The 72,089-nt window shown below is 38.8% G+C and overlaps 3 protein-coding genes, 1 long non-coding RNA gene and 2 pseudogenes across 4 annotated transcripts; 1 reads left to right on the plus strand and 5 right to left on the minus strand.

The window, feature by feature from the left end:
• Positions 1–14,517: 14,517 nt before the first annotated feature.
• Positions 14,518–15,644, minus strand: LOC117081245 (olfactory receptor 51I2-like). The gene is given in 2 exon segments (XM_033207065.1): positions 14,518–14,747; positions 14,750–15,644. Coding segments are annotated over 2 exon segments (936 nt in total). The 5' UTR covers positions 15,456–15,644.
• Positions 15,645–29,343: 13,699 nt separating this feature from the next.
• On the minus strand, positions 29,344–30,144 carry LOC117081248 (annotated as a pseudogene).
• Positions 30,145–30,254: 110 nt separating this feature from the next.
• On the minus strand, positions 30,255–31,007 carry LOC117081247 (annotated as a pseudogene).
• Positions 31,008–34,370: 3,363 nt separating this feature from the next.
• Positions 34,371–43,893, plus strand: LOC117081256. Its single transcript, XR_004436142.1, has 3 exons — positions 34,371–36,842; positions 41,325–41,332; positions 43,881–43,893. It is a non-coding gene; the product is annotated as an uncharacterized LOC117081256 (long non-coding RNA).
• Positions 43,894–50,344: 6,451 nt separating this feature from the next.
• LOC117081243 (olfactory receptor 51Q1-like) lies at positions 50,345–51,419 on the minus strand. The gene is given in 2 exon segments (XM_033207064.1): positions 50,345–50,746; positions 50,748–51,419. Coding segments are annotated over 2 exon segments (954 nt in total). The 5' UTR covers positions 51,381–51,419; the 3' UTR covers positions 50,345–50,425.
• Positions 51,420–69,027: 17,608 nt separating this feature from the next.
• On the minus strand, positions 69,028–70,356 carry LOC117081311 (olfactory receptor 51J1). Its single transcript, XM_033207129.1, is given in 2 exon segments — positions 69,028–69,487; positions 69,806–70,356. Coding segments are annotated over 2 exon segments (1,011 nt in total).
• Positions 70,357–72,089: the final 1,733 nt, after the last annotated feature.

Below are 72,089 nucleotides of genomic sequence, written 5' to 3' on the forward strand. Positions count from 1 at the left end.
AAACATTATTACTCAGATATTTTTTCCATACACCTTAAACCTATGTTCAGTATTTGATTGAACATAGTGAGCCTAAAAAATAGAAGTACAAATTTTCTTTGATTAGGGAGAGAGCCATGTGGTTAACTAGCCACAGCCAGGAGGAGCTTCTCCCATGAAGAGACCATGTCATCAAGAGACCAACACAACCTGAGTGGATCTTCGGAAAGAAGGCATTCAGAGTGGATACAGGAGGATACTGAAACAGGGAGAAGCTGGAAGCCTGTATGGGGTTGCCGAGCACTAGGACTCCTTTCTGGCCCTGAGTGCTGGTAGGGAAGGGATGAAAAACATAGGCATGTAGTGACCCACTCTTGCCACAGACTTTCAGGATCCTACTTGCAGGAGAACCCACAATCCCCATGGGCATTTGAGTTGACAGGGAGAACTGCCCAGAGAGTTGGCAGAGACAGAAGTGTGTGCAAGGCCCCAAGGGTTTGGCATGGGAAAGGCTGCAATGGAGTATGGCCGTGGATGCTCATTCCTCCAACGCTTGTCACACTCCTCTAGGTGACTTTAGCCTTAGTTAGCAATGGGACCTGGAGAGAGCAGAGCTCTCTTGCCTGCAGGACAGGGCAAGTCTGATCTGAACGCGACCTTGTCTGCCAGCCTCTCCCAGGGTCTCCACTTGGCCTCACCACCTTGCAGTGCAGTCTCAGCTCTCCTGCCAAAATACTTGCCAGTGGCTGCTGCCATAGCTCTTTTTCTGGCAACCCCTGCCATCGGAGCACTTTTGCAGATAGATCCTTGCAGGTGTGCACCTGCCTGCAGCCTCTCCCAATGGCACGCACTTGCCTGCACCCCCAGGCCTGCAGCCTCTCAACATGAATAGGAAAACCCATCATCGCCCACCCAGTGCACATGAGCACTGGGGACACCAGTCATTCCATTGGTGTGCACTTGCCAGGGCCCTCACTTGCCACCCCACCAGTGGGTGAGCCGCTTGTGCACCCTCACCCACAGCCCCCAGCCGCAGCCAGCACACACTCATGTGCCCCCCTGCCACCCTGCTGTTTGAGCATGTAGCCCAGGAGTGCTGAGCTGAACCTTGGCCCTTTGAAAGCATCTACAAACAAAGTCAATCAACTAAACCAAACTTATATCACATTTAAATCATCAAAGGCATCAAAGAATATGAAAGCAAAAGCCCTATTCAAAGGATAGCAACTTCAAAGATTAAGGGAACATAGGCCAACACAGAGAAAGCCCGGGAAAGAATTCTGGTAACTGTAAAGGCCAGAATGTCTTCTTACCTACCAATGACTGCACCAGCTCCTCAGCAATGGTTCTTAACCAGATTGAAATGGCTAAAATGACAGATAAAGAATTCAGAATCTGATGACAAGGAAGCTCAATGAGATACTGAAGAAGGTTGAAACAGTTCAAGGAAAGCAGTAAAATGATGCAAGAGTTGAAAGATGACACAGTCATTTTAAGAACGAACAACACTGAACTTCTAGAAATAAAAAATTCACTAGAGGAATTTCTTTTTTCAAAACATTTAGGTTCAAGGGTACATGTGCAGGTTTGTTACACAGGTAAACTTGAGTCATGGGAATTTATGGATTATTTTATCACCAAGGTACTATGCCTAGTACCCGATAGTTAATATTTTTGATCCTCTCCCTCTTCACATCCTTGATCTTCTAGTAGGCCCCAGTATCTGTTGTTCCCTTCTGTGTGTCTATGTATTTTCACCATTTAGCTCCCACTTATAGGTGAGAACATGTGGTTTTCTGTTTCTGCATTAGTTTGCTAAGAATAATGGCCTCTAGCTCCATTCATGTTTCTGCAAAGGACATGATCTCATGATCTCATTTTTGATGGCTTATTTTTTATGGCTGTGTAGAATTCCATGGTGTATATGTATGACATTTTCATTATCCAGTATACCATTGATGGGCATTTGGGTTGATTCCATGTCTTTGTTATTGTGAATAGTGCTACAGTGAACACATGTGTTTTTATGGTAGACCAATGTATATACCTTTTGGTATATACATGGTAGTGGGATTAATGGGTTGAATGGTTTTTCTGTTTTTAGCCCTTTGAGGAATCACTACACTGCTTTCTGCAATGGTTGAACTAATTTACACTCCCACCAACAGTGCATTAGAATTCCCCTTTCTCCACAACCTCGCCAGCATCTGTTCTTTTTTGGCTTTTTAATAATAGCCATTTAGACGGATGGGAGATGGCATCCCATTGTGGTTTTGACTCGCATTTCCCTAAAGATCAGTGATATTGAGCTTTTATTTCATATGCTTGTTGGCCACCTGTATGTCTTCTTTTGAGAAGGGTCTCTTCATGTCTTTTGCCCATCTTTTAATGGTTTTCATTTTTTTGTAGATTTGTTTAGCATGGAAGAAAATATCTACAAAGCATACATCAGACAAAAGTCATTATATGAGGCCAGCATCACCCTTATGACAAAACTTGGCACAGGTACGATATATTCCTGATGAAACTAGCAGGCCAATATTCCTGATAAAAATAGATGAAAAAATCCTCAACAAAATACTAGCAAACTTAATCCAGCAGCACATCAAAGAGCTAATCCCCCATAAGCAAGTTGGCTTTATGTTCCTGGGATGCAAGGATGGTTCAACATACACAAATCAACAAATGTGATTCATCTCTTAAACAGAACTAAAAGCAAAGACCATGTGACCATCTCAGTAGAGACAGAAAAGGCTTTTAATATCATTCAACATCCTTTTATGTTAAAAACACTCAATAAACTAGGCATTGAAGGATTATACCTCAAAATAATAAGAGCTGTCTATGAGAAACCCACGGCCAGCATTGTACTGAATGGACAAAAGCTAGAAGCATTCCTTTTGAGAACTGAAGCAAAGCAAGGCTGTTCACTTTCACCACTCTTATTCTGCATAGATTGGAAATCCTAGCCAGAGCGTCAAGCAAGAGAAAGAAATAAAAGGCATCCAAATAGGAAGAGAGGAAGTTAAACTATCCCATAGTTTCCAGATGACATGTTTCTGTACCTAAAAAATCCCATAGTCTTTGCCTATAGGCTCCTAGATCTGATAAGGAATTTCAGCAAACATTTAAGACAAATTGATGTACAAAAATCAGTAGCATTTCTACATATCAATAACATCAAAGCTGAGAGCCACATCAAGAACTCATTCCCAGTCAAAATAGTTACAAAAAGAATAAAATACCTACTATTACAGTTAATTGTACAGGTGAATGATCTCTATAATGAGAATTACAAAGCACTGCTGAAAGAAACCAGAGACGACACAAATGGGAAAATATTTCACGCTCATGGATAGGAAGAATCAATTTTGTTAAAATGAGCTGCCCAAAGCAATTCAGAGATTCAACATTATTCCTATCAAACCAGCAACATCATTCTTCTCAGAATTAGGGAAACTATTTGAAATTTAATATAAAGCAAAAAAAAAAAAGAGTGCAAAGAGCCAAAACAATCCTAAACAAAAACAACAAAACCAGAGGCATCACATCACCTGATTTCAAACTATATTAATTACAAGGCTACAGTAACCGAAGCAGCATGTTACTGGTACAAATAGACCAATGGAACAGGTTAGAGAAACCAGAAACAAAGCCACACGCCTACAACCATCTGATCTTTGACAAAGTCAAAAATAAAAAGGAGTAGGCAAAATAATCCTTATTCAATACACAATGCTGGGATAACTGGCTAACCATACCCAGCAGATTGAAACTGGACCCCTTCCTTTCATCATATACAAAAATCAATTGAAAATAAATTAAACACTTAAACATGATACTATAACTAAAACTATAAAAATCCTAGAATAAAACCTAGGAAATACCATTCTGGACATAGGCCTTGGGAAATATTTCATGATGAAATCTCCAAAAGCCATTGCAACAAAAACAAAAATATACAAGTAGTACCTAATTAAACTAAAGACCCTCAGCACAGCAAAAGAAGCTATCAATAGAGTGAATAGATAACATACAGAATGGGAGCAAATACTTCCAAACTGTGGACCTGACAAATGTCTAATATCCAGAATCTATAAGCAGCTTAAATCAACATGGAAAACACATAACTCCATTAAAAATGGGCAAAGGACATAAAGATATCATTCTCAAAAGAAGACATATACGTGGCCAACAAGCATATAATGTTCAACATTATTAATCATTAGAGAAATGCAAATCAAAACCTCAATGAGATATCATCTCATACCAGTCAGAATGACTATTATTAAAAGATCAAAAAATTACAGTAGCTGGCGAGGTTGCAGAGAAAATGGAACATTTATACACTGTTGGTGGGTATGTAAATTAGTGCAGCCACTGTGGAAAGAAGTTTGGACATTTCTCACAGAACTTAAAACAGAGCTATCCATTGACCCAGCAATCCTATTACTGCATACCCAAAGGAGTATAAATCATTCTACCAAAAAGACACATACACTTGTATGTTCATTGCAGCACTATTTACAATAGCAAAGACATGAAATCAACCAAGGTGCCCTTCAACAGTGGACTAGTTAAAGAAAATGTGGTACATACATACCATGGAGTAGTACGTAGCCATAAAAAGAACAAAATCATGTCCTTTGCAGCTACATGGATGTGACTTGAGGTCATTATCCTCTAGGTGAATTAATGCATGAACAGAAAACCAAAACCATCTCTTCTCACATACAAGTGGGAGTAAAACTTTGAATACACATGGATACAAAGATAGGAACAGCAGACACCCAGGCCTACTTGAAGGGGCATTGTGGGAAGAGTATGGGGTTCAAAAAACTTACCTATTTGTTACTATGTTGTATTAATTCATTTTCACATTGCTGTAAAGAAATAATCGTTCTGCAGGCTGTACAGGAACCATGATGCTGGCATCAGATTGGCTTCTGGGAAGGCCTCAGGAAAGTTACAATCATTGTGGAAGGTGAAGATGGAGAAGGCACATCAGATGTCCAGAGCAGGACTAATAGAGACAGAGGTAGGCAGTGCCATACATTTTTAAACAACCAGACTTCGGAGGAGGAGCAAGATGGCTGAATAGGAACAGATCCAGTCTCCAACTCCCAGAGCGAGTGACACAGAAGACCAGTGATTTCTACATTTTCAAATGAGGTACTGGGATCATCTCACTAGGGAGTGCCGGACAATCGGTGCTGGCCAGCTGCTGCAGCCCGACCAGCGAGAGCTGAAGCAGGGAGAGGCATCGCCTCACCTGGGAAGCGCAAGGGGGAAGGGAATCCCTTTTCCTAGCTGGGGAATGAGACACACAACACCTGGAAAATTGGGTAACTACCACCCCAATACTGCGCTTTAAGCAAACAGGCACACCAGGAGATTATACCCACCCCTGGCCAGGAGGGGCCCACAACCACGGAGCCTCCCTCATTGCTAGCACAGCAGACTGCGATCTAACCGCAAGGCAGCAGTGAGGCTGGGGGAGGGGCACCCGCCATTGCTGAGGCTTAAGTAGGTAAACAAAGCCGCTAGGAAGCTCGAACTGGGTGGAGCTCACAGCAGCTCAAGGAAACCTGCCTGTCTCTGTAGACTCCACCTCTGGGGACACTGCACAGCTAAACAACAACAACAACAACAACAACAAAAGCAGCAGAAACCTGCCCAGACGCAAACGACTCTGTCTGACAGCTTTGAAGAGAGCAGTGGATCTCCCAACAGGGAGGTTGAGATCTGAGAACGGACAGACTGCCTGCTCAAGTAGGTCCCTGATCCCTGAGTAGCCTAACTGGGAGACATCCCCCACTAGAAGCAGTCTGACACGCCACACCTCACAGGGTGGAGTACACCCCTGAGAGGAAGCTTCCAAAGTAAGAATCAGACAGGTACACTCGCTGTTCAGCAATATTCTATCTTCTGCAACCTCTGCTGCTGATACTCAGGCAAACAGGGTCTGGAGTGGACCTCAAGCAATCTCCAACAGACCTACAGCTGAGGGTCCTGACTATTAGAAGGAAAACTATCAAACAGGAAGAACACCTATATCAAAACCCCATCACTATGTCACCATTATCAAAGACCAGAGGCAGATAAAACCACAAAGATGGGGAAGAAGCAGGGCAGAAAAGCTGGAAATTCAAAAAATAAGAGCGCATCTCCCCCTGCACAGGAGCGTAGCTCATCACCAGCAACGGATCAAAGCTGGTCAGAGAATGACTTTGACGAGATGAGAGAAGAAGGCTTCGGTCCATCAAACTTCTCAGAGCTAAAGGAGGAATTACGTACCCAGCGCAAAGAAACTAAAAATCTTGAAAAAAGAGTGGAAGAATTGATAGCTAGAATAATTAATGCAGAGAAGTTCGTAAATGAAATGACAGAGATGAAAACCATGACACGAGAAATACGTGACCAATCCATAAGCTTCAGTAACCGACTCGATCAACTGGAAGAAAGAGTAACAGCGATTGAGGATCAAATGAATGAAATGAAGCAAGAAGAGAAACCAAAAGAAAAAAGAAGAAAAAGAAATGAACAAAGCCTGCAAGAAGTATGGGATTATGTAAAAAGACCAAATCTACGTCTGATTGGGGTGCCTGAAAGTGAGGGGGAAAATGGAACCAAGTTGGAAAACACTCTTCAGGATATCATCCAGGAGAACTTCCCCAACCTAGTAGGGCAGGCCAACATTCAAATTCAGGAAATACAGAGAACACCACAAAGATACTCCTCCAGAAGAGCAACTCCAAGACACATAATTGCCAGATTCACCAAAGTTGAAATGAAGGAAAAAATCTTAAGGGCAGCCAGAGAGAACGGTCAGGTTACCAACAAAGGGAAGCCCATCAGACTAACAGCAGACCTTTCGGCAGAAACTCTACAAGCCAGAAGAGAGTGGGGGCCAATATTCAACATTCTTAAAGAAAAGAATTTTCAACCCAGAATTTCATATCCAGCCAAACTAAGTTTCATCAGTGAAGGAGAAATAAAATCCTTTACAGAGAAGCAAATGCTTAGAGATTTTGTCACCACCAGGCCTGCCTTACAAGAGACCCTGAAGGAAGCCCTAAACATGGAAAGGAACAACCGGTACCAGCATTGCAAAAACATGCCAAAATGTAAAGACCATCGAGGCTAGGAAGAAACTGCATCAACTAACGAGCAAAATAACCAGTTAATATCATAATGGCAGGATCAAGTTCACACATAACAATATTAACCTTAAATGTAAATGGACTAAATGCTCCAATTAAAAGACACAGACTGGCAAACTGGATAAAGAGTCAAGACCCATCAGTCTGCTGTATTCAGGAGACCATCTCACATGCAGAGACATACATAGGCTCAAAATAAAGGGATGGAGGAAGATCTACCAAGCAAATGGAGAACAAAAAAAAGCAGGGGTTGCAATCCTAGTCTCTGATAAAATAGACTTTAAACCATCAAAGATCAAAAGAGACAAAGAAGGCCATTACATAATGGTAAAGGGATCAATTCAACAGGAAGAGCTAACTCTCCTAAATATATATGCACCCAATACAGGAGCACCCAAATTCATAAAGCAAGTCCTTAGAGACTTACAAAGACACTTAGACTCCCATACAATAATAATGAGAGACTTCAACACTCCACTGTCAACATTAGACAGATCAACGAGACAGAAAGTTAACAAGGATATCCAGGAATTGAACTCATCTCTTCACCAAGCGGACCTAATAGACATCTATAGAACTCTCCACCCCAAATCAACAGAATATACATTCTTCTCAGCACCACATCACACTTATTCCAAAATGGACCCCATAATGGGAAGTAAAGCACTCCTTAGCAATTGTAAAAGAACAGAACTTATAACAAACTGTCTCTCAGACCACAGTGCAATCAAACTAGAACTCAGGACTAAGAAACTCAATCAAAACCGCTCAACTACATGGAAACTGAACAACCTGCTCCTGAATGACTACTGGGTACATAATGAAATGAAGGCAGAAATGAAGATGTTCTTTGAAACCAATGAGAACAAAGATACAACATACCAGAATCTCTGGGACACATTTCAAGCAGTGTGTAGAGGGAAATTTATAGCACTAAATGCCCACAAGAGAAAGCTGGAAAGATCTAAAATGGACACTCTAACATCACAATTAAAAGAACTGGAGAAGCAAGAGCAAACACATTCAAAAGCTAACAGAAGGCAAGAAATAACTAAGATCAGAGCAGAACTGAAGGAGATAGAAACACAAAAAACCCTCCAAAAAATCAATGAATCCAGGAGTTGGTTTTTTGAAAAAATCAACAAAATTGACAGACCGCTAGCAAGCCTACTAAAGAAGAAAAAAGAGAAGAATCAAATAGACACAATAAAAAATGATAAAGGGGATATCACCACGGACCCCACAGAAATACAAACTACCATCAGAGAATACTATAAACACCTCTACGCAAATCAACTAGAAAATCTAGAAGAAATGGATAATTTCCTGGACACTTACACTCTCCCAAGACTAAACCAGGAAGAAGTTGAATCCCTGAATAGACCAATAGCAGGCTCTGAAATTGAGGCAATAATAATAGCCTACCAACCAAAAAAAGTCCAGGACCAGATGGATTCACAGCTGAATTCTACCAGAGGTACAAGGAGGAGCTGGTACCATTCCTTCTGAAACTATTCCAATCAACAGAAAAAGAGGGAATCCTCCCTAACTCATTTTATGAGGCCAACATCATCCTGATACCAAAGCCTGGCAGGGACACAACAAAAAAAGAGAATTTTAGACCAATATCCCTGATGAACATCGATGCAGAAATCCTCAATAAAGCCTTCTTCAACATACGCAAATCAATAAACGTAATAGAGCATACAAACAGAACCAAAGACAAGAACCACATGATTATCTCAATAGATGCAGAAAAGGCTTTTGACAAAATTCAACAGCCATTCATGCTAAAAACACTCAATAAATTCGGTATTGATGGAACGTACCTCAAAATAATAAGAGCTATTTATGACAAACCCACAGCTAATATCATACTGAATGGGCAAAAACTGGAAAAATTCCCTTTGAAAACTGGCACAAGACAGGGATGCCCTCTCTCACCACTCCTATTCAACATAGTGTTGGAAGTTCTGGCTAGGGCAATCAGGCAAGAGAAAGAAATCCAGGGCATCCAGTTAGGAAAAGAAGAAGTCAAATTGTCCCTGTTTGCAGATGACATGATTGTATATTAGAAAACCCCATTGTCTCAGCCCAAAATCTCCTTAAGCTGATAAGCAACTTCAGCAAAGTCTCAGGATACAAAATTAATGTGCAAAAATCACAAGCATTCTTATACACCAGTAACAGACAAACAGAGAGCCAAATCAGGAATGAACTTCCATTCACAATTGCTTCAAAGAGAATAAAATACCTAGGAATCCAACTTACAAGGGATGTCAAGGACCTCTTCAAGGAGAACTACAAACCACTGCTCAGTGAAATAAAAGAGGACACAAACAAATGGAAGACCATACCATGCTCATGGATAGGAAGAATCAATATTGTGAAAATGGCCATACTGCCCAAGGTTATTTATAGATTCAATGCCATCCCCATCAAGCTACCAATGACTTTCTTCACAGAATTGGAAAAAACTGCTTTAAAGTTCATATGGAACCAAAAAAGAGCCCACATTGCCAAGACAATCCTAAGTCAAAAGAACAAAGCTGGAGGCATCATGCTACCTGACTTCAAACTATACTACAAGGCTACAGTAACCAAAACAGCATGGTACTGGTACCAAAACAGAGATATAGATCAATGGAACAGAACAGAGTCCTCAGAAATAATACCACACATCTACAGCCATCTAGTCTTTGACAAACCTGAGAGAAACAAGAAATGGGGAAAGGATTCCCTATTTAATAAATGGTGCTGGGAAAATTGGCTAGCCATAAGTAGAAAGCTGAAATTGGATCCTTTCCTTACTCCTTATATAAAAATTAATTCAAGATGGATTAGAGACTTAAATGTTAGACCTACTACCATAGAAACCCTAGAAGAAAACCTAGGTAGTACCATTCAGGACATAGGCATGGGCAAGGACTTCATGTCTAAAACACCAAAAGCAATGGCAACAAAAGCCAAAATTGACAAATGGTATCTAATTAAACTAAAGAGCTTCTGCACAGCAAAAGGAACTACCATCAGAGTGAACTGGCAGCATACAGAATGGAAGAAAATTTTTGCAATCTACTCATCTGACAAAGGGCTAATATCCAGAATCTACAAAGAACTCAAACAAATTTACAAGAAAAAAACAAACGACCCCATCAAAAAGTGGGCAAAGGATATGAACAGACATTTCTCAAAAGAAGACATTCATACAGCCAACAGACACATGAAAAAATGCTCATTATCACTGGCCATCAGAGAAATGCAAATCAAAACCACAATGAGATACCATCTCACACCAGTTAGAATGGCAATCATTAAGAAGTCAGGAAACAACAGGTGTTGGAGAGGATGTGGAGAAATAGGAACACTTTTACACTGTTGGTGGGATTGTAAACTAGTTCAACCATTATGGAAAACAGTATGGCAATTTTTCAAGGATCTAGTACTAGATGTATCATATGACCCAGCCATCCCACTGCTGGGTATATACCCAAAGGATTATAAATCATGCTGCTGTAAAGACACATGCACACGTATGTTTATTGTGGCACTATTCACAATAGCAAAGACTTGGAATCAACCCAAATGTCCATGTCTGACAGACTGGATTAAGAAAATGTGGCACACATACACCATGTAATATTATGCAGCCATAAAAAAGGATGAGTTTGTGTCCTTTATAGGGACATGGATGCAGCTGGTGACCATCATTCTTAGCAAGCTATCAGAAGAACAGAAAACCAAACACCGCATGTTCTCACTCATTGGTGGGAACTGAACAATGAGATCACTTGGACTCAGGAAGGGGAATATCACACATCGGGGCCTATCATGGGTCGGGGGGAGGGATTGCATTGGGAGTTATACCTGATATAAATGATGAATTGATGGGTGCTGATGAGTTGATGGGTGCAGCACACCAACATGACACAAGTATACATATGTAACAAACCTGCACGTTATGCACATGTACCCTAGAACTTAAAAAAAAAAAAAAAAAAGTGTATCTTGGCCGGGCGCGGTGGCTCAAGCCTGTAATCCCAGCACTTTGGGAGGCCGACACGGGCGGATCACAACGTCAGGAGATCGAGACCATCCTGGCTAACACGGTGAAACCCCGTCTCTACTAAAAAAATACAAAAAACTAGCCGGGCATGGTGGCCGGCGTCTGTAGTCCCTGCTACTCGGGAGGCTGAGGCAGGGGAATGGCGTAAACCCGGGAGGCAGAGCTTGCAGTGAGCTGAGATCCGGCCACTGCACTCCAGCCTGGGTGACAGAGCAAGACTCCGTCTAAAAAAAAAAAAAAAAAAAGTGTATCTTAAGGAGGCAGAGAGTTGTTGATTATTGGTTACTAGAGGTTGGGAGGGTAATGGTGGAGAGAAAAAAGAGAGGTTGGTTAAAGGGTACAAAAATGCAGTTAAATGGAATAAGATCTCTTGTTGAATAGTGCAGTATAGTGACTATAGTTAACAATAATTTGTTGTATAGTTCCAAATGGCTGTAGGAGTGGAATTAGAATGCCCCCAGCATAAAGGGGGTGAATGTTTAGAGTGATGGATGTCTCCATTGCCCTGGTTCAATCATTACATATTTTATGCATGTATCAAAATACCAAATGTACCCCCAACATTTGTACAACAATTATGTATCAATAAAAAAACTCATGGACAAGTTTGAATATTGATTATAGATGGAAACAGTAGTGTTTTGCATATATTAGCTTAATTAAAATATGTTTTAAAATTAATAAAAAAAACAAAAAACCAGATTTCGTGAGAACTCACTCATTATCATGAGAACAGCATCAAGAGAATGGTTCTAAACTATGCGTGAGAAATCTGTCCCCGTGATCCAGTCACCTCCCACCAAGTTCCACCTTCGATAATGGAGATTATATTTCAACATGAGATTTGGGCACGAAATATATGCTCACTACCTGGGTGATGAAATAATTTGTCCCCCAAACCCCAGTGACATGCAATTTACTCATGTAAGAAACCTGCACATGTACCACCTGAAATTAAAAGTTGAGAAAAGAAAAAGTAACCAAAGAATTCAAAAACAGTTTGATTTTTACCTTTATTTTAGGCCAAAAGTATTTTTGCTATTGCAATAAGGGAAAATGTTGAGTTCAAAAAAGATCATGTTAAGTAAAAAGAAGTTAAAGAGTTTTTAACCCAAAGTCAAAACAAAAACAAAAAAACAGGGCTTAGCTTAAGCCTTTTTAGGATTAGAGCTGCGGGAGTGGTCCTAAATTTTTCCTATGGTACCTGCCTCATGAGGGAGGGAAAAATATAAATATGCCTTTTCCATTAGAACCAAAAATCAGTAGCTCTTTTAATTAATGCTGAAGAAAGGAAGGGGAAAATAAAGTGCAAAGGAGTCACAGGCTTTTTGGGAGGCTCATATTTTCTTGTTCCTTGTCCTTTCTATGTTACACCATTGGGTTTCTAAGTAAGGCCTATGGTCAAAAGAATATCCTTTGCTTCTTCTGAGGTAGGAATCAGTGAGCGTTTTCTTTCATTTGGCAGCTTCCCTAAGCCTTGCCTTTATATTTATGTATTCATTGTATATATTTGAAACTAAAATATCAAAGCATTAAAATTATTATTTCATGTTGAAATAGGAGCTTCTTATATGAATCAGAAAAGTTGTTATTTAAATTGACTGAAGACCATGCTTTAATCTAAACCACTAAATATCCTAATAATTTTCTATTGGAAATCATGCTAAGTTGCACTATCCAAACATTGTTCTAAAAGCAATCTATTTAGTGGACCAGGACACACATATTATTAGTCTCTTATTGTACCTGTAGACATTTTTGAAAATTCTGAATCCCGAGTACTTACATTATATCCTTTTTAAAATAGCTCCTTCTTTCTGACTCTGTCTCTTCTTGATATTTCCTCAATACAGCTGTGTACAAAGAGAAAAAAACTCTAGATAACAATATGCTTTGCTACCACGTGGTTTCTGGATGAGTTTCCCTGGTGAGTTAAGTTAGACTACATAGTATCTATATCTATATCTATATCTATATCTATATCTATATCTATATCTATATATCTATATCTATCTCTCTTTCTCTTTCTCTCTTCCTCTTTCCCTCTCTCTCTCCCCTCTCTCTTTTTTCTCTTTTGATCTACAAGTAAATCTAAACTTAGTATGAGAGCGCCAAAATTGGCACCAAGGAATTTCTTACTATATCCTACCTCTGGTATCGAGGGAAGAGTATGAGAAGGTCTGAAAGAATTATTTTCAGGTATCTAAATAATAAGTGCTCTAGTCTGTCTATCCTAGGCTTTGTTTTGTTTTTGTTTTTGTTTTTTTTTTTTTTTTTGCAATGGGAAATCCTAGAAGGATTTAATTTCTAATATCTATTAACATGTAATTTTTAAAAAAATTATTATTATACTTTAAGTTCTAGGGTACATGTGCATAATGTGCAGGTTTGTTACATATGTATACTTGTGCTATGTTGGTGTTGGAAGACAGTTAAAATCTCAAGAAGGAAAGAGAAAGAGAAGTTGTGCCCCTAGCATAATTTGCCCTATCCCCCAAAATTCTATGAATCAGATATCTCAGGTACTGAATATCACTTTTTGTTGGTGAGGGTTGAGTGCTGGGTAGATAAAAGAAGTAAAGAGAAATCTGGAGATTTTCCTAAATGTCAATATCTATCAGTTTACCTGGATCACATTTGTTCATACATTTTGTAGAGAGTTCTAATAGTTAATCTGATGTCACTTTGTGAAGTTAAAGCAATGTGTGAGTATTTGAGAATAACAGTGGTGGGGAAAGCAAAGGCAGCAATGGTAATGTTAAATGATGCCAATTTGACTATCAGGCCATATTTGTAGTGGTTGGGTGCTGCACTAACAATAGAGAGAGATTAGTATTGAATGTCAACTGGACCACCTATTATCTATGTTAGTCTGAAGAATTAATTATCTGTGTCTTAGAGGATTTGTATGAATATTAAGTGAATTAATATACACAAATTATAATAGAACTTGACACATTTTAGGACTAAGTTCGTTAATTGTTATATTAGTAATATTCATTATTATAGAAAATAATTCCTAGCTTAAATTAATCTTCCTCTGTAAAACTTGTCTAATTACTCAATTGCCTCCAATATTTATCTTTCTAAGAATGCTGTTGGTATTTAGTGAATGTACTATTCATTTGGAACTCCTTGTTTTGTGTTATAAGTTTTGCATCACCATTTCCTGGCCTACTTTCCCCACAGCACATAATCTATCTTATACTTTGATGATGATGATGATGATGATGATGATGATGATGATGATGCTACTGATGAGAACCTATGGCCAAAATAAACAACAGATTCTAAAGCCAAGTGTGAAAGTCATATTTTGATGTGGCAAAACATGCGGACAATGGCTTGGCGGATTTCCTTTGTCTTGGCACTATAAATGAGAGGGTTGAGCACAGGAGGAACAAATAGGTACACATTTGACATGAGGACATGTATGTAGCGTGGGACATGCTTCCCAAAGTGGTGCACTGTGGAGACCCCAGTCATTGGCACATAAAACGCAAGTACAGCCAGGATATGTGACACACATGTGTTGAGACTTTGAGACGTTCCTCATGGGAAGCAGTGGCCATGACAGAATGCAGAATGAGCACATAGGAGAGGAAGATAAAAAACAGGTCCATGCCAAAGGTGGATACAAGAACAAAGAGTCCATAGATGCTGTTGATAGTGATATCAGCACAGGCAAGCCTCATCACGTCTGGGTGCAGGCAGTAGGAGTGAGAAAGAACATTGGATCTGCAGATAGGCAGCCTCTTTATAAGAAAGGGAAGAGGGAAGAGGGTGATGAAGCTTCGAGCAGCTGCACCTAAACCCATTGCAACAATGACTTCAGTGGTGAGCACAGTGGCATAGTGCAAGGGGTCACAAATGGCCACATAGCGGTCAAAACTCATGGCCAGAAGAATACCTGATTCCATCATGGAGAAGAAGTGAATAAGAAACATCTGAATTAGACAGGCATCAAAAGCGATGTTGCGGGCATTGAGGCAGAAGGTTCGGAGTACAGTGGGCACTGTGGCCATGGATATGGCCACATCACTGAAGGACAACATGGATAGGAAGTAGTACATGGGCTCATGGAGGCTGGGCTGCACTCGCACAGCCTGCAGGATCACTGTATTTCCCCCAAGGGCCACAGCGTACATCACACAGAGGGGCCCCGCCAGCCAGGAGTGAGAGCTCTCCAGACCAGGGATACCAGTCAGGAGAAAGAACGCAGGGTGAGTGACATTGAACGACCCCATAGCAGAACAAACTTAGGGTACTTTTCAGAGTCAGATCTTCTGACTTGGAGAATTCTAACAGTTGCACTTGCTGGAGGATAAGAAATCAGGAAATAAGAGACAAAGCCATGATGTCGACATAAATGAAAACTGATGCATTCATGAAATCACTGCTTTTGAGATGATGCAGGCAAACTTATCTTCATATTTTATGATGATCAGGCTGCAGGCTGAGCTAATATTTCCCTCTGTCTTATGAAGAAGGGAGACATTGACAAATACTTCAATAATAGAAATTAGTTAAAAGGAAAATGTTTAAACTACATTTCTACAACTTTCATGTATTTCGGAGGCATCATTCAATAGAAATACGCTAACTACAATTCACACCACCAGAGAAGAAAGCACGAGTTTGTGTTATCAGTAGCACTTGGAAATATTTAAATATTTTCTTAAAAACTTTGCTTAATTCCCATGTGTCCCTAATTAATGAGAGAAATTCCCAGAGCAGGTTTGTATCATGTCATGTGCTTGGATGGAGAGGGAAAAGGACAGTAGGGTGTGGAGGTCATTGACTGCCTCTGGGCATCAGCTTTTCATTGGCAGAGTTACTGCAAAAAAGCAACAACAGAAACAACATGTATTTGTGCAAAGGCACAAGGCTGTATCTGTTTCTGGAAAAATTATGCATTTGTCCCTAAATATTCTATAGGTACACTAGCGTTCTGTGTATGAGAGCATTGTTCCAAATACAAACTTACATGCCCTCACATGGTTAGATGTACTCTCAAAATACCTGTTAGTCACAAGGGCACATTAATGTACCTTCACAACAGCTAGTAAGAAAGTTCATTCATACTCTTAACAAGATGCTCATTCACATACTCTCTCCATATCTCATAAAGTCACTCTTGTTATGCAAATATATTCACACAATCCCTCTTGATCTTTACACCATTTAACATGCACATCTTGTCCTCATACTCTCAGTCTGCATTGACATATATGCAGCATTTATACATACATACACACTCATAGACACGTAGATTTGTATACTCACACAATCCTTCTATCTACATGCCTACATGCCTGGGGACTGCCCACTGATATCAGTCCACTAATCCACACAGGCACTTTTTAAACCCTTAATGTCTTGTATTTATTCACCATTTTTCTTATGCTTGCACTCACATATTATTTCCTACAGCCATTTCTCTGTCACAGCGATTGTATTGTTTATTCTGTTTTTGACACACTTGTGTGTGTCAAAGCTTCAGTATTTCCAATGGCCTTATATTTACTAAACATAATATAGTAATAATGTCTAAGAAGGCTGAGAATTAACCATGCAGTCTCAGAGGGAAAATGGAAGTGATTTCCTAAGATTCTCATTTTATGTTAAGCCATTTAACAATCTGGTCCTAACATCCACTCACGGTGGATGAGGATACAGAAGGCTAGGCTTTTCACTAAGCAGACTTTTCAAGCTAATAGGGTGCATGAGGTATCTAAAAGTAACAGAGGTTGTGGAATGGGGTGCAATGCCGCATTGTCACCCCAGGAAGCATTTTTAAAATTTCCCCAGCAATACATAACTCACAGGTACTATGGTTTCCAGCAAGGCAGTGGCGGCCCCTCCATGTTTATACTGAGTTTGTCCCTTCTGGTCTTAGAACGCAGTCTGCACATGCCTGTGTCTCCTCAAGAACTCCGATTCCTTGGGATCCAGGACTGATGTTTCTCTCTTATTTCTCCCGTTTGACTACACTCTCATTCTTCACGTAAAGTCTTATAGAAAGACATCACAATACATAGAAGAGAACCAAGCCAATGTAAAAGTAACAGAAAGAGAAGGGAGAAGAAAACAGTCTGAAAGCAAGATTTTGTTCAGGGCAAGGTCAAAGCCATTCTGGGTCTGGGTACTTATGTTTTAGTATTTGTAGAAGAAAGACTGCCTGATTGTTGCAGAATTACATCAATTCCCATACCTTGGGGATTGCTAACTTTGTAGGTTGTCTGGACAGATAGGAATAAAGTAATACTGAGAAAGAAAGTGAATACTTATTGAACACACATGATGTGCCAAGTACTCTGCAAAGAACTTTATATTTATTTTCTCATTTAATACTTAACAGATATGGACACCGAGACCCAGTGAGATGAACTTTCCTCACAGTTTGTGGAGACCAGGTGATAAAACCTCAATTTAAAGACTTTTAAGACTCTCCTCTCTCTCTCTTTTTCTTTTCTTTTTTTTTTTTTCACTTTAATTTCTGGGATACATGTGCAGAGCATGCAGGTCATGTCCTTTGCAGGGACATGGATGAGGCTGGAAGCCATCATCCTCAGCAAATTAACACAGGAACAGAAAACCAGACACCGCAGGCTCTCACTCACAAGTGGGAGTTGAACAATGACTCTCTTCTCTCTTACCAAGGTCTTTGAAGCATCATTAAGGCATCGGAGAGGAAGTTTAAAAGGAAAATAGAGGAATGCATTTCTGAACAAAGATTTCACAGGTACCCTTAAATAAAGAAAGTGAGTGGCTAAGGGCAGATACATAGGAAAAAATTATACTAAAGTACCTGTCTCCAAGGCCGAACACAAATTCTACTATTCCTGGAACCTAGAACCTTGACATTTCTGAAGTCATATAAGAATCAGGCAGTTTAGAAGAAAGGACCCTGAGGGTGTCAGGAGTCCTGACCCTGGCTCTGGAAGGTACTGGCTATATGAGCGTAGAAAATTCCATTTCTTTTTCTAGATCTATGTATTTTATTTATTTATTTATTTATTTATTTATTTATTTATTTATTTACTTGAGACTGAGTCTTGCTCCATCGTCCAAGGTGGAGTGCAGTGGCACAATCTTGGCTCACTGCAAGCTCTGCCTTCCAGGTTCAGGTGATTCTCGTGCCCCAGCCTCCTGAGTAGCTGGGATTACAGGCACCTGCCACCACACCTGGCTAATTTTTGTATTTTTAGTAGAGATAGGGTTTCACCATATTGGCCAGACTGGTCTCGAACTCCTGACCTCTGGTGATCTGCCCACCTCAGTCTCCCAAAGTGCTGGGATTATAGGCATGAGTCACCGTGCCTGGTGTATGTCTTATTTTTAAGGACATTTTCTGAGACCCTTTATGGCTTTGATGTTCTTTTACTTTATTTTACTTTTTAATCAAGCAAAGACTGCCTGTGAGAGTTTGCTATGATGCTGTTATGGGGGCAGAAAGAAGGCAGAGAGAGACTAGAGGAATGTACAGAAAGACTGTCTGAAGACCATAGTTTTCAATCTATATCATGGATAATAAAGAATGAAAATTGTTAGCTGTTCATTGTTCATCTAAAGTTTAGCTGATTTCTCCTTTTAATATCCTGGAGACTTTTACATATTTTGTTATCACTGAATTCATAAGGGAAGAGTAAAATGAAACCACATGTGCTTCAGCTGTTTGTCATGGGATAGGTTGTGACCACTTCCCTTCTAGATTCCTGAACTGTTCGTGTATCCTGAGGCCTGCTTCCCTCTCTGAATTTGCAGCAATGTTAATGAGCCACAGAAACTTTGCCCTTTGAAACTTGGAGTCACAGAGAAATTGACTATGGCAAGTAAGAACTCTAGAGAAGTACAATGAATTGCTTGGGGTTATAAAATCAGTACATGGCAGTGCCAGAACAAGAACCCCAAGTCCAGAGATCTTTCCTGCTCCTTTGCTCATTCTACTAAGATGCTTGTATCAGATACCCTCCACCAGTCTCTTCCACTTCCCCTCACCATACCCCTTGCCCAGTCTAATGCTTTCATGGAGCAGGCTTCAGGAGAATCAGCTGGCTTATTCCTATAGGGTTTCAGAACTCACCAGAAGAGAGACTGATGAGCCACCCACAGAACAAGTTCTTCCCTCTCTCTGCTGAAGTGAATTCATGCCTGCCACTTTTATGTCTCATGATAGGCCCTGGGATAGAGGGCAGTGATGCTGACTTTGTATCTGAAAATTCTTCAGGGAGGTTTTAATCTCCTGAGGTCCGTAATAACTACTGAGAATAAAGCATGTGCTCTTTTAGCTGAAAAAGAACTTAGCAATCTGTCAGACCAATTCTCTAGAACTTAGCAATCTGTCAGACCAATTCTCTAGAACTTAGCAATCTGTCAGACCAATTCTCTAGAACTTAGCAATCTGTCAGACCAATTCTCTACCCCATCAAAACATCTTCCAGCGATAGAGAGGCAATCGCTATAAGAGAGGAGCTCATTACCTCCTAAGAGATTCTAGGTTTATGTGATATGATGACCAAGCCCATCAACTGAGGTGCAATCAGAAACTGACTAGTTTTTCTCTTCTTGTCTCTTTAAATATATTGAGTGGGGCTGGTTCTCCTTTTATATTCCTGTACGAAAACTCTGTTCTTTAAATTTTCTGGTCACATTCAGATAATAAAATACCTTCTGGTGAGTAACTAGAATGTTTAGTCTGGAATAATAGTCAAACTTTCCAGCATTCAGAGCTGTATCCTTTCTTCTTCTTTCATCCTTCATGTGCTAACTCTGATTTCTGGCTTCTCCTGCCAGAAAGAGAGAGATGGGGGAATGGAAAGTTCACAATTAATTGGTGCTGCAGTTAGTTGTTATCATGTTAACTGGGTCTCTTACATGTATAAAGCTGACTCTTTCTTACATTTACTTTCAAAGGTTATTCTTAGAAGCTTCTCATGTTTTACTTGTTCTCCACTTGGTTTAAGCTAAAATATTCTCTGTGGTTGCTTGTAACTCCTTCCACAACCTCTTGTGGAACCTTGCAGTCTTTTGGATAGGACATAAGACAACATCATGCCAGCTCTCTCTAACTTGTACCCCATTCAAGAAATGATCAGGCTTTTACAAAAAATGCCCTACCTCACTGCAACAATAGTCTTTCCATCAATGTTGCTATCAGAGCAGAAAGGTACGTTTATCAATGTTAGTTTATTCATTTAGATTAACATCTACTAGGTGTGGATCATATTAAGTGACTCTGTTGGCTTCACACGGGTCAGTCACAATCTAACCTAGGAACAAAAATTAGGATTCAGTTATGGTCTAGCCAGAATATAAGAAACACACCTGCTCTTTTAATTGAGAAAAATTAATGAATTGTTAAACAAATATTGGCGAATGCACAAGACAAAGAGGGAATATGAAGGTATCATTGTAGGCAGCAACTTCAGGACATAGCTTCTAAGCCTAGGACTGGAGGAAAAAAGGTAGGAATTTGGCATGATTAAATCTTACAAATTTGAAACAGGAGTGTTGCAAAGCTGAAACTCAGACTTTGAGGAGTGGTCACTGTTTAGGTGATGCTGGGGTCTCAAGAATTCAGAAGAGAGATTCCCTGTGACTAGGACTTACTCCTCTGAGATTGGGGTTGAAGGGACACTTATCTGGCTAATTCTTAGGTCTTTAATAGGGCATTGTAAGGCTGGTCTAGAAGTGTCAGAAAGCTTCAAAATATAACGAACTAAGGCCACTGGAATTGACCACTAGTACTTGGGTAAAGAAGTGCCACTGGGGAAAGAGCAAGAGAAAAGAAGTAGGGTACAAGTTCCTTCTTCCCACTCCAGCTTCCTAATGCACTGTATTTGTAGATCTTGGGAGCTGGTTGGCAAAGGAGGAATGCAGTTTGCAGAGGCTCAATCCCAATATTCCAAAAAATGGTATAGAAGATATGGGATTGAGACTGAGCGGTGATAACATAATAACAAATACAATAAAACTGAATACGTTTAATACTGGAAATTATTTATACAGATTTCAAAAGAACTGAGGAACTGACCAGCAGATAGTAACATAGTCTAGAGATCTGTAACAGCAGGAAGCTACTACCACCTATAGACTGGAAAGCCAAAGATGGGATTACCAGAACTACAGCCAAAGTGAGACCAACCAGTGGAAGCTGGAACCATAGAAGAGATGCATCTCACACTAGAGGCTCTGCCTGAGGCAGGGGAGTGGAGTGAGGGATACCTTGCATCTGTCATTGCTTCCCAACTAGCTCTATCCATCATATTCTTCAAGTAATGGTTGGATAGGTGTGATACAAAGAGTCGCAGAAGAGTCAGGAGTGGACTTGAGGGTAAACGGGCTTAGCCTTAATACAGAACAGAAGCACATTTTATTTGCCTCATTCTTATTGTATTATTATCATTATAAGATACATGATCTCCTAGGGGCTTTCATTTTCATGGTCAGCACCATGCAAAGCATCAACTTTTTGTAGTCCATGAAAGATGAAAGTAATTGACATTTTAGAGTTCTAGGGAATAGAGATTCTGTTGTACATAATGATCTTCTCCTTAAAGCCAGATGACCAGATTTCTCTGGGAACTACTTCTGGCAGGTACACTATCAAACACTATATCCCTATATCTCTAAAACCTTACCCACTGAAGTAGAATCAATGCCTCTTTTCTTCATAACGCTGTTCAGTTCTGTCATGAAGGCAGTGACCACACTCTATTATAGTTGGCTCTGCATGTTTCTGTGGCATCCACTGGAGAGACAGACCTGCGGGGGAAGAAATAGATGTCCCTGGAATGGGATATAGGCATGGCAGGGAATGTTTATTTGTTGAACATAAGTAATTAATCTTTGTCAAAATAGCTTCAACTGAAAAATTTGATTTTTTTCTTTAGTCATATGAAAATATCAATTATGTCAAATACATAAAATTTATCCCATAACATGCTAAATACTGAGTTGATATGAAAGATGCTCAGGGTTAGTTTAAAGGACATTGAGATCACTTGTATTAGTTTGCATTTTCACTGGTGTTTTGAACATGGTTTGTACTTTTGGCATAATAGACTGTCTTGCTTCATCCTTTTTTCATTAAAAATTTCCCAACATTTTATTATGAAAAATTTCAAACACAGAAAACTTGAAAGAATTTCACAGTAAATACCAGTATACTCATAACATAAATTCTACCATGAATATTTTATTATGCTTGATTTCTTATTTATGTTCTGATGTATCCATCTTTCTACTAATTTATCAATACAACTCACCTTTTGGATGCCTTTCAAAGTAAATTGTAACACCAGTACACTTCTCCATAAATAGTTCAGCAGTTATAATATTATTTGTAGTTAATTATATTGTATAGTTCTTTGATTTCTTTCAAATATACCCTGCACAAATCTTACATGCACACTAGATAAATTTTGATAAATGCATTGGCTTTGTTTTGAAATATGTTTATAACATATTTCTAGGTAGGCTTGGAGATTTATTTAGCCTGGTAGGTGGATTAGTTTTTAAATATTTATCTTCTTTGCAAGGATAGGTGCTATGTCTTTATTGGTCTGTATACCATCAGTACTGATAATAATATCTAGACTAAAATGTTTCTCAAAAATGTGTTTTTATCTGTTTGGTTGGCAGAAATAAACTGATTATAACTTTTAGGTTCCATATAGTGATGAAGTAAAAGGAGTGCTTGCATAAGAAATTTGTTATATGGATGCTAGCATGCATTTATACAAAAATATATAACACACTTAAATTCCACATGTGAGTCTGAATAAATGTGGAGATCTGAATTTGTTGAATATTTTATTGATTTGCTAATGAGAATGTGAATATGTATCTGAAATATATATTTTTAGCTATGTAAGCAGCGAAATGTATTTGAAGCATTTCTTCAAGTATAAGTCTCTATTTCATAGTCTTTTTCTAAGTTTTGTCTATAATTTAAATTGGTATATATAATCAATGTAAGAATACATAGATTATAATGTGTATTTGATGTGTCAATACATACAATTAGTGACTAGAGCACTGGGCAACTGCCTGAGCATATTTGTGTTTATCTGTTTGTATGTGTGTAAATTTGAATGAGGCAATGTGAATGTTAGTAAATAAATAGTTAAATAGGTCTCAGGGGGTATCTGTGAAGGTCTTAGGAGAACTATGGCTATTTATGTTTCTGTGCATACATGTATGCAGTGTGTTTACATTCCCTGATAAAAGAAGGATTAACACACTAATAGATATGGATGATTACATCAGGGATAATTGGGCCAAGAAAGAAATTCTCCTGGGAGCAATTTTCTTATGGCCCAACTCACTCTTCACTGTACTGCCCTCCCAGTTATTTCCATGGTTCCTCCTCCTACCACACACAAGTAAGCCTTGGGGTTCTGGAGGGCTCATAAATTTATAAGTCTTAGGAGAATGAGCTGATGCCGTTGCCAGCTGGACCCACAGCATAGTATATCCAGCTACAAGGAAAGCATCTTCCATCCAGTGAGTGCTCCCTGCATCACACTGCCCACCTGACCTTTGTATCTAGATTTTATTCTAAATTTTAACACTGTTGCCAAAATTCCAGGCAGCCTTTAACCCTTATATCTCCCCTTCTAAATGTGAGCCAAATCTGATCCCTTCCAAAATCCAAGATCACAGACCCCTGATGTCAGGTTTCCATCTAAATCAAAACCATACTACCAAACCACATATCATTGAGTTAAGGCACTGCTGCATCATTCGTACATTTTTGTCTCAAGGATATTTTATACTTCTTATTTAAAAGCCTACAATTTGAATTTTTGTTTTTGATACCTCACTTTTGTGTGTACAGCTGGAGAAAAGTTACAGAACCAAATGAACTGAAGTCATTTAACAATGTAGTTGCCAATCTTAGCTGGATTTTCAGTATTTTGTATGTCAGTGTATATGTATGTATATGGGAAAATAATTGGTGGAGATATTATTGTGGTTTTGTTAATGCTGATGCATTTGTGACTGAGTGTGTGTGTGTGTGTGTGTGTGTAAACATTTATTCAGGAGGGCTTAAACATAAGGGAATATTTGAAATATATTGCATAATACCAATGAGTCTTCCTAAGTTGTTGCATGATACTATTTTGTGTGAGTAAGGAAGTGTTTGATAGTTTGTGTGTATGTGAGTGTGTGAGATAGTGCCTATAAATACCTGGGTGTGTAAGTATAAGAGTGTAAAAACATATATTTTCTGGTACCTTTGAGTAACTGTGTGTGTGTGTGTGCTCATGATATTCTATGCATTGCTTGTGTCTCTCTACTTTCTTGACCTTCCTTCCAAGAGAAGTCACATTTAGGAAGTTTTGATGGACATTCCTGTGGACAAAGCAAAGAAAAAATGTTTTGAGGGTGGTGGTGGGGAATTTTCTCCATGGAGGAAAAGTTTTCAAAGTTGCTTTGTAGACTGATGAAGATCTGGAAAAGAGATAAAATATTACCTTCTAGACTACCTCAATTTGTATGTCAGTGGTTACAGACAGTGGGGTAAACCTATCTTGTGGATGAATTATTAGAAGCGTCTTTTTATTTCTTCATGACTCAGAGAAAATCTTGCAGCAAAGATAATCAAAGAAAAAAAAGCAGATCTGAACAGGCTAGATCTAAAAGGACCTCTTAGAGACATGGACTTTAAGTGTGGGTTTGGGGGAAGAGAGGTTTAGCAAGGAGAGTAACACATGAGGAGAAAATACTACTCATTAAATGGATGCTTTTCCTTTTCATTGGAAGGAGAAAGAAACCAAAGGAATAGAGGAATCTCTTCTCACTATCTATATATATTTGGGATTATGACTGATATCTGGATATTATTCAGCACCTTGTCACCATCTAATTTCACTCTGTTTATGAGGAATGGTAGGAATAAAATGGGAACTCTAAAATGAGAAAGCTAATAAAAGAGACATTATGCTGAAATTCCAGAATGAAGGTTTAATTTTGAGATATCAAATACCATGAAAATATAGTAGAAGAGCTACTTTAAATAAAGGTTAAGATGAAGTCTCTTATGGTGTGACTTCTCAGTTTGCATCATTCTGACTACTGTTTATTTTGCCTGAAGTTAGGCTGAGGCTGCTTAAAAAAAAAAAAAAAAAAGACAGAAAAGAGAATTCAGTAAAGAAGGTAGAGAAGGAGAAGCCAAGGAAGAAATACAATTGTGGACAAATAGTACCCTTGAATGGAGAAGGTGGTTCTAAAAAGGTGAGTTAAAAACAGTGTTAACTGTAGCAGGAAGATCAAGTGAAGTAGGAGAGAGAATGTTTTCATTAGATTCAGAGACAAAGAGGTCACTTGGTGACCATAGAGAAATTTGTTTCAACTCAGAGGAGGGGAGTGTGGAAGCCACAATATAATGAAATGAGCCGTGATAGAAGGTAACATAAGTAAGATTGAATTCTGACATTGAAGATCTCAGAAACAAGCTGGAGAAGCAGGCAAATAACGAAAAAATAATAAATAATACAAACTCCCACTTCCAGGTACCTGGAGAGACAATTTTTCAAGAAATTTGGTTAAGAATTGGGAAAGGGTCATAGAGTGGTGGGTAGAGAAGAATGTTATTGCATATCTATGATGGAACAGTCTTGAACACACTTATTGTCTGAAGGAAAAGAGGCAGAAAGGGAGAGAATGAATATGCACTGGATTAGTGAAAAAGGCTCTGAAGAAGGTGACAAGAAATGAAATCCTGAAGGTGGAGAGCTTGTCCTTGGAGAAGGAGAGAAATCTCTTTCTCAGAAAATAGAGATTAAGAATCAATAGAGGTGCGCATAAGTTTAAAATTTTAGTAATGGTTAAGTAATAATTCTCTCTTTTTTATTCCCATAAAATACTTTCTTCTTTGGTTTTATCCAGCTGCATACATGGTTTAATTGTAGAATTTATTAAAGTTTGGAGTTTACTATGTGAATGTGAAAGAGAGGTAAAGAGGAGATGAAAATATCAGTCTTGGTGTGGGTGAGTAGTTCAGGGGAAAAGTGAGGAAGAAGAGTTCATAGACCAGAGGGAAATTAGGGGATCGTGGGGATTCAAGAGCAAGTGCATGGGCATGAGAAGGTTGGAAGGCATGGGTTAGCAGTCCTTGCAAGCTTTCTCGGTAAATAAGAAGTGGTGGGCTTCTATGTTTAGATTCACAATCTAATATTTTAGTTAAACTATATTTACAAGGGGTGAAGCCTATAATAATACTGGGGTTGAGGGATAGAAGAATAATAGGGGAGATATGTATAAATATTAGTATGTTTTCTCGTGTGAAGGAAGGTTTTATGTTAATAATGTGAGAGGTGAGTATTCCTCGTTGCATTGTAAAATATGTGTAGGGAATAAAGGGCAGTAATTAGCATATTTAGTCCTGTGAATATAATGGTAATGTGTGACCAAGAAAATGAAGTTATTACTACTAATAGTTCTCCAATTAGATTGATAGTGGGGGGTAGGGCTAGATTGGTGAGGTTTGCCATGAATCATCAGAAGGCTATCAGTGGAAGTAGGGTTTGAAGTCCTCGAGAGAATATTATAATGCGACTGTGGGTTAGTTCATAATTTGAATTTGCTAGGCAGAATAGTATAGATGAAGTGAGTCCATGGGCAATTATAAGGACAATAGCACCAGTAAAGCTTCAGGGGGTTTGGATGAGGGAGGCTATAATTACCAGGGCTATGTGGCTTACGGAGGAGTATGCGATAAGTGATTTCAGGTCCGTTTGTCGGAGGCAGGTTGAGCTTGTTATAATTATGCCTCATAGAGGTAATATAAGGAAGGGGTAGGCTATGAATTCTGTCAGGGGGTTGAGGATTGAGGTGAGTCGTATTATACCATAGCCGCCCAGTTTTAAAAGTACTGCGGCAAGGACTATTGATCCGGCGATGGGAGCTTCAACGTGGGCTTTGGGGAGCCATAAGTGTAGGCCATATAGAGGTATTTTTACTATGAAAGCTATTATGCATGCTAGTCAAGATAAGTTATGGGATCAGGTGGTTGTTAGTTTTTGGGCTGTGAGTGTTAGCAGTGTGATGTTTAATGAGCCCAGACTATTATGTGTAAATATTAATATAATTAGTAAGGGGAGAGAGCCAGCTAATGTATAGAATAGGAAATATGTACTTGCGTTGAGGCATTCTGCTTGATTGCCTCATCGGGTAATAATAATTAGGGTGGGGATGAGGGTGGTTTCGAATAGGATATAAAATAAGATTAATTCTGTGGCTATAAATGTTATGATTAGGGAAATTTGTAGAAAAAGTATTATGGAGAGATAAAGTTTTTTTTGTAAAGGACTTTCGTTATGTAGATGATATTGGCTTGCTATGATTATGAGGGGTAAGAGTCAGGCGGTTAACGTTAGAAGAGGTGTTGCTAATGGGTCGAAAGACAAATAGGTTGAATAGCTAATGAGATTGCTGCTGGTTTCATTGAAGAATAGAAGGGGGATGAGACTGATAATTAAGCTGTGCGTGGTTAAGTTAATTCAGATTATATTGTTTTTGGAAAATCATGTTGTTGGTAATAGCATAATTGTGGGAAAAATTATTTTTAACATTGAAGTAAGCTTAGGTTGTGGATGTGGTCTAGGCCATATGTGTTTGAGATTGAAATTAGTAAGGCAAGGCCTACTGCTGCTTCACAAGCGGCAAATACTAGTAGGGCAATAGGTACAATATTAGCTAGGGGGAAGTGTATGTTTAAGGCCATGAGGGTGCTTATGATAAATAGTGAGAGTATTATTCCCTCTAGGCATAGTAGGGATGATATTAGGTGCGAGCGATAGGTTAATATGCCTAGAAGTGAGATGGTGAATGCTAATATGATATTTATGTAAATAACGGGCATTTGGTTAGTATGATTATCATAATCTAATGAGTCGAAATCATTTGTTTTATTTAAACTACTTACCAGTTCAGCTCAGTCCAGTCCTTTTTGAGTTCATTCATAGGCTAGGCTGAGGGTTAGAATAGTAATTAGTATAATTGATGATTTGATTATTATGGGAAGATTTGTTGTTTGGAGAGCTCATGGTAGGGGTAATAGCAGAGCAATTTCTAAGTCGAATAGTAGGAAGGTGATGGCGACTAGAAAAAATTTTATGGAGAAAGGAATGCGAGCGGAGTTTAGTGGGTCAAACCCACATTCATAAGTATTGGTTTTTTCTGTGTAGGAGCTGAGTTGGGGTAGCCAGAATATAATGATTATCAGTAGTAGGGTCAGGAGGGTATTAATTGTTAGAGCTAACACTAGGTTAATTATTCTTTTTCGAATATTATCGAAGCTAGCTGATTGGAAGTCAGCTGTACTAATTATACTAAAAGAATAGGAACCTCATCAGTAAATGGAAATATAGAGAAAGAGTCAGACGACGTCTACAAAGTGTCAATATCAAGCGGCGACTTCAAAGCCGAAATGGTGGTTTGATGTGAAATGATATAACAGTTGGCGAATAAGGCAGACGGTAAGAAATGTAGATCCGATAATAACGTGAAGTCCATGGAAGCCGGTGGCAACAAAAAATGTTGAGCCATAAATGCCGTCAGAGATAGTGAAGGGTGCTTCATAGTATTCTGAGATTTGTAACAGGGTGAAGTAGATGCCTAATAAAATTGTAGTGAGTAGGGCTTGGATTATTTGTTTTCGGTTATTTTCTATTAAGCTGTGGTGGGCCCAAGTAATTGTAACTCCTGATGCAAGTAACACAGAAGTATTTAGAAGGGGTACTTCTAGGGGATTCAGAGGGGTAATGCCTGTTGGTGGTCAGTGTCCTCCTAGGTGTGGGGTAGGGGCGAGACTTGAGTGATAGAATGCTCAGAAAAAGCCAGCAAAGAAGAAAATTTCTGAGATAATAAATAAAAGTATTCCGTAACGGAGGCCTTTTTGAACTGGTGTTGTATGGTGGCCTTGATAAGTACTTTCTCGGATAATATCATGTCACCACTGATATATCGTTAATATGTTGGTTAATAATCCTAGTATTAGTAGGGTTGTGGAGTAAAAGTGGAATCATATAATTAGGCCTGACGTTATCAGGAGAGCTGAGAAGGCTCCTGTCAGCGGCCATGGGCTAGGTTTAACTATGTGATAAGGGTGGGTTTGGTGAGTCATTAAGTATTATCGTGTAAATAAAGGCTTACCAAGAGTGTAAAAACATAGGCCTGGATTAGGGCAACTGCAATTTCTAGAATTGTTAGTGATATTAGGAGCACTAAAATTAGTGGAGTTGCAAGGAAATTACTGGTTGATAATGCTAGTGCAGCATTTCCGATTAGGTGTATAAGTAGATGTCCTGCTGTAATGTTAGTGGTCAGGCGTACAGCTAGGGCTACTGGTTGAATAAATAAGCTGATGGTTTCAATAATTACTAGCATGGGAATAAGGGGTGTGGGTGTACCCTGTGGTAAAAAGTGGGCCAAGGAGTTTTTGGTTTTGAAGCGAAGACCTGTAATTACTGTACCCGCTCATAGAGGGATCGCCATGGCTAGATTTATAGACAGTTGGGTGGTGGGCGTAAATGAGTGAGGTAAGAGTCTGAGGAGGTTGGTTATGGCAATAAAAATAATTAGAGATATTAGTATTAGGGATCAGGTTTGTCCTTTGGTATTGTGGGTTGCTATTATTTGTTTTAGAACTAGTTGAGTCAGGTTTTGTTGAATAGTAATTAGTCGGTTGTTAATGAGGTGTTTGGAAGTTGGAAGTAGTAATATAGGAAATAGAATGATGGGAATTACAGCGGGTAAGCCTAGGAGTGTTGGAGTTGTGAATGGGGTAAATAAATTTTCGTTCATTTTAATTGTCAGGGGTTGTTAAATATTTGTGTATTAGAGGTTTTTTGTGATGGGGAAAATAATAATTTGTGTTTAGTAGTTTTAATTGTATAATAAGATATAGTACGGGTAGCATGGTTATGATAGTAATAAATCATGTAGATGTATTTAGTTGAGGCGTTTCACTGCAGAGAAGAATGTTTTCTCGATCTTTAACTTAAAAGGCTAATGCTGTGGCAGCTATACAGTGGATCTTGGTGTTTTAAGAGTAAATTAAGTAAGGTGATTTCAATACATTTATAGGGTGAATACAGGCCCTATCTCAAAAATTTTTAATGGAATTAGTTCTGCAACAATTGGTATAAAGCTGTGATTAGCGCCGCAGATTTCTGAGCATTGTCCGTAGTAGACACCTGGTCGTATGGCAGTGAATGTAGTTTGGTTTAAGCGCCCGGGAATTGCATCTGTTTTTAGACCCAGCGTGGGAATGGTTCATGAGTGTAAGACGTCTTGAGATGTAATTATTATACGGACAGGAGCTTCGATTGGAAGTACTACTCGGTTGTCAACTTCTAGAAGTCGAAGGTCCCCTGGGTTTAAGAATAATGGCGGGAGTATATAAGAATTAAAGATTAAGCCTCCATAATCCGTGTACTCATAGGTTCAGTATCATTGATGTCCAATTGATTTAATGGTGAATGAGGGGTTGTTAATCTTGTCTGTTAAGTAGAGAATGCGTAGGGATGGGAGAGCAATTAAGACTAGGATAATTGCGGGCAGGATGGTTCAAATAGTCTCCATCTCTTGAGCATCTGTGATATTGGTATTAGTTAGTTTTGTTGTGAGTACTGATGATAAAACATATAAGACTAGGAAGCTAATTAGGGATACAATTATAAAGGCGTGGTCGTGGAAGGCAATTAGTTCTTCTATGATGGGGGATGTGGCATCTTGTAGGCCTAGTTGAACTGGGTGGGCCATATAAGATATATAGGGTATGTCCTATAATTCAGCTTTGACAAAGCTATGAAATAATTTTTCTAATATCTTATTGAAAAAGTTATAGGGGTTATAGGATTGGCTTGAAACCAGTTTCAGAAGGTTTGATTCCTTCCTTTTTTATTTAACTTTGATGAAAGTTGGTTCGTCAAATGTGTGGTATGGTGGAGGAGAGCCATATAGTCATTCTAGGTTACAGGTGGGTTGTTCAATTAATAGTACTTTACGTTTTGAGGCAAAGGCTTCTCAGATTATATAAACTATTAATAATATTGCTACTAGGGAAATAAAGGAGCCTACAGATGATACAATATTTCATGTGGTGTAGGCATCAGGGTAGTCGGAATAGCGCCAGGGTATTCCGGACAAACTGAGAAAGTGTTGTGGGAAGAAAGTTAAATTTACACCCACAAACATAATAGTAAAGTGGACTTTGGCGCAGACCTGATCCAGAGTATAGCCCGAGAACAGGGGGAATCAGTGAATAAAACCCCCTATAATAGCAAAGACAGCTCCTATTGACAAGACATAGTGGAAATGAGCTACGACATAATAGGTATCGTGTAGTACGATATCTAGTGATGAGTTTGCTAATACAATGCCGGTTAGACCTCCTACGGTAAAAAGGAAAATAAAGCCTAAGGCTCAGAGTATTGCGGGGGATCACTTGATATTTCCTCCGTGTAGTGTAGCGAGCCAGCTAAAGACTTTAACGCCAGTTGGAATTGCAATAATTATAGTGGCAGAGGTAAAATAGGCTCGTGTATCCACGTCTATGCCAACTGTAAACATGTGGTGAGCTCACACAATAAAGCCTAAAAACCCAATTGATATTATAGCTCAGACTATGCCTATATACCCGAATGGTTCTTTTTTTCCAGAGTAGTATGTTACGATGTGAGAAATTATTCCAAACCCAGGTAGAATAAGAATGTAGACTTCGGGGTGGCCAAAGAATCAGAATAAGTGCTGATATAAAATGGGATCTCCTCCTCCGGCAGGATCGAAGAAGGTGGTGTTGAGATTACGGTCTGTTAATAGTATTGTAATGCCAGCAGCTAATACAGGTAGGGATAGGAGTAGTAGGACTGCTGTAATTAGGACTGATCAAACAAATAGAGGAGTTTGGTATTGGGATATTGCAGGAGGTTTTATATTAATGATAGTTGTGATGAAGTTAATAGCCCCTAAGATAGAAGAGATACCTGCTAGATGAAGTGAGAAGATAGTTAAGTCTACAGAGGCCCCTGGGTGGGATAAATTTCCCGCTAAAGGGGGATAGACTGTTCAACCTGTTCCTGCACCAGCTTCTACTATGGCTGATGCGAGAAGTAGGAAGGATGGTGGAAGAAGTCAGAAGCTTATGTTGTTTAGACGGGGGAATGCTATGTCAGGAGCGCCAATTTTAGAGGTACTAGTCAGTTTCCAAAACCCCCAATTATGATGGGTATAACTATAAAGAAAATTATGACAAATGCATGGGCTGTAATGATAACATTGTAAATGTGGTCATTGCCTAATAGGTTACCGGGTTGACCTAATTCGGCTCGAATAAGAAGGCTTATAGCCATGCCTGCGGTTCCAGCTCATGCGCCAAATAATAAATATAAGGTTCCAATATCTTTGTGATTTGTAGAGAATAGCCAGCGGTTAATGAGCATAGGTGAAAAAAAAGGTAAAATGGCTGAGTAAGCATTAGGCTGTAAATCTAAGGACAGAGGTTGAGTCCTCTTTTTACCAGCCCCGAGGTGATTTTCATTTTGAATTGCAAATTCAAAGGAGCAGCTTAGACTTCTGCCGGGGCTTCTCCTGCCTTTTTTTCCCTGCGGCGGGAGAAGTAGATTAAAGCCAGTCGATTAGGGTATTTAGCTGTTAACTAAGTTTTTGTGGGTTTGAATCCCATTGATCTAGTAAGGGCTTAGCTTAATTAAAGTGATTGATTTGCGTTCAGTTGATGCGGAGTAGAGTTTTGCAGTCCTTAGTATGCTTCAGAAATTCAGTATACTTAACTTACTAAGAGCTTTGAAGGCTTTCGGTCTTATTTAACCTAAATTTCTAGGAGATAGCTAGGGTTGTTGGGGATATTGGTAAGAGGAGAGTAGTGAGAATAATGAGTAGGGGAATGAGAGGTGGGGTTTGTATTTCGAATTGTCATTTTATTTTCGATTATTGGATGTGGGGAGTAGTGTTATAGAGGTAGTATAAATTAGGCGTAGGTAGAAATGTAAGTTGAGTAGGGTTATAATAATTATAATAGTGGGTATAATAAAGTTGTCATTTTTTGTAAGTTCTTGGATGGTGATTCATTTGGGTAGAAAGCCGGTTAGTGGAGGTAGGCCTCCTATGGATAGAAGGGTAGATGATGTTAATGGTATTAATCAGGTTAGTTTGTTTCAGGTGCATGATAATATTAGGGTTGTGGTGTTTGAGTTCAGATTTAGGGCTAGAAATGCAGTGGTTGTTAGAATAATATATGTAAGTAAGTAAAAAATTGTAATATTTGGGTTATATGTTAATGTTATTATTATTCAGCCTATATGTGTGATTGAAGAGTATGCTAGGATTTTACGTACTTGTGTTTGGTTGAGGCCTCCTCAGCTGCCCGCCATGATGGATAGGGTTGATAGGGTTAGGAGAATATTTGTATTAATCGACGGGTAAATTTGATATATAATTGAAATAGGGGCTAGTTTTTGTCATGTGAGGAGAAGTAAGCCGGGAATTAAGGGTGTTCCTTGGGTAACTTCTGGGATTCAAAAGTGAAAGGGGGCTATTCCTAATATTTTAGCAAGGGCTATTATTATGATTAAGGATGAGAGTTGGTTAGGATTATTTATTATGGTTCATTGTCCGGGGAATAAATTATTATATATAATGCTATTATGAGAATTATAGATGCGGTGGATTGTATAAGGAAATATTTAGTGGCAGCTTCTGTGGAGCGAGAATTTGCTTTTTTAATTAAGATTGAGGTAAAAGCTAATATATTTATTTCCAGGCCCACTCAGGCGAGAAATCAATGGGAGCTCAGTGATGTAATGAAAGTGCCTATAATTATGGTAGAATAAATAACAAGTTGGGCTAATGGGTTAATTAGTACGGGAAGGGTATAACCAACATTTTCGGGGTATGGGCCCGATAGCTTATTTAGCTGACCTTACTTTAGAATGGGGTGTAATAGGTAGCACGGAGGAATTTGAATTCTCAGGAGTAGGTTCGATGCCTATAATTCTAGAAATAAGAGGGTTAAACACCTCTATTATTTACTCTATCAAAGCAACTCTTTTGTCAGACATATTTCTAGTTTTGAGGGGGGATGCCAGAGGTTATAATGGGGATTGAAATATATGAGGAATGCTAGCGTAAGGGGGAGAAAATTTTTTCATAATAAGTGTATAAGTTGGTCATAACGGAATCGAGGATAGGTTGCTCGAATTCATAGGAATAGGGAGGTTAAGAGGAGTGTTTTGGTAATAAAGCATGTTGTGAATAATTCTGGTGAATGGATGGGGTATAGTGTTCCTAGGAAAATTGTAGTTGTTAGGGCATTTATTATAATAATATTTATGTATTCGGCTATGAAGAAAAGGGCAAATGGGCCTGCAGCATATTCAATATTAAAGCCTGAGACTAGTTCTCATTCTCCTTCTGTGAGATCAAAAGGGGCTCGGTTGGTTTCTGCTAGTGTAGAAGTAAATCATATTATGGCTAGAGGTCATGATGGTAGGAGAAGTCAGAGGTGTTCTTGTGTTGTGATAAGTGCATGGAGGTTGAATGATCCGCTTATTAGTAAAACTGATAGTAAAATAATGGCGAGAGTTACTTCGTATGAAATTGTCTGGGCAACTGCTCGTAGTGCTCCGATTAGTGCGTAGTTTGAATTTGATGCTCACCCTAATCATAAAATGGAGTAAACAGCTAGGCTAGATGTAGCTAGACTGAATAAAAGTCCTAGGTTAAGGTTAATTAGGGAGTTAGGTATGGGGAGGGGTATTCATAGGAGGAGGGCAATGGAAAAGGCTAGGGCTGGTGCAATGATATAGAGGGTGGTGGTAGAGGTTGAAGGTTTTAAGGGTTCTTTGGTGAAAAGCTTTATTGCATCGGCAAAGGGTTGTAGTAGCCCATAAGAGCCTACAATATTAGGCACTTTGCGTAGTTGTATATAGCCTAGTAGTTTTCGTTCAGTAAGTGTAAGAAATGCTATGGCAGTGATAATGGGTAAAGTGATAAATAGAAGATTTATTGTGAACATAATGCTAAGAAGAGAAGTTGAACCTCTGATTATAAAGTCTTAAATTTTATGCAATTACCGGGCTCTGCCATCTTAACAATCCCTGTTCTTGGGCTGTGTGTGTGGGTTTTTGTTAAATTGAGACTAGGTCATTTATGGAGGAAGGCACTTTGTGAAGTGGGCCCTATTTCTCTTGTCCTTTCGTACAGGGAGAAATATAGAATAGATAGAAACCGACCTGAATTGCTCCGGTCTGAACTCAGATCACGTAGGACTTTAATCGTTGAACAAACGAACCCTTGATAGCTGCTGCACCATTAGGATGTCCCGATCCAACATCGAGGTCGTAAACCCTATCGTCGATATGAACTCTGGAATAGGATTGCGCTGTTATCCCTGGGGTAACTTGTTCCGTTGGTCAAGTTATTGGGTCAATTATATATTGATTCGCTTTGACTTGTGTAGTCTTGGCATAGTTTATTCGGAGGTTTAATTATGCTCCGAGGTCACCCCAACCAAAATTTCTAATGCAGGGGCAGAGTATGCTAAGTCCGTGGATTTGTATCGGTTTTGGTTGCATTAGTAAATTGAAGCTCCACAGGGTCTTCTCGTCTTATTATTTTATGTCCGCCTCTTCACGGACAGGTCAATTTCACTGGTTGAAAGTAAGAGACAGTTGAACCCTCGTGTTGCCATTCATACAAGTCCCTATTTAAAGAACAAGTGATTATGCTACCTTTGCACGGTCAGGGTACTGCGACCGTTAAACATGTGTCACTGGGCAGGCAGTGCCTCTAATACTAGTAATGCTAGAGGTGATGTTTTTGGTAAACAGGCGGGATTAGATTTGCCGAGTTCCTTTTGCTTTTTTTAACCTTTCCTTGAGAGCATGCCTGTGTTGGGTTAACAGTATATATAATACTGGCTTGTTTATAATTATTAGTATTTGGCTGTTAGGTATCGGTGAAGTTTTCGGTCTGATTTAGGCTTATGCGTAGGAGAATTTATTCATGTTACTAATGCTAGCATTATTGCTTCTATGATATAATAGATTAATCCAATGTAATGTGAGGAGTTCAGTAAGATGTTTGGGATTTCTTCGGGTAATTGACGTTGAGCTTGAACGCTTTCTTAATTGATGGCTGCTTTTGGGCCAACTATGGGAGTTGGGGTTTTTACTCTCTATATAGGGTTTTTTCCTAGCGTCTGAAGAGCTGTCCCTCTTTAGACTAACAATTAAGCTTACAGGGAGATTAGTGGTTCTGTGGGTAAGCTTAAGGCTGAACTAAGATTCTATCTTGGATAACCAGCTATCGCCAGGCTCGGTAGATGTGTCACCTCTACCCAGAAATCTTCCCACTATTTTGCCACATAGACAGGTGCGCTCTTTTAGCTGTTTTTGGGTAGCTCGTCTGGTTTCGGGGTGTTTGGCTTTAGTTCTCTTTGCGAAATAATCTCTAGTTAGCTCATTATGCAGAAAGTATAGGGGTGAGTCCTTGCTATTTTGTGCTTGGTCATTTCTTTTTCATCTTTCCCTTACGGTACTGTATCTATGGCGCCAGAGTAAATTTTCTATCACCTATACTTTTATATTTGTGAATGGTTTAATGTATCTATATAAATTTGGTAGTAGTATTGATTGGATTTTTGGGCTAGTGTTGGCTCAAGGCAATCAAGTGATGTTGATATCTTCCGGGTGTAAGCTGGATGCTTTGTGTTGAGCTATGCCTTGATTTATCCAAGTGCACCTTCCAGTACACTTACCATGTTACGACTTATCTCCTCTATATAAATGTTAGAGTGTTTAGTTAAGCTAATTCTTAAATATATTTGAGGAGAGCGACGGGCGGTGTGTGCGTGCTTCATGGCCTAATTCAACTAAGCACTCTATTCTTAGTTTACTACTAAATCCTCCTTGGACTCTTAGGTTTCATAAGAGTTATCGTAGGATTTTCTGGGGTAGAAAATGTAGCCCATTTTTTTCCAGCTCATAAGCTACACCTTGACCTAACGTTTTTGCGTGGGCGTTTGTGCTTACTTTATATCTCTTGTTGAGGTTTGCTGAAGATGGCGGTATATAGGCTGAGCAAGAGATGGTGGGGTGTACTGAGGTTTATCGATTATAGAACAGGCTCCTCTAGGGGGATATGAAGCATCGCCAAGTCCTTTGAGTTTTAAGCTGTTGCTTGTAGTGTTCTGGCGAGTAGTTTTGTTGTTTTAACTATTAAAGTTTAGGGCTAAGCATAGTGGGGTGTCTAATCCCAGTTTGAGTCTTAGCTATTGTGTATTCAGAGTTTTTAAAGCCACTTTCGTACTTTATTTTACGTTGGCTAGAATTTTACAGTTTAGAAAGAGTTTAGCTTTATTTAGTTGGATTTATCTAAAACACCCTTTACGCCGATGTCTATTAGCTCGGGTCAATTGTATGGCCGCGGTGGCTGGCATGAAATTGACCAACCCTAGAATAGCATAGCTTAGTTAAACTTTCATTTATTGCTAAATATTAGTCACTGCTGTTTCCCGTGGGGGTGTGGCTAAGCAAAGTGTCTTGAGCTGCATTGGGCGTGCTTGATACTTACTCCTTTTAATTATGATGATTTGTAGGGTGTCTTCACTGGAGTGGGGATGCTTGCATGTGTAATCTTGCTAGAAGTTAATAGAAAGGCCGGGACCAAACCTGTTTGTTTATGGGGTCTGTGAGCCCGTCTAGGCATTTTCAGTGTCTTGCTTTGGATGTGTTAAGCTACATAAACGGAGTAGTGGATATTGTGGACACTATCTTTGGGGGTTGTTTGGGGGTTTGGTAAAGGGAGGGTAGAGGTGCCAAGGGTGGTAAGTGAAATAAATTTTTATTAGTTGAGGGAATGACAGTTGAGGTTATGCACACCTAAAAGATAAAATGTAAGCTTCGACTAGGTGGCAGGCTTTTGTTTTTGGGGTTTGGCAAAGGCAAATTATATGGGAGTGGTCGGAGATGGGGGAGGGGAGGTTTGAGTGGAGTTAGTTTGATTATGGTTCGGGTTGAGGTGCGGTAGGTGTGTGTGGTTGATTATTCATATGTCTTACAAGCATGAATTAAATAACACCTTGTAGAATCTTATGTGGGACTAAAATATTGAACATAGGTGCGATTAATAATAGCATGGACTAGGAATCAAAGACAGGCACTGCGGGATTGATTGTGGCGAGACCAGCATTCTGCAATGGGGTCTCGTGCAGACCAGAGATAAAAGATACCAAATGCATGGAGAGCTCCCGTGACTGGTTAATAGGATGATAGACCCGTGATCCATCGAGATGTCTTATTTAAGGGGAACGTGTGGGCGATCTTAATGACATGGCCCTGAGGTAAGAACCAGATGTCCCTGATGTTGTTTGTAGCTACCCCCACGAGTTATGGGCCCGGGGCGAGGAGAGTAGCACTCTTGTGCGGGATATTGATTTCACGGAGGATGGTGAACAAGGGACACCCAACTGACGGGAATATCCGTATTGTTAAGGGTTGTTTGGGCGTGCTCGACTGTAATGTGCTATGTCCGGTAAAGGATAGGATGTACTATGTACGCTTATGGATTCTTGGGTCGGTTGATATTCTAGTGGATTGTATTATGGACTTTGGATATTTAGGTAATATGTGTTATAGTTGAGTTGTTAACGGTAGAGTTCTTGCTTGTAAGCATGTTTTGGAGGAGTTGCTGGTAAATATGTAATTACATGTCCTATGAACGGTAAAGCATTTATAGTACTATATAATATTCATGCTGACTAGCAGTAATGCACGAATTACATATGGGCATGTAAAATTAGATTGTACTTCAGTTGCTCTCTAAGGGTTGTGCCCCCTTAGAATACAGAAAGTAGTTTAAATAGAATGCCAATTTTGGGTGTTGGTGGCAAAGTTAGGTGCTTTCTTTCTGAATTGCCCTAGGGAAAAAGTATCCGTCTCCGGTTTACAAGACTGGTGTATTAGTTTATACTACAAGGGCAGGTTCATTTGAGGAGATTGTTTTCGGTTAGGGAGGCCAGTGGTATTAAGATTAGAATTGTAATGAAGTATATTATGGATGCTACTTGTCCGATTATAATGAAGGGTTGGTTTACTGGTTGACTCCCAATTCAGGTCAGGGTTAGTAGAATTGTGATTAGGAGTCATAGTAGGAATTGGCTGAGTGGGCAGAATGTCATACTTTGTTGTTTGGATTTGTGGAGTATGGGTATAATTGTTAGGATGAGAATGGATAGGAGAAGCGCCAATACTCCCCCTAACTTATTAGGAACAGATCGTAGGATTGCATATGCAAACAGGAAATACCATTCTGGTTTGATATGTGGTGGGGTGCTTAGTGGATTGGCTGGGGTGTAGTTGTCTGGGTCGCTTAAAAGGTCGGGTGAAAATAATACTAGCACTATTAGGATAAGGAGGAGGAGGGTTAGGTCTAAGATGTCTTTAATTGTGTAATAAATTCCCATGGGAGTGGGAATTTAGGAGGGAAGTATAGGGCTAAGTGGATTGATGCAGTCAGGTCATATCCTCTATGGCTTAAATCCTGGTGTTGTCTCTGGCCTTCAAGCTCCGGCCTCTGAGATCTGAGCTCTGGAATTTTCCCACTGGAATCTAAGCTTTAGGTTTTGCCTGAGATCTGAGTTTTAAGCTCAGAATTCAGGGATCTAGACTCTGTGTTCTGGGCACAGAGTTGCATTTTTGAGACTGGATAACTGTGAGGGTGTTGCTATGAAGTTTGGAGAATTTGTCTCCAACTTCTTCATTATAAGGAAGGAGCTGAAATTTCGTTTTCTCAGTGGGGAGAGGGCAGTATCTCCAGGTGAAGTGGTTTCTTGTTTGTTTGTTTGTTTGCTTTTTCTTAGCTTTTTATTCCCAAGATCTAACCCCCCTCATTTCCCCATCACCAACATAGCATCACACTCAGGCAAAGCAGGACCCCAGGAGCTCTGGCATCTGGGAACTCTTACACAGAGGCATAAAGACAACCTCCTCTCTTGGCTGGTGCCCACCTGAGGCCCATTCTGGAGCCATTGTGAGCTCTAGTCCTCTGCCTCTCAGTCCAACTCTCACGTCACAAAGCTTTCTCAGGTGAATTTGATCAGTCTGTGTCTTTGAGGTGTGTGTACAATAAGTGCGTTTCTAGCTACAATTCTGCTTGTGCTTCTGTATGCTTCTCTCAGATTCTCTTACCATGCCTTTGTATCTTTGAGTGAATCTCTATCAATGTCTGTGTATGTTTGCATAGTTGTCTGCAATTTAAAAATCCTCAAATCTCACTTTTATACAGGTGTTCTGTAGAAAGAACAATATTCATTCAAATACCCTCGTGGTCTGCCAGCGACTTTCAGATAAGCCTGCCAGAGACTGCTTTAGCAGTGAAAGACACATGGGTGATCACACAGCAGGGGTTGAGAGCTTGCCTCTGTTCTATCCCACAGAGATCCACAGACATGGGATTCTGTCACTGAATAGGAGAGACCTTGCCAGTCTGGAATCTCAGGCCTGCAGGCAGAAAGAGAGTTGAGCGCCCATTAACCCTGATTCAGCAGATGCTGACATTCTCTTTCCACAACTTTCATAAAGAGTTATCCAGTCTTTGCTTGAACACCTTCACTGCCCAGAAGCTTATTATTTCATTGTGATTTTAGAAAAATGTTTCTTACGTGAACCCCAGACTGTCACCCTGTGATCTCTACCTATAGCTCAGTACCTGTCACACTGATCCCAACCCGTCTCTACTGCAGTCTCCTCTGGTCGAAATGAAGCATCACTCATTCCTTCAATGTCCTTAATGTGACTTAATTCCTATTACTTTTTGCATGTAATGCAGTCAGTTTAACTCCTATTTAGAATATAGAACCAAGAACTGAAGGTACTCCAGTTACAGCCTAAGTAGTATATTCATCTTTTATTTATTAATCTTTTTTTAGCATATCTTTGTGTCAGAATCATGTCATGTGTTGGGAAGGCGAGGATGAACCAGGCACAAGTCTGATCCTAAAAGAGCTCAAAATCTGACAGGAAGGAGGTATAAATGTAATTTTAATAAAATAGAAAAAGTCTGTACAAAATACTACAAAGTTATAGATGAGAAAGTTATTGTTTCTACTAAATAGTGTTAGAAAAAACTACAGATTTGTTGTAAGCTCTATATCACACTGCTGATTCGTATTACACTGGACTATTGATTGGCCACTCTGACAGGAGGACTTTTGTGGTGTGCAAATTAAAATTCAGACACTTGGAGAAATAGCTAAAGGGATTTAGGACAGGTTAAGAGAAGAAGGAAAGATTACAGGATATCACCATGGAAACCTCAGATACTATTTATCCATTCAGTTACTTATTCATCCAGTTAAAATATTTATTAGGCATCTGTTATGTATTTGACCCTGTGCTAGTATGGGATATCTAGTGATAACAGATAAATAAACAAACAAAAACATTCAATATTATCCATTCTTTTTAGAATTTATGATCTAGTAGGGATACAGACATTAGGCAAATAATTACACAAGTACATATATGTTTACAAATTAACATAAATGTTCTGCAAGAAAATAGCATATTCCATGAGCAATATTCAGTTAATACTTGATTAAGATTATTATGGCCCTGAGTCTGCAACATTATATATAATGTGGAGAAAGCATGTTTAAGACCAATATAAGAAAGCACTTCATATCCGTGAGATCTGACCAGGACAGTGATTTAGGGATGCAATAAACTCCCCATCACTGGGAATGTTGAAGCTGAGCATGGGTGACAATTGTATAAAGATGGACATTCTCTCAGTGGGTACAGGATTGGACTCTTGTTTCAGATTCTAGAGAGCCTATTAAGTTCGTCACTGAATATATAGACTTTTGAGATGGGGCTATTTTTAAAGGTGACTTAACCCTTGTTCCTTACCACCTGACCTTCAGTTTGCATAGGAGGCTAGAAAAAAAATCTATCTGCCATTCAGTCTTTTTCTCTGCCTGGAAATATAAAGATGACCAACTTCTCCAGCATCTTCCCATTTTTCTCATTTAGATGTCTTTTGCTTCAGAAGGTTGGCTGCTGGCCCTTATAGGGAAGACCATGGGACTTGTAATTGGAAGAACTAGATTCTAGTCCCAGATCAACCACTTACTGGTTTCAGGCAAGTCACTTGATATGCCTGTTATAAGATTCAAATAAGGCATCTTAGGAGTGAAGTAATTGCCCCTCTCTGGTTGTCATTTTCCATCCACAAATTGAGTTTTTTTTTTTTTTTTTTGAGCTATGGTCTCCTTGACATTGCGAGTCTTTTCACTGTCCTGCTTGTTCCTCTTTTCATGGTCCTTCCAAGGCTTGATTGTTACTTCCTGCTGAAGATGATGTTTTACCAGTGGCCAGCATCCTCAAGTGAGGCAGGTCAGGATTTTCAGGAGAGATAATTAGACAGAGATTCAAAAGAGTCCTGCCAAGCCCTTCTGCCCCTTAAGTGACCCTCCAGAGAGGTGCACTAGCCCCAAAACCTAGGCTACATCTGTGGGCACCACCCTGGAGTATTATAAGCAAATCCAAGTCAATTCAGAGGAGCTTCAGGATGCTGAATGGTCTAGTAGATGATTAAACACAAATAAATGTTTTACTTGTAGGTCCAGAGTGGAGTAGGAAAGTTATCTGAAAGTCATGGAGGGAGATGGGGAGAGCTTGCAAATTTCATTTTAGTCTAAAATACTGTCACTATACAGGGTCTGGAATGTCACAAAATGAATCTGCAGTGGTTCTCAACATTAGGTTCATCTGAGGAGCTTTAAAACATTGATAATTAGATACTACATCCTGAGATTCTACTTCATCCCTTTCTTTCATGCTTCTGTGGCTTTACCATGCCTGTGGTGCTTATATTCGTATCTGCTCCACATCCTGCCCCTTCCTCAGCCCCGTAATCATGGGTCTAGTGGGTCCCCTTCCCTCTGCACCTGCCCGTGTTTGCCTAGGTTTCATGCAAACCTTTGTCAAATGGGAATGACCATCTTCTCATCTCCTAAACACACAGGCCTTTGAATAAAGTGAATTTATGGAACTGTGCTGATTGATCAATGATTAGTGTCACTGATCATTCGCACTCACTTCGGGGCCTCCAGTTACAGTGAAAATATTATCCTCACCACATATTATTCTCCTTGACTCATCTAGCTTACAAGGGTTATCTTTGTAAGACTGTCTGTGACTTTTTAAAAATACTTAGTGTGTACTGAACAATGAGATCACTTGGACTCGGGAAGGGGAACATCACACACCGGGGCCTATTATGGGGAGGGGGGAGGGGGGAGGGATTGCATTGGGAGTTATACTTGATGTAAATGACGAGTTGATGGGTGCTGACGAGTTGACGGGTGCAGCACACCAACGTGGCACAAGTATACATATGTAACAAACCTGCACGTTGTGCACATGTACCCTAGAACTTAAAGTATAACAATAAAAAAAAAAAGAAAAATAAAATACTTAGTGTCTTTGTAGTCACTGATTGGTTCTTCCAGTCAGCTGCACAGACTGAGACCCTGGTATTATGGGGAAGAATTTATTGACACTAGAGTTGCCACACAGGAGATGGAGTTATTACTCAAATCAGTGTCCTCAAATGCTCAAAGCCTGGGGTTTTTCAAGGATAGTTTGGTGGGCAGGGGACTAGGGAATAGGTGCTGCTATTGATTGGTTGGGGATGCAATAAGAAGAATGTGCAAAATGGTCCTCATGTACTGAGTTGGCCTCTGTGTGGGGTGGGTGCAGAGGACCAGCTGAGTCATGAGTTACAAGTCTGGATGGGGTCAGTCTGAAAAACATCTCAAAACACCAATCTTAAGTTCTACACTAGTGATATTAACTATAGGACCAATTGGAGAAGTCACAAATCTTGTGACCTCTGGCCACATCACTTTGAAGCAGTAAGGGACTGTAAAAACCATACATACATTTTAGCAGAATTCAGGCCCCTCTCTTATTTCTAATCCTGTGGTCTTTCATTAGCCTTACAAAGGTAGTTTCAGCCTCTGTACAAGCAGGTGATTAGTTTGGGGGAGGGACTATGATGGTCCTTGTTTCTAAGTTAAATTATAAACTAAATTCTTCTTATGGTTAGCTTGGCCTATGCCCACAAATGAGTGAAGACAGCCAGCCTGTGAGGCTGGAAGCAAGATGGTGTCAGTCATGTTAGGTTTCTCTCACTATCATAATCTTTGCAAAGGTGGTTTCATATTTACAACAGTAGTCATCAAATTTTTGTTTATGTACTTTCTAATATAAAAAACTAAAACGTCTATATATAAGCATGGATAATTTTGCATGCTTCACTTCGTTGTGCCTCATAGAAGTTGCATTTTCTACAAATTGAAGGTTTGTAAAAACCCTATGTTAAGCAAGTCTCTCTGCACCATCTTTTCAGCAGCTTATGCTCATTTTGTTAGCATTTTTAAATAAGTATTTTTAATTAAGGTATGTCCATTTTTAGATATCATGCTATTGAACACTTAACAGTCTACAGTATAGTATAAACATAACTTTTATATACACTGGCAAATTTTAAATATGACTCTTTTTTGCAATATTTACTTTATTGTGGGAGTCTGGAACTGTACCCATATTATCTCCAAGGTACGCCTGTACCTTCTCAAGAATATTCACTTTGATATTTAAAATTTTTATGATAAATTTACTTAGTTGTTGAGCATGCCTTTTGGGATATACAGTATTATAAGTTTAAAGTAAATTGTTGTATCACATCTTTAAATATCCAAGAAAATCTAAACACATAATGTTTTGATACCTGACATCATGAATTTAAGAATACACGAACATGTTCTTTAACAGTCAGATATTTTACATCAGTACCTTTTTTCTCTAACTGAAAATTTTATTTTATCCCCATCAAAAAGTTTTGACCATGAAATGTATATTTATATTTGAAACTGTTTTAATATTCACCCTATCATAATTCTTTGCAATAAAAATGTACATAATTTAAATTTGATGTTTAAAAATAGTTGAAGTTGTTTTTATTTTCTAATATCATTCCCATATGAAATATAATGCTAGAAAAACATTTTAATTACTGAGGAGTTTTAGGTTTATTTTTCTCATCGAAAATCTAAATTTTGAGCTTCAATATTTTTCTATGCTGGCTTTATTTGCCAGATAATTTAAAATTATTTCCAAAGATATTCGGTTTTATGTTAATTCATGTGTTTGTTGCTACTGGGTTGTCATCACTTCTAGGTGCTCCTAGCTTACAGAGCAAAAAAAAATATGTCAGAATACTAAACTGTGCATATACAAAATCTATAAATATTTCTGTGTTTATCTGCATCTATATTAGGCTAAAATGGCATCATAGTGATGTCTTCAACTCTGATTCGTGATTTATTCAAGGCTTTTCCCCTTGTGTCTGTAACCTTCTACTCTAACCCTGAAAAACCTGACTCATGCCATCTGTCATTCATTTATCTAATTGCTCAATTTCAGCACACATATGTAGGGGCAGGGAGACCGCTTCACTTTCATTCTCTGTGAAGATTCACTGGAATGACTGACAACAGACAGATTAATAGGATTAAAGGCATACAAATTTATTAATATGCATATGCACGGGAGCCATATAAAATATGAGACCATACACCATGGAATACTATGCAGCCATCAAAAAGGATGAGTTTGCGTCCTTTGTAGGGACATGGATGCAGCTGGAAACCATCATTCTTAGCAAACTATCACAAGAAGAGAAAACCAAACACCGCATGTTCTCACTCATAGGTGGGAACTGAACAATGAGATCACTTGGACTCGGGAAGGGGAACATCACACACCGGGGCCTATCATGGGGAGGGGGGAGGGGGGAGGGGGAGGGGGGAGGGATTGCATTGGGAGTTATACCTGATATAAATGATGAATTGATGGGTGCTGACGAATTGATGGGTGCAGCACACCAACATGGCACAAGTATACATATGTAACAAACCTACATGTTATGCACATGTACCCTAGAACTTAAAGTATAATAAAAAAAAAAGAAAAAAAAAAAAGAAAGGATGGACCACCACATGCCAGGAACTGAAAAACTTCCTGTGAATATTTTTGGTGTGATGAAATAAATACATGTTACCTAGAAAAAATAAAAAATAAAAAATAAATAAAATAAAATATGAGACTCAAAAGAAAGGTTGGATGGTTGATATTTACCATCTTCATGGGGAGAAGAAGGGGAAATGTAAACAATTGTTAGGGGTAGTAAATAATTTCCAGGGGAAATGAATAACTCAAAAGAAAAATGGACTAGGACAAAGTTCCTCTGTGCTTTGGGGGAGGTGGTGGGAAGATGCGTAGTGGAACTTACGAACAAAGATTGTCTCATCATGCAGATAATGTCTCCCAGGTAATCTCTCAAAGTTGTCTTCAGAATAGATGGAAAATTTATCTGGATGTGATGACAACTAACTTTAGTCTCTTTTCTCCTGTGATTAATCTTTCCTTGTTATTTGATAAGATTCCTAGAAAAGGAGTTTTAAGATAATTGTATTTTTTTCTGGAGGAACTTTCTTTAATCAGATGAGGGAACTTCAGATAAGAAAGGGGATGAGAAAAACAGGGAGACAGAGAGAGACCTTGGTTTTGAGGCTTATGTATAGAGACTTTCAGTTTTGTTTGATTTAAAGCACTCAACATGCCAAAAAACTATACTGTAGGGGCTTGCTTTTTTGTGCCCTAACACATGTATAGTAGTTGCCCAAGTGTTAATCCACACCCCCGTGAGAAACTGCTTCATTAAGTAGGGTAGAGTATATACTATACTTCCTTTTGTCTTTAGTCAAACAGATTTCAGTCAAACAGATTTCACCTATTTCCAAAGTTACTTAGGTCAGCAACTTTCCCCACACTTATTTCAGTGTGGTTGTTTCATATATTTAATAATTAAAAGACAATTAGATTTTTCTGGTTACATTGTGCATTTCATCCTGGAATCCTATAATGTCTTAAATAATTTTTAAATTTTGTTTCCATTAAACTTCATCCTGTAATGCTGTAAATTCCATAGACTTTGGTAAGCGCATAGTGTTATGTGTGCACCATAACAATATGATAGAATGATTCCACCATTCTGAAAAAAAAAAAAAAAATCCCCGAGCTTCACCTATTCAATGCTTCACTTTCCCCAAAACCTTGACTGCCATTGATTGGCATATTCGCTATAGTTTTGTCTTTTCCAGAATTCTATGTAAATATAATCATGTATTTTGTTAGCCTTTTAAGACAGGCTTCTTTCACTTAGCAATATGCATTTTGGGTTCATTTGCATCTTCGTGCAGCTTGATAGTTCATTCATCTTTAATTGCCAGATAGTATTGTATTGTATGGATGTATTGCAATTTGATCATCCATTTGTTTACTGAAGGACACCTTGGCAACTTCGAATTTTCTGTCTCTTTTCTTTTTATGCTAATTATTGCAAAATGATTCTTAGGTGTTTGGTTGAAAATTTGTCCCTTCTTCTATAGTAGTGGCCTAGCTATCTTCTATTTGAACTAATGGATTTATTTAACATCTCAAAAAATTAATATCTGATTTTATGTCCTCTTAAATAGCTTACTTAAATCATTTATAGAGGGTTAATAAGATATAAAGAATATTACATTCTTAGAATCATACTCTACATTTTATAATAAACACATTTCTATAATAAAATATGACCAGTATAGTTATTGGCATTTTAGGTACCCAGTAATTTTGCAGACATATTTCCAAATTAAAAAAATTTACAAACATGAAATCTATTTGAAAATCTAAACATATCATGATGTTTTAAAGTCATAAAGCCCTCTTCCCCTCGCCACACACACATGCAAAGGAAGAAGATAATAAAACAGTTTATCTCAAGAAAGGAAACAGAAAAGGGAGAACAGCAAATAATGAAGCAGATTACTGGATTTAATCTTCATCTGATTTCTAGTTAAGTTTTGACTTGTGAGGAGTTTAATCTCTGACCACAGAATTGAATTGGTAGCGCTCATCAAGACATTATTTATGGTAGCATGTGCTCCTCTTTTAAAAAACCGATATAATCCCAAAATTTATTTGCCCCACATGCTGCTCTGGAGCATTCCCAAGCCTGTACATTGACAGAAATTTTCTTTGGACCCATTATTTCTATCCATTTTGTTGGCTTTTTTCAGCATTTGGATTTTCTGGTGTTAAATTATATTCTGAGAATGCACATCTTCCATTTTACAATTCATCTATGCCAGCAGACTCACGTTTCTATGAAAAAAATACTAACCTTTAGGGCTCTAGCAGAGAAAAAATAATAGAAAAATAGGGAAGAAAGGAGGTAGGAAGAGAAAGAGATTCCTTTGGTATTTGCTTTCTGCCTTTCACTGATTTTATTTTATCTTATTTTATTATTATTATTATTATTATTTTTGAGACAGAGCCTCGCTCTGTCGCCCAGGCTGGAGTGCAGTGGCGCGATCTGCAACCGCCATTCTCCTGCCTCAGCCTCCCAAGTAGCTGGGGCTACAGGCGCCCACCACCAGGCCCGGCTAATTTTTTGTATTTTTAGTAGAGATGGGGTTTCACTGTGTTAGCCAGGATGGTCTCGATCTCCTGACCTCGTGATCCACCCACCTCGGCTTCCCAAAGTGCTGGGATTACAGGCGTGAGCCACCACGGATAGAGACAGGAGGCAGCCAAGGATCCCCGGCAAAACCCTGCCTTCAACCCTAAAACAGCCTGAAGGCTGAAAAAACAGACCGTTGGTCCTGTATGAAGCCTGCCTTTTCCTGACTGATTCTTTGTGAATAATGCCTACCCGTGTACTGGGAGGACTGGGTGCAGCCTCAGAAACTTCATGCCATTTGCAGCGCAGAGGATCCTGGCCTCTCTTCTTCCTGTGTGGTGACCTGGGATTCAGTCTGTGAGTCGGGAAACCCGGTAGCAGGACTCTCTCTCAGCTTGCTGAGAGTTTTTTTTTTTTTTTTTTCCCTTTTCCCCAAATAAATTTCCTTTTCCTCACCCTTCTATGTGTCTAGGGGCCTAATCTTTCCTGGTTGTGTGACAAGAGCTCAGTTTTAGCTGAACTAAGGAGAAAGTTCTGTAACACTACCTTCCACTGTGCTCCCACTGCCTCTGTTGATTCAAATCTAACTGGATCCCAATATTGACCAACTGCACCATGAATCCAGCGATCAGAAGCTGTGATCAAATTTATAGTTGTCTCTTCAAACTGATATATCTGGGAAAGTTTATCTTGTTTCCACAAAATATTTTTTATGATCCTTAAGGTCATATCAGTGTACTAGAATATTTGCTTGTGAAAAATTCATGATGCCCAAGGGAATCTGTCCATAAGAAGCACAGCTACATTAAGAACATAAAAGTACAGTAAAAGGCTGCTCTGGTCAGAAAAAAAAAAAAAAAAATGAGTTTTTCTTCACACAAAAAAGAAGTTTGAAATCTGAATACTGAAAAACTCTAGCAAGGTAGGAGCTGTGAAAGGTCTTAAAACCTTACACTAATTTTAGACTTCTTGGATATGTTTATTTTGTTTGCTGAGTGTTTATTAGGTAAATTAACCTAAATTACTTGGGTGTTAGGTAAATCTGAATTTACCTAATTCAGATTAGGTAAGTGCTGGTGTTAATAAGGTAAATCTGAATGACAGAGAAACTTGATGTGCCTATCCTCCCTCAAAATTTTTTCATTCCTTTGCAAAGGAAAGTCTGATCACCCGTTAGGGTGATCCAGAACAAACGATCTAAAGTTTACCTAAATGCCTAAATGGAACTGCCTGAGAGAATAGGTGATAGGGGCAACAACAGGATTTTCTTTAAAATTCTGGGAGTTTAAGTGTAAACAAGCCCATAGGGGAGAAAAATATCCAGAAAGACAGACAAGCTTCGAGAGAACTTGACTCAATCAATTAAACTTCTCCCATTGGGATAGTTGTTAAGATGTGCTAGAATTTTATCAACTCAGATCCATATGTCTTTTGTATAGAGTCACTGCTGCTAGTTCACCTCAGCCAAAGATTCCATGCTAAAAGCCAGGGACATGTCATACTGCCTTAATATTATGATGAAGTTTTATTTTATAGTTTCCTAATTCTGAATATATTCCCCCCTAGGCCTATGACTCATACTTCTGAGTAATTTAAGAAATGCATTCCCTCATCTTGAATGCATATTTTTGAGGGAAAGGAAATTTAACATTCCCCGGTGGATCTGCTTGTTCTTTATACTGTAAATGATGGAGTTCATCACTGGGGGTGCCAGCAGGTAGATATTGGCCATGATAACATGGACCAGTAGAGAGGCATGCTTGGCAAAGCGATGAGTCATAGATACACCAACCACGGGAATGTAGAGGACCAGGACAGCTAGAATGTGGGACATGCAGTTATTGAGGGCACGGAGTCGCTCAACCCAGGTGGCTGTGCCCAAGATATTTTTCAGAATAAGTGTATAGGAGATCACAATGAGCAGAGGATCCAATGATAATAATGAGCAAGGCAAGAGCAAATGCATACCAGCTGTTGAGCCTGATGTCAGCACAGACCAGGCGGATCATATCCTGGTGGAGGCAATAGGAGTGAGAGAGAAGGTGGGAGTTGCAGAAAGGCAGTCGTTTGAGTAAGAAAAGGGAGGGAAGAACGGCCAGAACACAGCGGCAAATGATGGCTAACCCAATTCTACCAATTACTTCATTGGTGAGGATGGAGGCATAATGGAGGGGACAGCAGATGGCAACATAGCGGTCAAAGGACATAGCCAAGATGACAGAAGACTCCATAAAGGAGAATCCATGAAGGAAGAAGAACTGAGCAAGACAGGCCTCAGAGCTGATTCTACGAACGTTGAACCAGAGAAGCTGCATGACTGTGGGTAGGGTGGTGAGGGTCAGACCCAGGTCCGTCAGGGCCAGCATGGAGAGAAATAGATACATGGGCTGGTGGAGAGATGGCTGTGTGCGAATGACAGTGAGGATAGTGGTATTGCCCATGATGGAGATGGTGTAGAGACAACAGGTGGGGATGGAGATCCAGATGTGGGAGGCCTCAAATCCAGGGATGCCCGTGAGGATGAAGTAGATGCTTTCTTGTGTGGTGTTAGTCACCTGGGACATGACTAATGAATATGTCTTCAGATTCAGGATCTTCACTCAGGGAGAAAAAGAAGCATTAGAAATAATATCTCTTTGCCCCATTTAATCCAAATTCTACATAAATAAATGTTCAGAGTTTAAATCTTAAAGCAAGATTTAAGAATATTGTGAGATATAATATCCTTTCCTTAGCCCAGTTCTGCAGACTGCTTCCACACAGCTAATCTTCCCTTGATGATGGGATATATATTAATTCATGGGTAACTCTAATTTTTCCTGCCTCCATTTTCCCACTCCCATTCAGTTTTTATCACATTTAAATCTGCCTTTCATACAAATCTCACTATAAATACTGTTCTCACAAAGGCTAAACATGAACTCTATGTTATAAATGTAATGCTTAATATTCAATCTTTATCTTTTTTGATATAAATCCAGTATCTCTTTCCAAATATCTCCTTTGACTTTTGTAGCAGCATTCTCACCTATTTCACTACTTCTAAACCTATTGCTACTTTTTCTTCATCTCCTATTTTTTTCATTCATTAAGGTTTTATTACTCTATTTCAGTCTTATTTCTACTCTGTCCTATTCTCATTAGCTATCTTCTGATATTATTGATTCTATTTCTATGATATAAAAAATAACTGGAAATAAAGGCCAAGATACATAGGAAAGAAGAGGAGAAAGAGAGGCAACAGTCAAAAGTCTGTTTAACAGCCCAAGTGAAGACAATCACCTTTATTGAGTGCTATCTACATTTAGGCACTGCTTTAAGTGCGTGACTCGTATTAATTCTTCTTATGTTCTAACAAGTCATGTGCCCTTTTTCTTTTTCCTGATGATTCACAGAGGAGTCTTATCTGTGATTTCTCCTGCCTGGAGTTACCCTCTTCACCCTCTGTGACTTCTGTTTTCTCAGCTTAACTCAGAGAGCAGGCGTGGTATAAGCCCCTTGCAGATCTCTAGTCTGGAGGGTGGAAGGTGTGGCAGGTTGCTTCAGGATTACATGGAGGCAAGGCATCTTGGGACCTGGGTCCCAGAGGGAGGCCAGTAAATCAACTCTGGTGGTGAAAGCCTTTGCTGCCCCTGGTATCCTCACAGAGCAATGAGTTAGAAAGTCATATTGAATCACAGTTTCATTAGCTTGTTGAATGTGATTTGAAACTGCATGCTTATGCTTGAACTGTACAATCTCTCAAAAATTAGTTCTGAAAGACTTCCTTCTATAAGCACTCTGAAGCTGGGATAGAGTTTACAGGGGCAAGAGAGCTGTAGTTGAAAGAAATACTGTGCATCAATTTCAAGGGGCATTCATCTTAATTTGAGCCTCTGGAAACACTAAGAAACAAGAAAGTTTATGTACAACAAATAAGAAAACGAAGACAGAAATCAAAACTGAATTAGAAAAAAAAATTCAATAATTAGTTAGCTATTTGGTGGCTCATTTCTCAATTCCCACAAAACTAATTTCAAAATGAATTAAGTAACTAAATGAAAATCAGTGACAAAAAATAAAATAGAGAAAATAATATAAGCATTTAAATTTCTCCTTTGTGAAGACTTTGTAAACAGCAGCAATAGACAAGAATCACAGGGAAATATAAATAGATATAATCTTTAAAAATTAAATTTTCTCTGTAACAAAAATGGTAAAATTTAAACATTTCAAAAATATTTATAAAAATACTGTATGGAAGAGATTACTATCTTAAATATCAAAAATTGAACATCTCAATATTTATCAAGATAAATACAATAGATTAAGAAAAAGCATATGACAAAGTTAACAGTAAAAGAAATACAACTACAAAGAAGCATAAAACAATGTTCAACTGCATCCAAAAATGCAATAATGGAAAGTTAAATCATATAATTGGTGTTTTAAGCTTTCAAAATAGCAGAGGAATTTTTATGACAACCTCCTATGCAAATAAGGACATGGCAATGTAGAAACATTCATACTTTCTTGATTTAAGTGTAATTTGTTAATTTCTGGAAAATGAGTTGATCATAGATGCCACTTTAATTCAGTAAATTTACTTTTTGTAGTAAATGATGAAATAATTTTAAATAAGGATAAAACTTTTTAATGAAAATAGCCAGAATTTTATGTAATAACAAAAGAGCAGAAAGAGATAAATGATTCAAATATTAAAAGGCCTATATATCTATAATCTATCAAGATAATTAAAATAATTAACATACAACATTTGTTTTCTAAAGATTATAATTAGAGTTTCATTATACTTAAGCACATTGAAGTGTAAATAGAAGCATAAACTCTAATTATAATCTTTATGTATGTGTTTACATTCTATTGTAATCATATTACAATAGAAATGTGCTTACCTGTGCTGGATCTTTGGTAAGTGCTATAAAAATAGTTTCAGTTAGTGCTAATAATGACCCTCGGAAAAAGGAGCTACTATCATGCCCATTGTATATAAACTGGGATTTAAAGAGGTTATGTCCCTTGCCAAAGTTCCAGATTTTGAAAAAGAGGTAGGAAAAGTATTTTTGGTATCATTGTTACTCGATATCTGTGGGAGGTCGGTTCCAGGACGTCTCCTGGATAGCAACATCGTGGATGTTCATGTCCCATACATAAAATGGTATAGTGTTTGCCTGTAACCTGTGCACACACTCCTTTAGGCTTTAAATAATTTCTAAATTACTTATCATGCCTAATACAATGTAAATGCTATGTAAATAATTGATATTTTATATTGTTTAGAGAATAATGACAGTGGAAAAAGTCTGTGCATGTTCAGTGCAGATGGGAGTTTTTTTCCAATATTTTTGACCCAAGATTGGTTGAATCCGTGGATGTGGAACGCACAAATATGGAGGACCAACAGTAGTTCTGTTGAATTCCAAAGCCAAAGTACATTACCACTATGTTCTTAAAAACACTTCTTTTCTCTAGATGTGCCTGATAACTCCTTATTACCTGAGATGCTGAAGACATTTTCATTCCTGGATATAGACATAAATTGGGCACTATGAGTAAAGCATTAGCTTATCATCATGATCTTGGGATGTCTGTGACACACAAGTGTGCCCCCAAAAGTCTCATTATGGGAAACAAAGAGAAGATAAGAAATCTTACATCATTTCAAAAATAAAGAGGGGAGTATTTTAGACAATTTGAAGGAGAGTGAAGATGTATCAAAAGTAAGTCCTCAGATGTCATATTAGGATATAGAATTCATATACCTGCACATGACTCAAAAAATGAGCACATGCCTCAAGAAATAATCAGAAAATGCCCTGTTACTGATATTAAGAAACACTCACCTAAGGATACTGTGGTCTTTAAGTTCTGGGGTACATGTGCAGAACATGCAGCTTTGTTACATAGGTATACACATGCCATGGTGGTTTGCTGCACCTATCAACCCATCACCTACATTAGGTATTTCTCCTAATGCTATCCCTCCCCTAACCCCCCACCTCCCAACAGGCCCGGGTGTGTGATGTTTCCCTCCCTGTGTCTGTGTGTTCTCATTGTTCAACTCCCAATTATGAGTGAGAACATGTGGTCTTTGGTTTTCTGTCCTTGCGATATTTTGCTGAGAATGATGATTTCCAGCTTCATCCATGTCCCTGCAAAGGACATGAACTCATCCTTTTTATGGCGGCATAATATTCCATGGTGTATATGTGCCACATTTTCTTAATCCAGTCTATCACTGATGGACATTTGGATTGGTTCAATGCTTTTTAATGCTTTCACTGTTAATGCTTTCTGGAGCACTGAAGAAGACCAGGCATCTAGGATTTACCGAAGAAGATACAGTCACATCTGGCAAATGATTTGCATATCAGAAAAATGACCATATCTGTAAAGATCCATAGATTATAATGTCCCTTGAGCAGAGAAGCTTGAATTTGAGGACAAGGAGAGAAAGGTCGGTGCCGTTATGTTAGTTTTCTGTGGTGACCAGAGCAAATTACCACAAACGTAATAGCTTAAAACAACATTAAAAAAAAAAAAAATCTTAGAGTAGAGTCTGTAGTTCAGAAATCAGAAATAGATCTCACTGGGCTAAAATCAAGAAATTGGCTGGACTGCCTTGCTTACTCAAGGCTTTAGGGGAAACCCATTATCTTGCCTTTTTCAGCTTCTAGAGGCCAACCACATTCTTGGAGTTTTAGTCAATTTCTTTCTCTACAAAGCTAGCAACATCAGGCTGAGTCCTTTTGACACTGCCTCTTCTCTGGTAGACTTCTGCCTCTTAGGACATTTCCCTTCAAAGGACACTCGTGATTATGTTGGGCTCACTTGATCATGCAGGACTTTCACCTTATTTTAAGGTTTGCTGATCAGCAATCTTCATTCCATCTGCAGCCTTAACTGCCCTTTTCCACGTAAACCGACATGTTCAGAAGTTCCAGGGATTAGGATGTGGACTTTTCTTGTAGGGGTGGAGACATTATTTGGTTTACCACAATTATATTCTTTTTAATCATCCCAAATGCCCCTGAATGGGGACTTATTTCATTTTCCATTCATTAATGTATTATTAGAAATACAGGCATGTGTCACTTAGCAACAGGGATATATCCTGAGGTATGTGTTGTTAGTCAATACTGTAGTTGTGCAAACATCATACTGTACTCACACAATCCTAGATGGTACAGCCTGTTACACACTTAGGCTACATGATGTAACCTATTTTTCCTCGGCTACAAACATGTACATGTTGCTCTACTGAATACTGTAAGCAATTGTAACACAGAGGTATTTGTGTATCTAAACATATCTAAACATAGAAAAGGTATAGTAAAAAATGCTATGAAAGATAAACAGTGATACACCTGAATAGAGCATTTACCATGAATGGAGTTTGCAGGACTGAAAGTTGCTCTGAGTGAATCAGTGAGTGAGTAGTGAGTGGATGAAAAGTCTTAGGACATTGCTGTTTGCCACTATGCACTTTATGAACACTGGACATTTAGGCTATGCTAAATTTATAAAAAAATAGTATTCTTTCTTCAATAATAAATTAACCTTAGCTTACTGTATCTTTTCTACTTTATATACTTTGACTTTTTCACTGTTTTATAATAATACAGCTAAATCCATGAATGCATTGTACAGTGGTACAGAAATATTTTTTCTTTATATCCTTATTTTACACACATTTTCATTTTTAAAATGTATTTATTTTTACTTTTTAAACATTTTTGTTAAAAATAAAGACACGAACACACACAGTAGCCTAGACCTACACAGGATCAAGATCATCAGTACATTGTCTTCAACTTCCACACATTGTTCCACTGGAAGATCCTTTGGACAATAACATACACGAAGCTGTCATCTCCTAGGATAATGACGCCTTATTCTTGAATACCTTCTGAAGGACCTATCTGAGTCTTTTTTACAGTTAACTTTTTTTTTTTCTAAGTAGAAGAAGTACTCTCTCAAATAACAATAAAAGGTAAAGTATAGTAAGTAACAAGTGATAGGATTTTTCAGCTTCATTATAATCTATGGAACCACTGTCCTACATGCAATCCGTTGTTGATAGAAAAGTCATTATGTGGAACATGACCGTATTTTGCTATTCTTTTAGTGATTATCTTGTAGATAACAAATTGCGTCTTGACATCTTATTGTCTACTATAAATTACCATTTTTCCATTTTCCCAATAATGCTAGACAGAAGTTCAAAACTTTAAAAACTCAAATTATATCTCCTTCTTTTTTGCATTATTCCTGCCACAAATATAGTTCAAAGAATGTTTAAACCCCAACACAACATGAGTATTATTGTTTTTATCAGTCAATGTTTGCTTTCTTCTACATATTTACCTTTTCCAATGCTTTTAATTTCGCTCCACATTTCTGTGCTTGTCTCTGGGATTATTTTTCTTTTGACTAAAGAACACATTTGATATAATGCAGGTTTGCTGCTAACAAATACTCTCGCTATTTGCTTATCTGAAAACTACTTTTTCATTTTAAAAGAATATTTTCACTGTGTATAGAATGGGATGTTGGTGGTTATTTTACATATATAAATCTATTATCTTTCAGCTTCTTTCATTTCTACTGAGAATCCAGTTGTTTGTACTATTTTTGACCATTTAAAGATAATGAGACATTTTTCTCTGACTTCAGTGTATTTCTCTTTGTTACTGGTTTCTGTTAATTTAAATATGATATGCTTATTCAGGACTTTCATAAACTATGTGGACCTTCTTGAATATGTGGGTTGATGTGTTTTACCAGTTTAGGGGAATTCTCAACCACTGTCTCTTGAAATATTGCTTCTGTACCTCCTTTTCCTCTACGGTTCACGTTTCCATGAATGTTACATCTTTTAAATGTCCTACATGTATTTCACATATCCTTATATTTTCGTTTTTTGTGCTTTCATTTGGCTATTTCTCTTGACTTGTTTTTCTTTTCTTGGAATAGCTTTCTGTTGCCTTTAATATTCTTTTAAATGCATTTATTTTGATAGATTTTTTTAGTTCTAGAATTTACATTGAATTATTTTTTAATATATCCCAATTCTTTGGTGAATTTTTCTGTTATTTCATCAGCTTTTCCCCATTTTCCTTTACTTTTTGAAAAATGCTAACTGGATTTACTTTAGTTAATTCAAAGTTCTTTTCTGTTCTGCTGGTGTATCTTTTCCCCTCTCTCTGGGCAAAGTCCATATCCTCATCCTTTTCCTCTTGCAGGGAAGTGACATATGCCTCCAGGGAAAGAAAATGGCTCTAGATGTCAGTTTACCTCTCCAAGATTCTCCACTCTCCAGAGTCTGAGAGGGCAAACTCTTGTTGCCCTTGCTTCATAGCTTCCTAATGCCTTTGAACACACACAGACACACACAGTGATTTTAAAATATGACTTTTCTAGTTATTTTCAGCAGGAGTATTGGTCTTACATAGACTTACATCCTGCTTAGAAGTCAGGGCATCCTTTTAAAAAAAGGCTAATATCACCAAGAACATACCTATAGATGAACAAGTTGGGTTTATTACTTGTAGTGATAAAGAATGCACAACATTTGGAATTAGAAGAGTGTTACAAAAATATTATTATAGGTTATGGGCTTGTTTTAGGTGATTTTGAGGAAGGCTTAAGGATTTGATACTTTTCTATGAATTAAATGCTTCCAGGAAGTAGCATTTAATTTTCCTTTGATAAATTCACAAATCTTAGATATAGAAAGTGAGATTAAGGCTGAGTTGATAATAAACCTGGAGTCACTCTAATTAACTGAGGGGGATTGCTTGGTATTTTGAGGCTTGGACAATGTTTATGTTTGGATTATAAAATGGTCTTTGTTTTTCTGGACACATTGTGATCACAGGCTGGTCTTGTATGTTAACGACATTCTGAATGGTTTGTATTTAACAAAAGAGCACCAAACTTCAGCTGTGAGTGCCAGACCAGTCTCTAGCAAATAGCACCAGATCAGCAATTGGATGTCATGAATGACTTTTCTTGTTTTAACAAATAGATGGAGAATATAAGGAATTAGAGCAGTTGCTCTGACTGCTACATTTTTTCCAAATTTATTAGTACATATCCAAGGCCATTGCAGGAAAAGAGCAAAGAAAGAAAAGGAAGAAGGAAGGAAAGAAGGGAGGGAGGGAGGGAACAAAGGAGGAAGGGAAGGAAGGAAAGAATTTTGACAATGTTAAGCTAGGAGGTTTTTCCTAATACATGGGATAAAATAAGGTGTCACTTAGGAAGCAATTATTGGTATAAAATTAAAGGATGAGGAGGAAGGGACTGGAGTGAGCAAGGAAGGGTAATAATCATTACAGATGGATGAAGCAGCTTGTTATAAACAGTGAAAGCTAATTTGGAACTGCAGAAAATGAAAGATATTTGATATTGCTGTAGTTCAGAGAGAAAAAGAGTGATGTAAGATGTAGTTTCGAGCCAGCGGAGCAAGATGGCCGAATAGGAACAGCTCCAGTCTCCAACTCCCAGCGCGAGCGACACAGAAGACCGGTGATTTCTGCATTTTCAACTGAGGTACTGGGGTCATCTCACTAGGGAGTGCCGGACAAATGGTGCTGGTCAGCTGCTGCAGCCTGACCAGCGAGAGCTGAAGCAGGGCGAGGAATCGCCTCACCTGGAAGCGCAAGGGGGAAGGAAATCCGTTTTCCTAGCCAGGGGAACTGAGACACACAACACCTGGAAAATCGGGTAACTCCCACCCCAATACTGCGCTTTAAGGAAACAGGCACACCAGGAGAATATATCCCACACCTGGCCGGGAGGGTCCCAAGCCCACGGAGCCTCCCTCACTGCTAACACAGCAGTCTGCGGCGATCTATCCCCAAGGCAGCAGCGAGGCTGGGGGAGGGGCACCCGCCATTGCTGAGGCTTAAGTAGGTAAACAAAGCCGCTGGGAAGCTCGAACTGGGTGGAGCTCACAGCAGCTCAAGGAAGCCTGCCTGTCTCTGTAGACTCCACCTCTGAGGACAGTGCACAGCTGAAGTCCAATAGGGGAAGCAGCGGGGGCCGGTGCAGACGCGAATGACTCTGTCTGACAGCTTTGGGGAGAGCCGTGGATCTCCCAACGCGGAGGTTGAGATCTGAGAACAGACAGACTGCCTGCTCAGGTGGGGCCCTGACCCCTGAGTAGCCTAGCTGGGAGACATCCCCCACTAGGGGCAGTCTGACACCCCACACCTCACAGGGTGGAGTCACCCCTGAGAGGAAACTTCCAAAGGAAGAATCAGACAGGTACACTCGCTGTTCAGCAATATTCTATCTTCAGCAACCTCTGCTGCTGATACCCAGGCAAACAGGGTCTGGAGTGGACCTCAAGCAATCTCCAACAGACCAACAGACAGTCCTTCTGACTGTCAGATAGAAAACTATCAAACAGGAAGGACACCTATACCAAAACCCCATCAGTACATCACCATCATCAATGGCCAGAGACAGATAAAACCACAAAGATGGGGAAGAAGCAGGGCAGAAAAGCTGGAAATTCAAAAAATAAGAGCGCATCTCCCCCTGCAAAGGAGCGCAGCCCATCGCCAGCAACGGATCAAAGCTGGTCAGAGAATGACTTTGACGAGATGAGAGAAGAAGGCTTCAGTCCATCAAACTTCTCAGAGCTAAAGGAGGAATTACGTACCCAGCACAAAGAAACTGAAAATCTTGAAAAAAGAGTGGAAGAATTGACAGCTAGACTAATTAATGCAGAGAAGATCATAAACGAAATGACAGAGATGAAAACCATGACACGAGAAATACGTGACAAATGTTTAAGCTTCAGTAACCGACTCGATCAACTGGAAGAAAGAGTATCAGCGATTAAGGATCAAATGAATGAAATGAAGCGAGAAGAGAAACCAAAAGAAAAAAGAAGAAAAAGAAATGAACAAAGCCTGCAAGAAGTATGGGATTATGTAAAAAGACAAAATCTACGTCTGAATGGGGTGCCTGAAAGTGAGGGGGAAAATGGAACCAAGTTGGAAAACACTCTTCAGGATATCATCCAGGAGAACTTCCCCAACCTAGTAGGGCAGGCCAACATTCAAATTCAGGAAACTCAGAGAATGCCACAAAGATACTCCCCCAGAAGAGCAACTCCAAGACACATAATTGCCAGATTCACCAAAGTTGAAATGAAGGAAAAAATCTTAAGGGCAGCCAGAGAGAAAGGTTGGGTTACCCACAAAGGGAAGCCCATCAGACTAACAGCAGATCTCTCGGCAGAAACTCTACAAGCCAGAAGAGAGTGGGGGCCAATATTCAACGTTCTTAAAGAAAAGAATTTTCAACCCAGAATTTCATATCCAGCCAAACTAAGTTTCATCAGTGAAGGAGAAATAAAATCCTTTACAGATAAGCAAATGCTTAGAGATTTTGTCACCACCAGGCCTGCCTTACAAGAGACCCTGAAGGAAGCCCTAAACATGGAAAGGAACAACCGGTACCAGCCATTGCAAAAACATGCCAAAATGTAAAGACCATCGAGCTAGGAAGAAACTGCATCAACTAACGAGCAAAATAACCAGTTAATATCATAATGACAGGATCAAGTTCACACATAACAATATTAACCTTAAATGTAAATGGACTAAATGGTCCAATTAAAAGACACAGACTGGCAAACTGGATAAAGAGTCAAGACCCATCAGTCTGCTGTATTCAGGAGACCCATCTCACATGCAGAGACGTACATAGGCTCAAAATAAAGGGATGGAGGAAGATCTACCAAGCAAATGGAGAACAAAAAAAAGCAAGGGTTGCAATCCTAGTCTCTGATAAAACAGACTTTAAGCCATCAAAATCAAAAGAGACAAAGAAGGCCATTACATAATGGTAAAGGGATCAATTCAACAGGAAGAGCTAACTCTCCTAAATATATATGTACCCAATACAGGAGCACGCAGATTCATAAAGCAAGTCCTTAGAGACCTACAAAGAGGCTTAGACTCCCATACAATAATAATGGGAGACTTCAACACTCCACTGTCAACATTAGACAGATCAACGAGACAGAAAGTTAACAAGGATATCCAGGAATTGAACTCATCTCTGCACCAAGCGGACCTAATAGACATCTATAGAACTCTCCACCCCAAATCAACAGAATATACACTTTTCTCAGCACCACATCGCACTTATTCCAAAATTGACCACATAATTGCAAGTAAAGCACTCCTCAGCAAATGTACAAGAACAGAAATTATAACAAACTGTCTCTCAGATCACAGTGCAATCAAACTAGAACTCAGGACTAAGAAACTCAATCCAAACTGCTCAACTACATGGAAACTGAACAACCTGCTCCTGAATGACTACTGGGTACATAACGAAATGAAAGCAGAAATAAAGATGTTATTTGAAACCAACGAGAACAAAAATACAACATACCAGAATCTCTGGGACACATTTAAAGCAGTGTGTAGAGGGAAATTTATAGCACTAAATGCCCACAAGAAAGCAGGAAAGATCTAAAATGGACGCTCTAACATCACAATAAAAGAACTAGAGAGGCAAGAGCAAACACATTCAAAAGCTAGCAGAAGGCAAGAAATAACTAAGATCAGAGCAGAACTGAAGGAGATAGAGACACAAACAACCCTCCAAAAATCAATGAATCCAGGAGTTGGTTTTTTGAAAAGATCAACAAAATTGACAGACCGCTAGCAAGACTAATAAAGAAGAAAAGAGAGAGGAATCAAATAGACGCAATAAAAAAGGATAAAGGAGATATCACCACTGACCCCAGAAATACAAACAACCATCAGAGAATACTATAAATGCCTCTACGCAAATCAACTAGAAAATCTAGAAGAAATGGATAATTTCCTGGACACTTACACTCTCCCAAGACTAAACCAGGAAGAAGTTGAATCCCTGAATAGACCAATAGCAGGCTCTGAAATTGAGGCAACAATTAATAGCCTACCCACCAAAAAAAGTCCAGGACCAGATGGATTCACAGCTGAATTCTACCAGAGGTACAAGGAGGAGCTGGTACCATTCCTTCTGAAACTATTCCAATCATAGAAAAAAGAGGGAATCCTCCCTAACTCATTTTATGAGGCCAACATCATCCTGATACCAAAGCCTGGCAGAGACACAACAAAAAAGAGAATTTTAGACCAATATCCCTGATGAACATCGATGCAAAAATCTCAATAAAATACTGGCAAACCGGATTCAGCAGCACATCAAAAAGCTTATCCACCATGATCAAGTGGGCTTCATCCCTGGGATGCAAGGCAGGTTCAACATCGCAAATCAATAAACGTAATCCAGCATATAAACAGAACCAAAGACAAGAACCACATGATTATCTCAATAGATGCAGAAAAGGCTTTTGACAAAATTCAACAGCCATTCATGCTAAAAACGCTCAATAAATTTGGTATTGATGGAACGTACCTCAAAATAATAAGAGCTATTTATGACAAACCCACAACTAATATACTGAATGAGCAAAAACTGGAAAAATTCCCTTTGAAAACTGGCACAAGACAGGGATGCCCTCTCTCACCACTCCTATTCAACATAGTGATGGAAGTTCTGGCTAGGGCAATGAGGCAAGAGAAAGAAATCAAGGGTATCCAGTTAGGAAAAGAAGAAGTCAAATTGTCCCTGTTTGCAGATGACATGATTGTATTTAGAAAACCCCATTGTCTCAGCCCAAAATCTCCTTAAGCTGATAAGAAACTTCAGCAAAGTCTCAGGATACAAAATTAATGTGCAAAAATCCCAAGCATTCTTATACACCAGTAACAGACAAGCAGAGAGCCAAATCAGGAATGAACTTCCATTCACAATTGCTTCAAAGAGAATAAAATACCTAGGAATCCAACTTACAAGGGATGTAAAGGACCTCTTCAAGGAGAACTACAAACCACTGCTCAGTGAAATCAAAGAGGACACAAACAAATGGAAGAACATACCATGCTCATGGATAGGAAGAATCAATATCGTGAAAATGGCCATACTGCCCAAGGTTATTTATAGATTCAATGCCATCCGCATCAAGCTACCAATGAGTTTCTTCACAGAATTGGAAAAAAACTGCTTTAAAGTTCATATGGAACCAAAAAAGAGCCCGCATTGCCAAGACAATCCTAAGTCAAAAGGACAAAGCTGGAGGCGTCACGCTACCTGACTTCAAACTATACTACAGGCTACAGTAACCAAAACAGCATGGTACTGGTACCAAAACAGAGATATAGACCAATGGGACAGAACAGAATCCTCAGAAATAATACCACACATCTACAGCCATCTGATCTTTGACAAACCTGAGAGAAACAAGAATTGGGGAAGGATTCCCTATTTGATAAATGGTGCTGGAAAATTGGCTAGCCATAAGTAGAAAGCTGAAACTGGATCCTTTCCTTACCCCTTATATGAAGATTAATTCAAGATGGATTAGAGACTTAAATGTTAGAGCTAATACCATAAAAACCCTAGAAGAAAATCTAGGTAGTACCATTGAGGACATAGGCATGGGCAAGGACTTCATGTCTAAAACACCAAAAGCAATGGCAACAAAAGCCAAAATTGACACATGGGATCTAATTAAACTCAAGAGCTTCTGCACAGCAAAAGAAACTACCATCAGAGTGAACAGGCAGCCTACAGAATGGGAGAAAATTTTTGCAACCTACGCATCTGACAAAGGGCTAATATCCAGAATCTACAAAGAACTCAAACAAATATACAAGAGAAAAACAAACAACCCCATCAAAAATGGGGAAAGGATATGAACAGACATTTCTCAAAAGAAGACATTCATACAGCCAACAGACACATGAAAAAATGCTCATCATCACTCGCCATCAGAGAAATGCAAATCAAAACACAATGAGATACCATCTCACACCAGTTAGAATGGCAATCATTAAGAAGTCAGGAAACAACAGGTGTTGCAGAGGATGTGGAGAAATAGGAACACTTTTACACTGTTGGTGGATTGTAAACTAGTTCAACCATTATGGAAAACAGTATGGCAATTCCTCAAGGATCTAGAACTAGATGTACCATATGACCCAGCCATCCCACTGCTGCGTATATACCCAAAGGATTATAAATTATTCTACTACAAAGACACATGCACACGTATGTTTATTGCGGCACTATTCACAATAGCAAAGACTTGGAATCAACCCAAATGCCCATCTGTGACAGACTGGATTAAGAAAATGTGGCACATATACACCATGGAATACTATGCAGCCATAAAAAGGATGAGTTTGCGTCCTTTGTAGGGACATGGATGCAGCTGGAACCATCATTCTTAGCAAACTATCACAAGAAGAGAAAACCAAACACCGCATGTTCTCACTCATAGGTGAGAACTGAACAATGAGATCACTTGGACTCGGAAAGGGGAACATCACACACTGGGGCCTATCATGGGGAGGGGGGAGGAGGGAGGGATTGCATTGGGGAGTTATACCTGATATAAATGATGAATTGATGGGTGCTGACGAGTTGATGGATGCAGCACACCAACGTGGCATAAGTATACATATGTAACAAACCTGCATGTTATGCACATGTACCCTAGAACTTAAAATATAATAAAAAATAAAATAAAATAAAATAAAAAAAGATGTAGTTTCAGGGAAGATCAGTGAAAAATTGAAAAGATAGTATCACAAGCCCTGTGAAAATATGTTTTTGGGGAGAGAAGCCAGAATTATTGAGATATAGACAAAGTGAATATTTTCAATATATATTCTCTCAAATCTTTTGAAATTTCAATCATGTGAATGTTTAATCTTTGTCAATAGTATTTTATTAAAATGTGTATACAAAATTAATCATTGATAGGAAAAATTGCAGAGGAGGAAATATATGGTAATTAAAAATATATTAAATTATTTGCTTATTTGAAGAGAATGAAGGATATTTTGAATATCATTGAAATTTATAAAGTACAGATATCAAAATTTTACCCATGAGAATAGAAGTACAGTTTATATCTCTAGAATAAACAGGGGGAATAATAAAAAAAAATCTGATGGGAGACAGAAAGGGAGAAAAACTATGTAAATCAAAATATGTAAAGCAGGTAAACTGAACACATGTATTTATTTAAGTATTAATATTAATACAACTATTAACTCATGGTGAATAGTATAATGTATGAGAAAGCAAAAGCGGGTGAGAAATTTTCAGAAAATGAAAATGGGAAGCACATGGATGTATATGACAACTGATTTTGCAAAGCAAAGAGATATAGAACCCAACTGATTACAGAGGAGGAAGTGAACAAGAAACCATGAAATTCTACTAAGTCAGAAAGTTTCATGTATTTAAGGCAGCTGAAACTCAGGAAGAGGGGATGATATCGTGTGGAACTCAAAACAGGAGATTTCTTGACAGTCAATGTGCAGAGATTCACTCCTCATCACCACAAAGGCAGGTGATTATTATTATACACTTTTTTATGGGCATATAATATTCAGAGATAAAAGTGTCCATCTTATAAGTGTATAGCTCAAAAATTATTGCAAAATGAATACATCCTGTTCCCTCAATACAGATCAGAAAATATGCCCCACAGTAATGTCAGTTTTGGTAGGTGTTCCACATGCAGTTAAAAAATGGGTAGTACATAATTGTTATTTTCTTGTTTTTAAATTATTAATAAGATCGATAGTTTTAATGATGTTTTTCAAATATTTTAAATCATTAATTTTGTGGTTTTGGCCTAGTTGTGTTATTTCCTAGAAAAGGTGTAATAAAATTTTTCACTGTCACTATGCATTTGACTGCTTATTTTTGTAGCTCTGACAATTGTCTTCTTGTACTCCAACCCTCTGAGTTTGCTGTAAACTCTTCTTATTTACTCATCTATTACTTTTAAATTGATACATTTCTTAAGGGAAAAAAACTCCATAAATATCAGGCATACTTCTCTAGGCTTCACTTCTCTTTGGAATCTTGATCTTCACATCTTCATTGCCTTGAGTGCTCTCTGAAGTCATTTAAAACTATTTCTATATCTTTTCTAATTGTTCTTGGCAGGAGAATTGGCTTGAAACAAACTCCTATTCCCTTGATAAATGTGAAAGTGTTTATTTAGTGTCCTAATTTTTAATTTAGCTCCATGCTTAGCTAAATATAATGACTTGTAACTTTGTCTTGTTGAGAACATAAAAGATAGTTCCAAACGTATAAATTTTAAGTTAAAATAGTAGAATGTGAAGGTAGAAAATCCCAGAGAGTCATGAGATTCTGCTTATTACACAATTTCATAGACACCAAGAGATTCCAAGATTCTTTTCACTGTGTGATTTTCTAGGATTCTTCCTGAACCTGATGTTGTCTCTGAGACTGGACTTCAGGGTAAAGATTGGAAAAAATAGAACTAGAAGGAGCATTACATATAAAGAAATCCATTCTAGAATGAAGCCGAAGATATTCAGTAAATTGGCTATAATCTGAGAAACATCTAAGGACAAGTTATCTTTACAGAGCTTCAGTATTTCCAATGGCCTTACATTTACTAAATATAATATGGTAATAATATTTAAGAAGGCTGAGGATTCACCATGCAATCTCAGAGGAAAAATGGAAGTGACTTCCTAAGATTCTCATTTTATGTTAAGTCATTTAACAATCTGGTCCTAACATCTTTTCCTGTACCTACCTGTTTGTGGGATGTCTTTTTACAGATACTCTAATGTTACTCAGATATTCCTTCTTCTCTTCTCATCCCAGGAAATAATCACTCTCTTATTTATCTGGCCACTGATGAAATGGTTCTTCTTGTGGATTTACTTGCTTGGTTTCCATTGATAATTTTGAGGCATTGTCCTCTACAGAGTTGTGTCATCTATCAGCGGGCTATTAATTTAGGGCATGGCTATAGACAACTGCAGATCCCCAGGTCAGAATCTCTAGAAACAGAGTATATGGAAACTTGGAGGCAGTCTCACACTATTAACTGTGCAAGAAATTAAGACTTCTTGTAAAAGCACTCTTTGTCAATTACTGACATCTTTACAATGCAAAATGTAAGCAAACTATTTAAAATGTTTAAAATTTATATTCATAAGCTTTATCAGTGTGTGCTTATTTGTAAAAGGATCATTATAAGGTCAATTTAAAAGTTGTTTCTAAACATCATTCCAGGAAGTGAAATGTACAGCAGAGATGGAGAATGTAGAAAAAAAAAGTTCTTTCTAAGTTCTTTTAGCAGAAGAAATCTTATATCTTTTGTCACTGCTTTATCTCTAGGGCCTAGAAGTATACCTGACCCATTGAGTAACCTCAATAAATTCTACTTGGCTGACTACTAATGAGATCAAAGAGCTTTATTTCTTGCTTCGTTGACACAATTTAGGGGTTAAGAGCTCAGACTCTGAAGTCTTACCCAGGTACATTCCAATGCTAGGTCTCAGAGGCATAGATTTAAGCATGATGTTTACTGTATGTAAACATCAGTTTTTCACCTGAAAAGTAATAATTACATTAATCCTATTTCTTAGGGTTGCTATAGGAAGTGATGAAAATAATAAAATTCTTAGTATATATTTTATGTTAAAAATCTTAATTTCTTTCCCTGAAAATGTAAGTATAAACTATATCATTTTAAATGCCTATAAAAGAGCATCCAACGAGGTAGAAAATATGAATATCTACAAAGAGGATGCTTGCCTCTTTAAAAGTTGCTGCAACCTGGATGAGAGAGTCTCAGAAGTTTGCATAATAAACAAGATTTTTAATCTTTGAGACTTCCAACTTGGGGCCTTGGTAAGGTTGGGTGAATGCCACATCATAGTCTGTAGGGGAAGCCTCCTTTGAACTAGCTGGTATGTTTCTCTCCTATTGAATTCAGAGAGCAATAACTGAAGACAATATAATACACTTTACTTCCTCTCTCCCTAGCACAGAGGGCTCAATAGAGTTCCCATTATACCTTCCAATGCCCAGGTGCCTTTTCCTTATGAGGAGTGCTGTGTTACAATCTTTTCTGCATTCCTGCTCCAGGTATGCAAGGTAATGAAGAAAACCTCATACCACATGTTTTAAAATAGCCTCACTTTCGTGTACTGTTCTGTCACACATAATTCACCTCTACCTGCACCCTCACCTCAGTTCATGGTCAGACTGTAGAGAACCTCCTGTTAGACGCCATGTTTTAAGGTGATATCAATTACATAACATGCAATCTAGGGCCACCTGTTATGATAGAAAGCAAGCAAACAAACAAAAATATTTCTTCCTACTATGGTTTTTGGCTGCACTCTGGGTCTTTTTTTCTGATAGCATTGGGACAACGGCACCATGGATCTCCTTGGCCTTAATGCTATAGACAATAGGATTGACAACAGGTGGGAAGAAGAGGTAGGCACTGGCCATCATGGCTTGCAGCAGAGGGGACACACGATGTCTAAGGCGGTGTGCTATAGACAAGCTAATCATAGGCACATAGTAAGCAAGCACAGCACAGATGTGTGAGCCACACGTATTGAATGCCTTCTTTCACCCTTCTCCAGTGGCAACACCCAGTACAATGTGGAGTATGAGCCCATAAGAGATCACAATCAGCAACGAATTGAGCCCCAAAGTAGAGGTAACAATGAAAATCCCATAGATATTATTAACAGAAATGTTCCCACAAGATAGATAGATAAGATTTGGGGCCGGGCGCGTGGCTCAAGCCTGTAATCCCAGCACTTTGGGAGGCCGAGATGGGCGGATCATGAGGTCAGGAGATCGAGACCATCCTGGCTAACACGGTGAAACCCCGTCTCTACTAAAAATACAAAAAACTAGCCGGGCGAGGTGGCGGGCGCCTGTGGTCCCAGCTACTCGGGAGGCTGAGGCAGGAGAATGGCGTAAACCCGGGAGGCGGAGCTTGCAGTGAGCTGAGATCCGGCCACTGCACTCCAGACCGGGTGACAGAGCAAGACTCCATCTCAAAAAAAAAAAAAAAAAAGATAGATAGATAAGATTTGGGTGCAGACAACAGGAATGTGAGAAGGCATTGTGGCCACAGAAGGACAGACGCCGTAAGAGAATGAGCAATGGAGTCATGAGCATAATGCTTTTCAGTACGATAATAGCTCCTGTGCCAAAGACCCTGGGCAGTGTCAGGATAGCTGTATAATGCAGTGGGCTGTAGATGGCTACAAAGCGGTCCAAAGACATGGCCAGCAGCACAGCTGACTCCATAATAGATAAAGAATGGATGGAGAACATCTGGAGAAGACAAGCTTCAAAACTAATTTCAGTATTTCCAAAAAGGAATATGCCTAACACTGTAGGCAGGGTGGATGCAGAAACACCAACCTCGGCCAGTGCCAACACGGCAAGAAAGAGGTACATGGGTTGATGTAGGGTAACATCTGTTCTGATGACATGAAGAATGATTCCATTCCCAAGGAAAATGATGATGTATATCAGGCAGAAGGGGATAGATACCCAGAGGTGCTCTGCCTCCAACCCTGGGATGCCAACCAAAATGAATGTCGTAGGTAAAAACCCTGAAGAGTTATTAGAATTTTTCATGTTGACATATCATCCCCTGGGATCAGTGCCACCTTGAAAATTAGAAACAAATTAGTGAGATGACATCATTATGAAGAAAGATAACTAGGCACTGAGGGAAGGGAAGAAAAAAGCAAACTCACAGATTTATGTGGCCGAACTTCTTATTTCTAAAAACTGACAAATGACCACCACCAAGAAATTTCCAATATGGAGAGTGCTACAGCCTCTATCATAGGCAGATTGAAAATTATGTTATAGAAAATTACATTATGTTATAGGCAGAAAGAAAATTATGCCTCTGATCAGATGCAGTGGCTCCTGCCTGTAATCCCAGCACTTTGGGAGGCCAATGTAGGCAGATCGCTTGAGCCCAGGAGTTTGAGAACAGCTTAGGCAACATGGCAAAACTCTGTCTCTACTAAAAAAAAAGACAAAAATTATCCAGGCTTGGTGGAGTGTGCCTGTAGTCCTAGCTATTTGAGAGACTGAGGTGGGAGGATCACTCGGGCCCAGAAGGTAAAGGTTGCAGTGAGCCAAGATTGCACTCCTACACTTACATCTGGGCAACAGCATGAGACAAAAGAAAAGAAAAAAGAAGAGAAAAGAAAGAAAAACGAAAATAAAAGAAGAGGGAGGGAGGGAAGGAAGGAAGGAGGAAAGACGGAAGGAAAGAAGAGAGGAAAGAAGGAAGGAAAGAAGAGAGGAAAGAAGGAAGGAAAGAAGAGGAAAGAAGGAAGGAAGAAAAAGAAAGAGAAAGAAAAGAAGGGAAGGAAGGAAGAAAAGGAAGGAAGGAAGGAAAAAGAAAAGAAAAGAAGAAGGAGAAGAAGAAGAAAAGGAGGGAAAGAAGGAAGAATAAGAAAGAAAAAGGGAAGAAAGGAAGAAAGAAAGAAAAGAAAGATTATGCATTTAAGGTGTAGTGCACCTTGGATCAGCTCAGAGAGAAATGACTGCCTTGCACTGGTGTGGAGATGTGTGGCCCTAAATAGCTGCTGGGGAGAGAGAGACAAATGTAAGCAATCCCAAAATAAGAGATGGAATAATGTCAGGAATAGGTGAAAATATTTTACTGGTAAATATATAAAGATGAGGTCCATAGCATGGTATATAAAAAGAGCTAAAAATTACCTGATGAATGAATATAATTGTATGAATAATTAAGCAAGGCTGAGATAGTGGCAGTGGCCAGAGTCTGGAGCAAGTGGCAGAGAATTAAACTAGAAAAGCAAGAAATTTGGACCCACACTGGGTTAGCTGTTCCATGTTTTGAAAATTCTAGGAGTCAACTAGAAAGATTATGTGCAAAGGCGTGGAAGATTCAGGAAGGAGAAGGAACCTACATTTGTGGATGTGTGTGCAGACTTTAAGGTTCATGAAAATATTCTGTCAATGATGACATCCACAATCTGTTGACTCAACAGTTCTCAAAGAAACTTACATTATCCATTGGGACTTTTTCTTTCTAACTCAGACACACTGCTGAATACACTACAGCAACAACACTGGAAATCTAAACAGATTTTCAAGGGATGTTCTCCTGGGGAGGAGAGGAAGGCAGGCGAGGGAAAGAGAAAACCACCTGCCTGAATTGGGTGTGTTTTGAGATAAGCATTGTCTAGGTCAGCAGTTAGAACATTAGAATCCTGGACTAGCATAGTAGGAAGGACCTCTGAAGATTGTTTTCAAGTCGTTCACCCAGATGCACACAAACACACACAGACACACCTGCTTACCTATTCACACATGAACAAACA

This window comes from Trachypithecus francoisi, unplaced genomic scaffold (assembly GCF_009764315.1).
Source record: "Trachypithecus francoisi isolate TF-2019V2 unplaced genomic scaffold, Tfra_2.0 Lachesis_group8, whole genome shotgun sequence".
Lineage (NCBI taxonomy): Eukaryota > Metazoa > Chordata > Mammalia > Primates > Cercopithecidae > Trachypithecus > Trachypithecus francoisi.